Source organism: Mytilus trossulus, chromosome 5 (genome assembly GCF_036588685.1).
Source record: "Mytilus trossulus isolate FHL-02 chromosome 5, PNRI_Mtr1.1.1.hap1, whole genome shotgun sequence".
In the NCBI taxonomy this organism is placed as follows: domain Eukaryota; kingdom Metazoa; phylum Mollusca; class Bivalvia; order Mytilida; family Mytilidae; genus Mytilus; species Mytilus trossulus.
In genome coordinates, this window is record NC_086377.1 from 15755991 (window position 1) to 15828079 (window position 72089).

The 72089-nt window shown below is 31.9% G+C and overlaps 3 protein-coding genes across 5 annotated transcripts; all 3 read right to left on the reverse strand.

The window, feature by feature from the left end:
- Nucleotides 1-882: 882 nt before the first annotated feature.
- Nucleotides 883-18469, reverse strand: LOC134718584 (perlucin-like protein). 3 transcript variants are annotated; one of them, XM_063581199.1, is made up of 6 exons: nucleotides 5306-5447; nucleotides 3524-3664; nucleotides 3220-3311; nucleotides 2290-2380; nucleotides 1676-1890; nucleotides 883-1001 (listed from the first exon to the last, which is right to left on the reverse strand). In XM_063581199.1, exons 1-6 carry the CDS (start codon nucleotides 5334-5336, stop codon nucleotides 978-980), a joined length of 594 nt encoding a protein of 197 aa, XP_063437269.1. In that variant the 5' UTR covers nucleotides 5337-5447; the 3' UTR covers nucleotides 883-977. The 3 variants fall into 3 exon arrangements, with proteins under 3 accessions (XP_063437269.1, XP_063437271.1, XP_063437270.1); XM_063581201.1 differs by lacking the exons at nucleotides 1676-1890; nucleotides 2290-2380; nucleotides 3220-3311; nucleotides 3524-3664; nucleotides 5306-5447 and adding exons at nucleotides 12300-12514; nucleotides 14712-14793; nucleotides 15165-15256; nucleotides 15761-15880; nucleotides 18323-18469 and having other exon boundaries at nucleotides 960-1001; XM_063581200.1 differs by lacking the exons at nucleotides 883-1001; nucleotides 1676-1890; nucleotides 2290-2380; ... (1 more) ...; nucleotides 3524-3664; nucleotides 5306-5447 and adding exons at nucleotides 10078-10168; nucleotides 12300-12514; nucleotides 14712-14793; ... (1 more) ...; nucleotides 15761-15880; nucleotides 18323-18469.
- A 15552-nt stretch (nucleotides 18470-34021) lies between these two features.
- LOC134717652 (tyrosine-protein kinase Src64B-like) lies at nucleotides 34022-40121 on the reverse strand. Its single transcript, XM_063580148.1, has 6 exons — nucleotides 39908-40121; nucleotides 39305-39379; nucleotides 38522-38775; nucleotides 37358-37514; nucleotides 35359-35490; nucleotides 34022-34497 (listed from the first exon to the last, which is right to left on the reverse strand). The coding sequence occupies exons 1-5, from the start codon at nucleotides 40119-40121 to the stop codon at nucleotides 35468-35470; spliced, it is 723 nt and encodes a 240-aa protein (XP_063436218.1). The 3' UTR covers nucleotides 34022-34497; nucleotides 35359-35467.
- Nucleotides 40122-52565: 12444 nt separating this feature from the next.
- On the reverse strand, nucleotides 52566-60420 carry LOC134717653 (tyrosine-protein kinase SRK3-like). The gene is made up of 7 exons (XM_063580149.1): nucleotides 59850-60420; nucleotides 58652-58696; nucleotides 57569-57643; nucleotides 56593-56852; nucleotides 55004-55160; nucleotides 53469-53600; nucleotides 52566-53002 (listed from the first exon to the last, which is right to left on the reverse strand). Exons 1-7 carry the CDS (start codon nucleotides 60418-60420, stop codon nucleotides 52770-52772), a joined length of 1473 nt encoding a protein of 490 aa, XP_063436219.1. The 3' UTR covers nucleotides 52566-52769.
- Between the last annotated feature and the right edge of the window lie 11669 nt (nucleotides 60421-72089).

Consider the following 72089-nt stretch of genomic DNA (forward strand, 5'->3'; position numbering starts at 1 on the left):
TGAAAATTTATTTCTTATATATTTCGCAAATTGGTATGACGTCCATTATCACTGAACTACAATATGCATTTTTGTAGGGGACGGGTGAAGCATGCCACCTGATGCGGGTTTTACTCCCTGCATTGAAGACATATTGGTTGCGTTTGGCTGGTATTTGCTCTTTGGTCAGGTTGCTTTATCTTTGACACATTCCCCATTTCCATTCTCAATTCCATATCTCTATTTTGATAGATTGATTTTCACACTTTCAGTTTAACAATAAAATTTTAAAAACACATTTTACATTTGGTAGAACGTGCATTACTTCTAGACTATATATAGATATAGGATGTGAGTGCCAATTAGACAACTTTATATATGCCTATTTCGAACTCAATTTATTCTTGCAGCAAAGTAGTCATCGCCTGATGACTACTGCACACCACCAAATATCATCTTTTCTATTCAATTATTATGCTTTTTGTTTAAAAGAGGGACAGCCAAACTCATCAATCGAAAATGAACTGACAACCCCATGGCTAAAAAAGGATAAAAGACAAACACCAGTACACAAGGTACAACATAGAGAATCAAAGATTTAGGAACAAGAAATTCCCTACGGATGATTTATAGTGGTAAATATAATGCACCATATAGTTTAATATAAACTTGAATGTTCATAAAGCAAGAACAAAGTTACAGTGTATGAACAATACAATTCTCGTTGTAAATGATTATGAAACGAACTTTTTTAATAAGGCATACACTGTCTTCTATCCCTTTTTAATTATAAATTTACCACAACTTTTTTTACTCAAATTCAGGTTTTAACGAACTATTCAAAATAACTATATTCTTTCTTTTGTCTGACCATATTTCCTTGAAAAGGACAAACCTGTACATGTTATGCAGCAATTTAAATGACAGTTATGTATTTTTTTATTTTTATTTGAATAACTCATAAAACTATCAATTTCCTGAAGGTTTTTCTTCTCCATTCAATGCTGATCACAGTGGCTATTCTACAAATTTAAAAGAAAAAGCGGGTTAGTTGTTATATTGTTATCTTTGGTTTCAAACTAGTTTGAAATTCATTTTTTTTTAGCTTGTTTTATATGTTGTTATGTTGGATAGTACCTAATAATTAATGCATACAATTATTTGATCAATTAGTCTAAAATGGCCAATAAATACGCAGATATAACATAACATAATTTACTACGCACTTTCGTTCATGCTGAATTGAATCGAATATTACGTTATAACATATGAACACTGACTGTAGAAGACATTTGAGCATTTAAGACTAGGAACACTACATTTCGAAACATTAACAAAAAATAAAGAGTCATGAAACAAAGTTACCGCAAATTAACTTTTTCGACATATACATTAAGGATTAACTAGATGGACATGGTAAAAGCATAAAAACATGAAGTAACAAACAATGAGATCAAAGTGTGTATGCATTTTGATCTTTGGCTTTTTGTACATATTTTTAAAGAAATATATACGATATAAATGATATATAATGTAAATATATATAATTATTTTTTCTCTATACGACAAATGCTTATGCTTGAACTTAAATCTCATCTTAATCCTATATTTATAACCTTGAACATACACACCTACAAATGAAAGGATAGTGTTGACTCAAATGACAAATTGCAATGTGTTTATTTTTAATACTTACCATAGGTCGCTTGCATACAAATCTTGCCTTTCGACTGCACATAATATCATTCCATTTACCATTGTCAAGCATGTGGCAACAGTTTTCGCCTTGATCTCTGTGGTTATTTGGTTCCCCGGCGTTCCAATTAGAGTAGGTTAAAGGTACGTAATCATATGACCAGATCCAAATTCCTGTTTCACTATCTGTTGCTCCAATCCAGTAAATATCAGTGTCTGCAGTAGACATATATGTAAGTATGTGTGTGTGTTTGTATGTGTGAGCAAGAGAGAGAGAGAGAGAGAGAGAGAGAGAGAGAGAGAGAGAGAGAGAGAGAGAGAGAGAGAGTACAGCATATTGGTATGCCTAAATAGGTATTTTCACTTTTTATCTTGATTTTACTTTTGCTTTAAAATTTCAACCACTTTAACTCTTATGACATTTAAAATACGTATGGAATTTGAAGTTGGTTTGATGAATCTAGTAACTGTATACAAGAACATTATAAAATTATTGTGTTTAGTCTGTTTTCAGCTGTATCACATCTAATTATTACTATTTTTATGTAATTCCATTATTTTGTTTCTTATGATATACATAATCCTTCAATTTTGATTATTCAGTATTAATATTACTATTCATGTTGCTCAGGTTGAACTGTATCCAATTGTTTTCAGTAACATCTCTTATGTATGCAAGGAATGCCTTGTGGGATCTGCAGTATCTCTGAAATTCAAAAGTATCGATTTTGAAAATTAATATGTGATATATGTATCGAGAGTTTAATAATAAGGGCATACTATACTGTTGATCCCACGGTAATGTTTTCAATAATATTTGCATGCACACTATTTTTACGTAGTCAATTGAAATATTTAAAAAAGAATAATACTTGTTGTTCTACTTTTGAAAAATAAATATGTCGAACTTTTGGACATTTACTCAAAATGTGTAAACAAGATATATTTATTCTTTGAATAGACTTACTGAACTTGTTTATTTAAAAAAATACACAAATGTAATCAAAACCGAGTTTTGTCAACACACTCATTTAATCGTCTCTACACGAATTGACTCTTGATTTGTATTTTAAAGTTTTGCAAATGATTCATTTCTATAACATGAATTTAATATGTATTGTTTCACATATGGTGAGTTTGGCGTCACAAAAAAAACAACACATTTTATGTTGGCACAGTAATTGCTTCCCCGTATTTAACTACGCCGAGTGCTCCTAGGTCAGAACACAATTACTATATAGTAAAACAGCAACAATACTTTCAAGAATATGTGAAGTGTTTTATCATACTGTACATAAATTTAAATTTACTATTTTTTGGAGAACTAACCAGAATATTCACCTTTTTTTAGTGAAACAAATTCTTAACACACAAAATTCTGTCAATATCACGTAAGACCCTCTCATTTCCTATAGTTATTTATATCATTCGTTTGATACATATTCACTAAACAAAGAGAATCACTTTATTTTTCCAAATTAGTTTAGAAACATTTACAATACAAAAACTGACTGTTGTGTTAAAAAAAAGACATGATAGACATACCTCTGCTTCAAACCAGGACCTTTGATCCTCGCTAAAATAATAGCAGTGGTCATTGAACTGTTCCCATTCTGACTTACAAGAGCTGGCCTTATCTAATGAAGAAGAAAAGGATTCGATAGTTACATGTTAAAATGTTTGAATTCAGTATTGTTTGATTTCTATACTCGACAATCTAGGAATTTATTTTGTAAAAAATCCGTCTGGACATAATCGTAACATTTATAATAAAGTCACTTACCGGTTTATATATATACAAGTTCCACAAAAAATTATGATATGTTCTAAAATTTAAGAACTTAATTACCTTGGAGGTCTACTTCTAAATCTTTTACTGTTTGTTCTATGTATTCTAAATTTGTTCTCCACTGTTGTTGTTTTGACTCCGTGAGACATATATCAGCATTTGCGGAGGCTATTATCAAGATGATTGTGAGCAGCAAAATCTCTAAAAATTGGAAATTATTCTAACAATGAAATAATCTATAGGGTTACATAAATTGTAAAGAGCAAAACAGTCATAAAATAAATGTAAAACAATTGGAAGACTTGAATACTGTATCTATATGGTCGGCAGCTCCTATACCAATGACATTTTCGATTATATAGCTCTTCAACTATCTAGTTTTTGATACATTTCTGGCTTTCGAATTTTTGACCTTGAGCATTGCTGTTAAAGGTGAATCAATACAGGCGCGTCGGACGCCTGAAATTTATAACATGTTGTTTAATTTTTTTTTATCATTGTTCGATGCGTATTAAATGTTTAAGATTTTCTTTTGGGTTTATCCTTAACAGAAGATATGAATAAAGTATAGAATGAAAGCGAGGAATGTTCCAAAGAGATAACAACTAGAACCAAGGAGCAATAAGCAGTTTAAGGCCACCGTATGGTTTTAAATAGATTGAGAAAATTCCACATCAAGAGGCAGACATAATTTAGCCTCTAATCAAACTGAGTACAAGTTCACACACCAAATAAGGAGTGGATTCTCTCTGCTATTGCACATAAATGAGAAAACTGGACAGGAAGATCCACGTTCAAAACTATAACGTCTCCATGTTCCATTTTGACAGATATAGAAAATGCTTGATATATATAGTTAGGTCCTTTGACATTAAATCAAGGGTGTGCTATTTCTTAATATGTGTACGTGTTACCGAGGTCATACATTGTTCGGCCAATATATGCTATTTGTAGTTACGATATTTTAAATAATAAATGTGCAATCGTTTCTGCATATATACATATATATATATATATATAAATGCTGATGTTAGTTCTAAGTTCATGATCAATGAGACACAGTGACCAAAATATAAAAAAAACAATGTGCATACAAACTTATCATAAAAAAATGGCTGGCGAATTTTATAAGTCTTAACACATGCAAGATGTACTAAAAGGGATTAACAGACAGGACAGCTATAAAGAAGTAGTTAAGGATGTTCGCTCCTCTGTTTTAAAATAACAAGCTTTGTAAAGGACTGTTATGAATTGATAGTGTATAATTAAAAAACCCAATAAAAACAACAAAAAATGGATGGTCCGTGTGCTTGTTTGCGAGATATAAGCCATATAAAATTTGGCGGGTAATAATTCTCTCTAGATTTTTTATACAATTAACATTGGCACCTTTTTTGTGTCAAAAACTATGAAAAAATAACAAGAGTTTTATAAGATTTTAAGCTATGGCTTTTTAAACTTCATGTAATACAATTATGAAAAGATAAGTAGTGGTTAGTGGGCAGATCTTTGTAATGGCAATACATGGATAAAACCAGAGTATTCCGAAAATCTGGAAAAAATAAAAAAAAATAGAGGAGCAAACATCCTTAAAACCCATAAGAACTTCATTTACATGTAGCATATGTTAATGTATCCACTACTGTATTTGTAGCAAACAAATATATGTGCCTGCCCTCCAACTGTTATTATCTTTCAAAAAGAGGTACAAGGTTCACTTCTGTTATACATGTACAGCTATTTAACGAAAAAAATAAACAAAAATAATGTTGTGTTTTATTTGTCCTTGTTTTTATTTTCTCAATATTGTTTTTTTCTTTTAATTATTGATGACTGACCTACCTCGTATTCTTATCACACCTTGCATCTTCATCTCTATGTTAAAGAATATCTCCACGTAGATTAATGTTTGTATATTCGTAGTACAATATTTTCCTGTTAGTTTAAATAAACGGAAGAACGACACATTATTTTCCGAATAAAATCACAACGTAATAAAATGCGTAGTTATATCATGTACCAGTTTCAGGCTAAATCTAAAATGTTAATAGAAATTTCAAAAGGGTTAATAATAACTTAAGATAATTTGCAAATAGTTTAAAAGGTGTGTTTTTTTAACATCGCCTATTATTCGTCCATTTTTTTTATTATCTTGAAGGTTCTCTTCCAGATACGGATTAGGAACTAGCATGGTTCAGTCAAAAAGTTTTCAATTCATGTCAGTAAAATAATTTGTTCAGATAATAGAGATAATAACAACAGATCAAACGTTATAGTAAAGATGCAATCTCGATTTAACTGATAAATGGTGAATAGTATTGGAAGAGTTGTATCTCAATAACATTCTGATGATTTCTTCATTATATTCAGTATATAATGTGAATTTATGCTTTAACAATGGAATCGACAATTGTTATAATTTTACAGATATAGATGTAGCTGCAAAATCCAAGAAAGAAATTCGTTGGCAAAATAACGTGTTGCAAACACCAATAATGTTTGTCGTTAGAAAGAGAATCTTATAATAATGTAAATAATAAATCAATTTGAAATACAACTTATTGTTACAACCCACGATTACTATCTACGGGACAAATATGCCATTATCCCAACGAATACAGCATTGAAAGACAACAGTTTTTTCGGTATGAGCGATTTAACTTCATTACGATAACTGCTTAAGGTGGTAGACCTAGGTTAGGGGAAATAACTCTTACAATCATCAGTACGTTTGTGTCAGCCATTTTCATAAATAGGTTCTAAGCTTCTAGGATACATAGATTATTTTCAGTCTGTTTCAGGTAGATGCTTAAAATACATTAATAAAACTTGACTATTACAAACGCATCACTGAATTAAAGAGTTATCTCCCTGGACCAAGGTCTACCCCCGTAAGGAGGTTAAGGAAGTAGGAAATGATATGACGCCATAGAGAGCGCATATTCTTATGCTCTACTGTAGTGTAACATTACAGGATTGTTAAAAATAAAGACGGATACAAGGTCTTTTAAAACAAATCATAACACTAACAGGGTCGGGTTTACGATCAACAGCAAAAAAAACATTATTACTAATATACCTTATCAATAATATCTGCCAAAATGTTAAGATATTGTTTTCCTATTTTATCGATCACATTTAATTCGGATTACATTTAGCTCCTTTGTTCTAACAGGGGTGATTTGAGCCGGACCACTCCTACCAGATCACCCCAATTTGAGTTTCTTTGTTATGTATGTTTTCATTTGGGCTGTAACATGTTTGGCGGGAATGACAAATCCACTTTAAAACTTATATTATACAACTATACGGAAAAGACTGTCCATCAAAATTTACGTAGAAAAAATCCAGTGTAAATGCTGGGATTCGAACTCAGGACCTTCAGCATATCAAGCCAGGACACAACCACTAAACCAGAACGACTGGAAACGAATTATTAGTAATTTAACATACTTAAAGGAAGCAAGATATTTTAATAAGTGGGTCGAGTTGGCAGACCTTTATTCAGTGGGGTTTTAACCCTTTTTGTTAATAAGTGAGTTGTCAGTGATTGGTCAGTTTGATTTTACACTTTTTCAATAGTGGGGCGAGTCGGTAAACAAGATTGGGTGATTTTTTTTCATAAAGTGGCGATATAGGTTGCGCCGATTGGCCAGTGGGGCGAGTTGACATTGTTTGATATCTACTTATCCTGTTCGGGGATAAAAAAAGTGTATGTATCATATAGTAATATATAAAGTACAAAAAATGTATATTATAATGGTTGTGTGGCGTTCTACACTAGATTTTATGAATTGTAAATGGTTTTTCGTCTTATCTAAAAACAGCTGGGATGTAAAATAGTTATCCCACTCGTACTTGTTGTGTAAGTGTTAGATCACCCTCTGGCCTCAGACACACTGCGTCATCTTGGGATAACTACTAATTATCTTTTCATTAAATTTCAATACAACATATTGCTCATTTATTATATAAGAGATAAGATAAAATTCGCTTGATAATCTTGATTAAAGCTTTAAAGTCACTAAAAAGCTAAACGAACACATACAACTGTATAATTGCATAAAGCAAGATATAAGTAAACGATGAATGAAAAATGTAAGTCTCTTTTATGTTTACCTCATAGAAGTAGATAATTTTGTTACGATTTTTAACGAAGTATGCAAAGTTTTTTGATTTTTTTGTCTTATATAGATATAGGAAGATGTGGTGTGAGTGCCAATGAGACAACTCTCCATCCAAATAACAATTTAAAAATTAAACCATTATAGGTTAAAGTACGGCCTTCAACACGGAGCCTTAGAACACATGTATTATTGATTTTTTTTATAATTCAATGTTATAGAACATGGCTGTGTTCCTATATAAATAAAAATTTTAGATTAATAAACATACCATGTGCACTGAAAAACCGACAATGCAAATTGTTGAAAGAATGTAGAATATTTATTACTATTGCTAACAATACAACAAGTATATGTACAAAATATGTTTGTGTGGATATATGATAGGCGGCAGATAAAATATTTAACCAGTTTCATGGAGACAAACAGACCGATAGCCAACTGATTTTAAAGTCAGTGATCCTATGATAACATAAGTGTCAAAACATCATACCTACAAGTGTGGACTGGACGGAGAACACCCCTTTGTTTACATAGACCTCTTAAAAACAAGTCTCTCCATTTTTTAAAATGCAAACAACCTAAATTACGTGTACTACGGAGATGACACATCTCTCCTGATACCAGAAGTGGAAGGGATTCCTCTTGATGACAAGAGTGAACCCTAGAAAATTATTTGATACCCTCAACTAAATATATATGCCAGAGGGGGACAGTGCCAAGTCCGTTTACTGTTTCCCTGAACCGTCAAATGAATGGGGGTCTTATAAATCCCCATTCATCGCCAAACATGCTCCGCGCTCATTTATCTGGTGGGATGACCTTAGCAATACCGAGTACGATTTCACGTAATGACATCGCGTTTTCGCGTTATCGACTTTGCAATTTCACGTTTTCACCCTGTAGATTAAGGAGGGCGAAATCACGAAATGATAATAACCGGCCACCATAACAAAGGACATTAAAACGAAAACAAACTAGCGACGCCATGGCTAAATAAAGGACCAACAAATAATGGGATGCAGAGGCTATATAAAGCTGACGACATTGTTTGGAATTTGTGTTCAGGCCGTATATTGAGATATAGTTGCTTCAACACTTCTGATTCTGTCTATGTTTGATAGTTGTATCAATGGCAACAGTACCACAACTCTTGATATTGTATAATTCCAAAAAAAACCCCAAAAAAAACCCATAGTAAAATAAATATATAAATATACTTCAACATATATCTGAAAATGCTTATCTATTACCTTGTGACTATAACATAATTCATATTTTTATAAAAATAAGAAGATGTGGTATGGTTGCAAATGAGACACCCCTTTTCAGAGAAAAAATAAAACAGACACAGACATTGACAAATATATGTCAACTTGCAATAATTCTACTATATTTAAGTCTTATCAATGTTGAATAGAGTTTGCTGTCTTCTAATTATCAATAACGATGCCGAGACGTTTGGTGTTCTGTTGTTCGTCTTTTTCAATTTTTGCCTTGGCGTTTATTTTTGTTCGTTAAAACTTACATGTTGCAAAGTACCTGCCCTTCCTCCATTACAAATATGTTATTATCCCGACGACAAAAACTCAAACATTATCGTGTGAATCACACATTACGAATACTGTTCAAAACATAGTGTATTGACATTTTGGAAATTTTTGTGGGAAAATAAACACATAAAAATATGCCCCACACATAATTACTTTATGTAGAGCGAATATGTCGAGGGTTTACTATGATTCAACTAACCGCAATTCCATGATGGTCAAACGAAAGGCAGAAATTGATTTTAATTTTACCGGCCACATTACAGTGAAATATTCTGTTCTTAGATGTTTGGTTTAAAAAAAGGCCCGAGGGCACATATATGATGTTAATGCACCTAATGATTTGTGTGTTTGTATTTTTCTTTAAAAAAAAAAGAAGATGTGGTATGTTGCCAATGAGACAACTTTCCACAAGACACTATATGACACAGAAATTAACAAGTATTGGTCACCATACGGCCTTCAATGATGAGCAAAGCCCATATCGCATAGTCAGCTATAAAAGACACCGAAATGACAATGTACAACAATTCAAACGAGAAAACTAACGGCCTTTTTTATTAGCCATGCCGTTGTCATTTTATTTTCTATCAATGCGTTTGAATGTATCTCTGGTATTCTTCGCCGCTCTTGTTCAATAATATTGATTTAAACTTTAGAATCACTATCAAGGTTTCATACCCATAAACAAGAATAATTGTTGCAGTGTATGAACTATACAAATCTTGTTGTAAAACCTAAGTATACGAACTTTATTGAAAAGCTCTGTATGCTTACCATATTTCATGATATATGTTCCACAGCAAAGCTGATTATTTTGTCAAATTTGTTTTTTTAAACAAACTATTCAAAATGCTGATTTCTTTCTGGTGCCTGAATATTCCATATTTCAAACAAGGGCAAACACATACATGTTATAGAGCGATTTGAACGACAAATGTATAGTTTTTATTTTTATTTGGAAACTGCAACAAATTTTACATTTCCTGAAGTTATTTCTTCTCCATTTATCGCTGATCACAGTGGCAATTCTAAAAAAAGAAAAAAAAGAAAAGTGGATTACTTGTTATATTATGTAGTATATGCTATAACTATCAGTGTTGTCTGTAGTTTTGAATTAATTTGATATTCAATTTGTTTAGCTTCGTATTCAATTCAATTCAATTTTTTTTTTTAAAGTCTCATCTCTCAACAAGTACAATCAATATTTATACATTGTAAAATAACACTAAATAAAATGAAAGCCATTCTACACAGAATTATAAGAGACTATTTAAATGCATAGATATAATACACAATATGAAATAAAATACTATTAACTATATATAAAATTTCTACGTCCTTTTAAAATCAAATGACAGGTTTTGTTACACAAACGTATCATATTTACATCTGAGAATAAAAACACTATTATCATCTAAAGTATTAAAATTATCATTAAAAGTTTCAGCAACATAATATAAATGGTTTAAAAAATCATAAAGAGAACATCTTAATACAACATGCGCTTCATCTTCATATGTGTCGTGGTTGTGGATAACAACTAATAAATTATGCATATGGTTTAGAGCTCGATTGGTTAAGATGGCAAATAAATAAGATGATTGTTCATATTTTTTAACTGAATTACAGGGTATTTTAGTTAAAAAAGAATTGAAACAATTACCGGGTAATAATATAGGAAAAAACTATGGAAGACATTTGCGTATTACATTATGAACAATACTTTTACATATTCAATAGTGCGAAAATTGAGTCGACATAAATTTACACGTTGGACATGTGCATTAAAAGACAGTAACAAACATTGAAATTAAAGTTTGAATAAATTTTAAGTTTTTTGTACAAATATTTTAAGAAAGACTGAATATAATACAAGCAATGCTAGAACTTACATCTGAAGTTAGTTTATGATTTATACACTAAGAAATAACCAAGCTAAACATGTAAGGAGAGTGTTCATTCAAAGGAGTAGGTTCGGTAAGGACCGATTTTGGCCTCAAATTTCAGTTTCATCTGACGAAAGATTTTGGCCACTTTTAAACACTTACGTGTCTATTGCATTTGATTCAATTAAAACATGTGAAAGATTTTAACAAATTTAGTCATTAAAACGCTCCGATTCAAGCTCAAATATGAGAAAACTACCAAATATGCCAAAAAATGTAAATTTTCAGATGGTTTTTGTCAAAAATGAAAGTGGCCGCATCCGTGTTCATCCTTAACCTTTATTTATGTTATGTATTATCATCAAATACAACTTACATTTCAATATTTTGGATGAACATGAATGCGGGCCACTTAAGTTTAACACGGAAACCGTCTAAAATTTAACAAAGATGCTAGAATTGTGAAGATTTCAGTAATTTAGCACGACTTAATGTGCTAGTACTCGATATATGTGCAGTGTATTGTCAAAAACAGCCCATATTTATGTAGCGGATGCACTCTACCATCCAATAAATAACTAAAAGTTAACATTTGAACAATTTTGTGAAACTGTTATATTTTGGGGCCAAAAAGGGGTCTAACTGGACCTACTCCTTTCAACAAAATTGAGAATGAAAATGGGCTGGGTTAAACATAATTAATTTAATTTTTTTAATTTAAACATATTTGTTTAGAGTGGATTGAGAAACAAGCTTTGCAACTTATATTAATCCCTTTCCACTTTGCGGGTGCGAGTGCTGCCTTGTAGCGGCATTAGCCTACTCTTTTTCGATATCTACAAGGGTGTCTTTAACGTGCAAGAGATATGGCTCTCTCTTAACACGGGTCAGCCATTTATCGTCCCCTTCCGACGGACTATCATCGTTTCCTCAAGACCATACTCGCAAATGGTGTCAAGGGAGAGCCGAAAATTGAGTTCCTGAAATTTTCATCCCAAACGGGAATCGAACCAGGAACCTTTGTGTTGGTAGTCCGATGCACTAACCACTACACCACGGCTCTCATGGGTTAAACATGTTTGTGAGATCTCAACCCTCCCCTATACCTCTAGCCAATGTAGAAAAGTAAACGCATAACAGTACGTATATTAAAATTCAGTTCAAGAGAAGTCCGAGTCTGATGTCAGAAGATGTAACTAAAGAAAATAAACAAAATTACAATAATACATAAATAACAACAGACTACTAGCATGTATATATACTCAATACTTACTGCGTGTCGCTTGCAGACAAATTTTGCTTTACGACTGCACACTGTATCATTCCATTTGCCATTTACATACATGTGACAACAGTGTTCGCCGTTACCTTGGTGGTTATTCGGTTCCCCTTTATTCCAATTTGAGTAAGTCAGAGGTACGTAATCATATGACCAGATCCAAATTCCTGTATCAAAGTTTGTTGCTCCAATCCAGTAAAGATCAGTGTCTGCATGAAAAAAAATCTTTTTATTATTCATACTTGGAATAGGTGTAAAAAGTAAAATCATAAAAAATACTGAACAGGAAAATCAATTCGGAAAATCCATTATCACATGGCAAAATCAAATAACAAAACGCATCAAAAACGAATTGACAAGAACTGTTATATTCCTGACTTGGTACAGGCATTTTCAAAAGTAGAAAATGGTGGATTAAACCTGTTTCTTAAGCGCTAACCCTTTCGCTTTAGTTTTTTCTGTTACCTCGGAAAGAGGGCTTTGTGCACAAGTGGTCTGAGTAGTTCTACTACTTTAGTCTCTATCCAGTCAACGCAACGGGGTTAACCATGTAATAATGCAACGGGGTTAACAATGTAATAATGCAACGGGGTTAACCAAGTAATAATGCAACGGGGTTAACCATGTAATAATGATAACTTAACCCTAATTTTTAGCAAAGTGCAGTACACATACACAAATCAATACGCACAGCAAACATAAATTTAAAAGAAGTTTGAATCCACGGTAGCAGATTTATCGATTGATAGTTGGTGTTTTTACTCAACTTTTAAGCGCCAATTAAGGCTATTTTTTGGCTGCCGGTTGTTAAAGCACGCTGAATTGTCCTGCGATAGAAAAATGGACAATCTTAGTAAATTAAGATGAGGTCGAATGCACCTGCACGGGTAGGGTTCGAACGCACAACATCAGTGTTGACTCGATAGTGACTAAAGAACTACTCAAACCACTTGTCCACAAAGCCCCCCTTCCGAGGTAACAGAAAAAACTAAGCAACATAACTTTGTTCAACAGGAATTAACAATGAAATACTAGTAGTTACTGATATGCCAGATAAGACCTCAATCAAGCGACGCCTCCGAGTGCGGGAATTTCTCGCTACATTGAAGACCTGTTGGTGACCTTTTGCTGTTTTTTTTTATGTGGTCGGGTTGTTGTTTATTTGACACATTCCCCATTTCCATTCTCAATTTTATTGAATAATTATGTCTTTGCCGTATAAAAAATAAAGCATAATTCATCTTGTGGGTTGTTAGTACGATATCATCATAAAGTATACGACTAGAACATAACCTTTACCGTGCATACAAACAACTTGTTTTTGAAAAAATGTTTTTTTTATTTTAATGCAATGGCACTATCAATAGATTAAATCAATAGTAATCCTATACATATTAACAGTATCGTCACTATATTCCTTCTTTTTAATTATGTTTAAAGCTTAAGTTAGCTATTCAGATGATGAAGGCATTTGAGTGAATTGTATAGATTATAACAATTAAATTGAGAATGGAAATGGGGAATGGGTCAAAGAAAAGACAACCCGAGAAGACAACAGCCGAATGCCACCAATGAGTCCTCAATGCAGCAAAAAACTCCTGCACCCGGATCCGTCCATCAACTTACCCCTAAACAAATATGTATACTAGTTTAGTGATAATGAACGCCGTAATGAAATCTGAATTATACACAATAAACCTAACTTTAAAAGCATATAAGAGTAACAATTGCCAGAGGCTTCTGACTTGGGTTAAGCACAAAAATGCTGCGGAATAAAACACGATTTTTGAGATCTCAACTCTCCTCCTATACCTCTAGTCAATGTAAAAAAAACAAACACACAACACTACGCAAATTTAAACTCAGTTCAAGAGACGTCCGAGTCCGATGTCATGACATCATGATGGGATTTGAAATTTCTGAACGTATCAAATATCTATAGGTTTATTAATATTTACGAACGCTGTCATGCGGTAATGATACAATTTGGTAAATGCTTTAACAAGTATAAAATATCAAAAACGCTGGTGTTATAATGTTTCAGTAGAACATATAATTCGTTAGATACAATCAATTACGTGTTTTCAAACAAGAGTTAGCAGTTTTTGGCACAACTTTTTGGAATTTTGGGTCCTCAATATGCTCTTCAACTTTGTATTTGTTTGGGTTTTTAACTGTTTTGATCTGAGCGTCACTGATGAGTCTCATGTAGACGAAACGCGCGTCTGGCGTATTAAATTATAATCCTGGTACCTTTGATAACTATTAATCGAACAATTTGAAATACACAATCACCATTATATGGTACAAAATGAACGTTATCATCTAAAAATTAATTATTAACCATAGAAAATGTAAATATATGTTCTCATTTGACTTCCAGATTGTAATAAGTTTTGTTTTTACCCTTCAGGTTCGACTGTATCATGTTGTTTTCAGTAACATCTTTTACATATGCAAGGAATGCATTTTGAGCCCTGCAGTATCTCTGAAATTTAAAATGATCTCGTTTGCTGAAGAAATTATAATATCCGGATAAAACATCACTTTACGTTTGCAACGCCATAACCTTCCTCGTATATGTTTTTTTTTTATTTAGAATAGGAATCTACAAATAATGTTTCTGTTTTGTATAATTTCCATATACTAGTAAAATGAGTAATGATAATCCGTACACAAACAATTATTATAGTTTTATATTGTCCTTGGCATGTAATATTCTGTCATAAACATACCCGTCGTTTTAAATGCACATTTAAAGTACGAAGTGAAACACACTAATTCAAAATTATTTTAAAAACATAATGTTCAAATTAATTACTGAATGTTATGTGTGCAAAAATGACATTAAAGACATACTTCTGCTTCAAACCAGGTCTTTTTATCATCGCTGAAATAATAACAGTGATTGTTGAACAGTTTCCATCCTGACTTACAGGTCACGGCAGGGTCTTATATAGTAAAATGAAGCACATTTATTATACTTTACATTTACATAGCATGACAGCAAATAAGTTTAAAATTTATTGAAATTGTTTACAGTTGTCTCGGCTATTGGTATTTCTGTTATGTGTATTAACTGTAGCAGTTCTACGCGGTATGTATCTTTGCAACTTTATTAACTTTGATATAACACAAACAAGTTCCGTGTTAAAAATATAATAACGAATATGTTATGATTCAATCCTTTCGGCACTTAACTTTGTTTGGGGACCCTTTACAGGTTGCTGTTTGGTGTGAACCAAGGCTCCGTGCTGGAGGCCGTACCTTGACCTATAATGGTTAACTTTTATAAATTTTTATTTGGATGGAGATTTGTCTCATTGGCACTCAAACCACATCTTCATATATCTATAAACACATTATATGTGTTATACCGACGTCAAAAGCCTGTGATGGATAAAAATACCAAAAACACAATATAATTGGTACTAAATTTTGAACAAAAGAAGTACCTTGGAGTAATTGTTCAATGTCTCCTAAATTAGTTCTCATCTGTGACCTTTTGGACTCCGTAAGGCATAAATCAGCATTTGCAGAGGCTATTACGAAGATGATAGTGAGTAGAAACATCGCTTCAAAAATAAGAATAAAATAAAAATAAAAAACATATGGTGTATTCTTACATATTTTTCCTTTTAGCTCTGGAATATTTTAAATGCGCCAGACCACTCAACCAAACAGCTCTACCATTTTAAAGCTTTCAGTGGCCGGGTGTTACCTTTCCTCGTCAGTATTTATCTAACGTCGCATCACAGGACTTGATTTATAAAGCATGATGATTAAGAAATAATTCTTTCATGCCATTCTCTATGCTCATTTTAACATGGGTAGGCATTAAATTTGTTAATATCTTAATACCGAGCGTTAGCGAGGTATTAAATGTTTACAAATATAATGCCTACCCATGTTAAAATGAGCATAGAGCATGGCATGATAGAATTATTTCGATTCTAAAAGGAATATTTTGAACTTTTGTACTTCGAAGCGGACCTATAGTAGACACTGAACAAAAACGTTATAGAAAAATCAACAGTTTATCAATAATGAAATGAAGAGAAACATTTAAACTTACTTTTAGAATGTTTTTATTTAACTTCCTACCGAGTAAAACCATCAAAAATGGCCATTTTGATCTCTGGCGTTGTTCAAAATTCATCTGACGTTGCAATTTCAATTGTGACGTCAATCACGTGCAGGTCATGTTCTATTCAAATTAGAACATGGCTTTGTACCTAAAGCTAAAGAAGAACGTCATATTAGAATGGTATATTTACAGATTAGCTGAATCGTCTATCAATAAATATACCATCTACATGTGTCGGGCATAGTGCTAGGCGATTTGCTGCCACAATATCTCAGTAGCATGAGTCCAAATCACGGGAGATTAGAATACAAAATTTGCCTACGTAGATTTAAAGATCTAACATTCGTTTTGTATTACATGGGGTTAAACAGATGTAACAGCCTCCTAATGACTGGCAAATTCAACATAACGAAAGACGAAGATACCAGACGGACAGTCAAACTCATTAATAAAAATTAAACTGACAACGCCTGGCTAAAAATGAAAGAAGACAAACAGACAAACAATAGAACACATGACACAACATAGAAAACTAAAGAATAAGAAACACGAAACCCACCAAAAACTAGGCGTGATCTCAGGTGCTCCGGAAGGGTAAACAGATCCTGCTCCACATGTGGCACCAATCGTATTGGTTGTTATAACAAAAAATAAAAGTTAAGGATGTGTCATCGCGTTTGAAATAAGTTTTTTATACAATCAAACTTAAAAACAAAATATGTATATCTTTTGAAAATTGCAGTAAAGATTTAAATAAATTGTAGTAACGAAATCCCTGACTCAATAGTTTACTAGTTATACATTGATTATTTTCATTAAAATCTGAAAAGTCACAACAGACACGGCCATCGGGAAATGACCAACCAAAAAAAAAGAAAAAGCTACAATAGGGAACGAATAATCATCTTTTTTGTCATAGTGAAGAGTTTCCCGTGTAAAAATGACATATCTAAATCTATGAAGAACAGGTATAACCGTTTACATTCGATTTATTTAAAGTAAGTTGCTTTTGGTAAATTTAGGCAGTATATTTAGAAATTTCTTGATTATTTTGCGAAACAAAATCTTCAATTTTACGGAAATTGTAGTTAAATTTATCAAATAAACTAAAATAAATTCATCATTGATATCAGAATTTAACCAATAAATTCATCATTGATATCAGAATTTAACCATTGAGTTCCAAAAGTTCCTGTAAGGTTTTGCAAATAAAATCTAAGGTAATCTATTTCTGAGTTAGATATTTATACGGGACTTTATTAAGCTCGGTCATAAACTGTGATGCATAACATATCAAAACAAGTCTGATATTAAAGGGGCGCAATTAGTGCCCACAGGAATATATACAATCTGTCAAAAACTTTGTTGGCGAAACGTACATAAATATTACCAAAGATAGAAGTAACAACTGAAATCATCTCATTACATCTCCAGGAAGTATAGCTAGCGTATTTCCTTTCTCATTATAGAATGATATGCAAAAAATATATTCACTTTCAGATACACCCAATGACAATTTAATTAAATACGAAAACTTCTGTTTGATGTGATTGTATGGAAGTGAAGTGTTAAGAGTAGACAAGAAAAAAAATATTGGTACAACAATTCAAAGCAAAAATAAACTTTTGAATGTTTGTATTTTATTTTACTTCTATTTAACTTGCTTTTGTATTGCTTTTTTTAATTGATACTGTAAACCAATTATTTTTGCGGACACTTAATTTCGCGTTTAGCCCTTTCTAGTCCATTTCGCGGCGGTTTAATTTCGCGATTCTCAAATTTACTTGGTGTAGTTAAGTGAGGATCCATCCGAGTTTGACATATGTGCGAGGATTCATATTTGTAAATTTTTTTCCAATCGCGAAATTCGTGAAATTAAATCGCTCGCGAAAACTAGTTGGTTTATAGTATAGAGAAATTATTGACCTACCTTGCATCCTTACAACAAAACTTATCTCCTTCTCTGTATAAAAGAACTCTTCGACGTAGAATAAAGTTTGTCTTTTTATACTTGTGTATTTTCCGGTAGGTTAACATGTACGGAAGAGCGCAACATTTTTATCCGGATGAAATTACCACGAATAAATGCGTATATGTAGTTGTCATGAACCAGTTACAGTCCAAGTTTAAAACAATGATATGTAATTTGTCAGGGGTAAATTGTGTATATTTGCAAATATTTGAAAACATGTCAATTTTTTTATTCAAATTGCTAACAATTTGTCCACAGATATCTAAAGGTTCTCTACAAATACTAAATCTCTATGCTATTTCCTGATTCCAAGTAATAATTTAAAAAAAAAAATGCTAATTCATACGTTTTTACAAAGAGACATGCAACACACTTTTAAATAGACATTTTAAATTGGCAATTTCACACTCTTACTTTACTATATCTCAACCAAATGTTATGAAACTTAAACACAATGCCTGGTTAATCTCATCACAAAGTATACAGAAACAAATGGCATTTATTTTTAAAGATGCCGCATCCCGAGTTTGTTTGTAAAAATACATTGATTCATGCATATGACAAAAGAGATGATTTTTCATATCCTCTCGTTAATTATCCATGTTTAGATGGTGGCGTTCCCTTGTCACCATCTTACGGTGTTTATATATCTCAACGTGTACGATTTGCTCGTGTATGTAACAATGTTTTAGATTTTAAAGAGAGAAATTTATGTATTACTGAAAAATTATTACACCAGGGTTTTCGACAAACTAGTCAAAACATTTACTAAACTTTAACATCGATAAAAGGACATCATTCGTAAATATAGCTCAACATACAGACGTCTCATACGTTCAGGTATTTAACATCCAATTTTTTATGGAAATATTCTTTATAAAGCACAAACATGTCAGTATTCAACTAAGAAGCTAACAAAACCTTTAAATATACTTATTAAGAAGGGGTATGGTTACGATACTGTTGTCAGGTCATTAAAGATTGCATATGTTGGCGTTTATATTGATTCACTTATAGGGTCTTTGCATCGGAACTAAAAACATTTATTAAAAAACCAGTTGTTGGCATGACACGGGTTATGTTCTTCTCATATATATTATGATGGTATGCTACTAAACCCCTAACGGGACGGATTGTGCCTGATATTCATATGATAAAGCCATAATCTTTCAATCAGTGTAATTGAAGTCTGGAGCTGGTATGTCAGTTAACTGCTAGTAGCCTTTTGTTATTTATGACTTGTATTATTGTCATTTTCGTTTATTTTCTTTAGTTACATCTTCTGACATCAGACTCGGACTTCTCTTGAACTGAATTTTAATGTTCGTATTGTTATACGTTTACTTTTTAACATTGGCTAGATGTATAGGGGGAGGGTTGAGATCTCATAAATATGTTTAACTCCACCGCATTTTTGCGCCTGTTCCAAGTCAGGAGCATCTAGCCTATGTTAGTCATGTAATATTTTAAATATTAGGTTCTTGTGTACAATTTGGAGTTTAGTATGGCGTTCACTATCACTGAACTAGTATATATATTTGTTTAGGGACCAGCTGAAGAAAGCCTCCGGTTGCGGGAATTTCTCGCTATATTGAAGACCTGTTGTTGACCTTCTGCTGTTGTTCTATGGTCGGGTTGTTGTCTCCTTGACACACTGCCCATTTCCATTCTCAATTTTAAATAAACAAGCAAAGGTAATATCCTATAGATAGGACAAGATATTAGAAAAGTAAGCATTGAACCATGTGTTGGTCAATCGATATTAAAACTCATACTGGTATACTTTAAATGAATAAAAATCATCCATTAGACTTCAGTTTTGTTACGGATACATGTACGGAAATACGAAACATTATAATCCGGATGAAATTACAAGTAAAAACAATGACTACCTGTAAATGACATGTACTAGATGCAGGCCAAGTTCAAAATATTAATATAGGATTTGAAAAGGAATTTTATATGCATATTTTCAGATGTTTAAAATTATTAAAATCGCAAACTATGTGTTGGTCAATTGATATTTAAACTCATACATGCATATTTCAAATTTGTTAAAATCATCTATTACGTGTGCACTTGAACAAATTTTGAAAGTACAAAAACATATACAGTGAAACCTGTTTAAACCAAACCTCTACGGGACTGAAGATTTTGGTCGGTTCAACCGATGTTCGCTTTTATCAGGTTCATTACGCACATAATCTGATATGACGGTACTTAAGAACATGTTTGGTTTAGGCAGGTTTTCGGTTAATGCAGGATTGAGTTTAGTCAGGTTTCACTGTATTTGCATTTTGCAAGGTTATTTTCTTTAAACTTCAGTATTTTCCAGGACCTACTTCGATTCGTCCAACTCGGATTAACTCTAGTTGAAAGGTCAGTGTTAATGCGCATGTGCGCAACCGTTCCGAATCGAAGTCAAACCTCTACCATCGAGTTGACTATTATAAGGGAGGTGAAAACAATGTTTTTGCTGAGTGTTAAAATAAAAAAAATATTACATATTGTTTCACAAAGAAAAGTTCTCATCCTGTTTGCTTTTAAAAATAGTGTGTTAGTGAGTTAAAAAAAACAGTTGAAAAAAATTCGTTCAAAGAAAAAAATTTTTTTTTATTTCATTTCTAACCACCACCGACAGCTGATATACACAGGAACAATATTGAATGATTCCGAAATACAGGCAATAATAAATTCCCCTTGTCAGCTTTATTCTTCGGCTGTATTTGGTCAAATACCAGTTTATTTGTATCACTTTTATTTGTTGCAACTAATTGACGCCATCTTGGAACTCGACTTATCCTGCCCCGACCCAGGGTTGATGTCGAGTTACCTCGGGTAGGTTAAGAAGGTCAAACTCGGGGGTTTCGGTTGTCAGGCGAGTCAATTCGAAAGACTCTACTAACCCGAGTTGGACGAATTAAAGTAGGCACGGTAGGTTAAAATGTACGGAAGAACCTATCGGCAATCCTCCGCGGGTGACTCCGCTACTCTCCTTTTTCGGAATCGGCCGAGTTGTCAAGAATGCGGAAGAACGAAACATTACTATCCGGATGAATTTATCACGCAATTAAATACGTACAATAAGTTGTCATTTACCAGTTGTAGGCCAAGTTTAAAATATCAATATATAAATTAAAAAGGAATTGATTATGTATATTTACAAATTACAAAAACCATGACTGTGTGTTTTTTTTATCTATTAACATCGCCAACTACGTTTTGGTCAATTGATATTAAAACTAGTTCATGCATTTTTCAAATTTATTAAAAGCATCCATAAGATGTGCACATGAAATAATTCTGAAAGATAAAAACACATGTACTCTGCATTCCCCGTTAATATATGATAAATTAGGTAAATATTAGGCAAGTAATATTTATTTCTTAAATATCCTGTAGCTACCACCTGATATGTATTTCCTTTTTCACATTGTAAATAAGTTTTTTTTATTCATGGTGATTTTAAATGTGATAATAGACTGACATTTTTTAAACTTTTAAGTTTTAACCTACAAAACATCCAAGGCTGCAGCTTGTTTTTTTGTTTTAATGCAGTGGGAAAAAAAAGGTGACTTTAATATTATATATATTTGAACAGAATATATTGACATTGACCGATTTATAACTGCTCTGTAAATGAAGATGAATGGGGAAGTTTTATAACAGAAACAGTTATCCAAAGTAACGGTAGTTAAATAACTAGAGGGTGAGTGGGGGAACGTTTACTGCAAACATATTGACATACTGTGGATCCATTTATTTTCGTGGGTATCAATTTTCGTGGATTGAGGAAAACTTGCATTTTCGTGGATATTGGATTTCGTTGTTTAGCAATCTCTGTATACAAAGCCTATATGATATTTGTAATTCGTTGAACATTTGATTTCGTGGTTTCCCTGTAACCACGAAACCCACGAAAATTGGTATCCAACGAATAAAAATCAATTCACAGTATATTACAAACTACAGTATCTTGTCTGATTGTAGAACATATGCATACACATTGTTATATATAATTAATAAAGTGCCTAGATGTTGTTTCACTGAATAGTATGACATGAAGTTGTGAAGCACAGAAAAGCATTACTGAACAATCATAAACATTTGTATAACTGAAAATAACAAAACGCCACACATGGTGTTGTTTTGTTGCTCTTTTTAAGTAATCAACAATAAGGAAACACGAGTCCGCATCATTGAACATCTTCCTAAACACAAAGTTCAGCAAGACCTTACACGTGATCGTGATGATGAACAACATTTGCAAAATAGATGTGAAAGATACCAAAAGGACATTCAAACTCATAAGTCGGAAATAGACAAAGCCATGGTAAAATGAGTCGAAAATAGACAAAACCATGGTTAAATGAGTCGGAAATAGACAAAGCCATGTGTAAATGAGTCGAAAATAGACAAAGCCATGGTAAAATGAGTCGAAAATAGACAAAGCCATGGTTAATGAGTCGAAAATAGTCAAAGTCATGGTTAAATGAGTCAAAAATAGACAAAGCCATGGTTCAATGAGTCGAAAATAGACAAAGCCATGGTTAAATGAGTCGAAAATAGACAAAGTCATGGTTAAATGAGTCGAAAATAGACAAAGCCATGGTTAAATGAGTCGAAAATAGACGAAGCCAGGGTTAAATGAGTCGAAAATAGACAAAGTCATGGTTGAATGAGTCGAAAATACACAAAGCCATGGTTAAATGAGTCGAAAATAGACAAAGCCATGGTTAAATGAGTCGAAAATAGACAAAGCCATGGTTAAATGAGAAAAAATAACAGTACACAAAACAAAACATGGACTTAAGACTGAGCAACACAACCCAATTAAACATTTTGAATTATTTCCTTTGCACCGGAAGGGTAAGCTGATATTGTTCCACATGTTGTATAGTCGTGTTGCTTATTTAAGTACAAACCGGTTACCAAGGGATCCCAGACCACAGATAGATGAAACATTGGTTGTCTTACAGCAACATAGTGATTTCAATCGACTTTCGACATTATATGACATGGACATATTTGGGGATGTTTTGCAGTTAAAAACCAGTCAAAATATCGAGAATTGATAGAATGTAATCTTGAACATTGATAAGAACGATGTTGTTTTCGTACTTTGTTTTCCCTAATACTGGTAATAGTGTTAATAGTTATCAAAAGTACCAGGATTATAATTTTATACGCCAGACGCGCGTTTCGTCTACATAAGACTCATCAGTGACGCTCAAATCAAAATAGTTAAAAAGCCAAACAAATACAAAGTTGAAGAGCATTGAGGACCCAAAATTCCAAAAAGTTGTGCCAAATACGGCTAAGGTAATCTACTCCTGGGGTAAGACAATCCTTAGTTTTTCGAAAAATTCAAAGTTTTGTAAACAGAAAATTTATAAAATGACCATATAATTGATATTCATGTCAACACCGAAGTGCTGACTACTGGGCTGGTGATACCCTCGGGACGAAACGTCCACCAGCAGTGGCATCGACCCAGTGGTGTAAATAGTTATCAAAAGTACCAGGATTATAATTTTATACGCCAAACGCGCGTTTCGTCTACATAAGACTCATCAGTGACGCTCAAATCAAAATAGTTAAAAAGCCAAACAAATACAAAGTTGAAGAGCATTGAGGACCCAAAATTCCAAAAAGTTGTTAAACGATTGTTAAACGATTTGTTAAACGATTTGAAGACATTTTTATTTTTCCAAATTTTGTCATTATTATTGATTAAACATGTTAAACTAGATAATAATATTGCAATATAAAAAAGAAGATGTGGTATGATTGCCAATGAGCATGATAAGACAGCTATCCACAAAAGACCAAAATGACTCAAACATTAACAATTATAGGTCACCGTTCGGCCTAGATGCACGTGTTTTCTCTATATGAATCCTTTCACGACCCTATACCAGATATTACAATCCAGTCGAAAAACTCGACTACCGTTACTTTTACGCTATTCTTTTGCGATAATTTCCTCGATATACTAGACTGACCCACCTAAGGTTATATAACATTTAGGTATCCCCTTAAGATTAACAATTGACTTTCTACACTGTTATACACCTGTTGGAAAATACTATAATCTTTAAATAATTTTAATAGACGAATATGTAATTTTATTTAAACATAATTATATTGAAAATTAACGATAGAAATAAACTTTTGTCTTCAATCCATGTCGTTACCTATAATTTAAATTAGAAAACATAAACACACTTTATTTATCGATTACGAAATAGAAAGAAAGTAAACTATACAATCATTCGATATCAGCGACTTTTACGGTGATAGTATAATAATTTTTAATCGACCATAGTTATTTCGCAGTTCCGAAAATTTAACATGTACATGTATATCTATTACTATAAAATTTAGTTAATGAATGTATCTATATTACAAAGAGTAAAGAAAATATGTGATCTTAAAGGGTAAATGAGCACAAAAGCTCCTTCCATCTTTAAAGACCCTAATGTCATAGAGGAGTTGTCTTGCCTCCATGACAAATATGTTGTCGTTCCAGCTGACAAAGTCTCAAACAATATTGTTTCTGTTTGAAAGATACACTACATTGACTGCCTGAGTAAGGAACTCGGGGATAAATAACACACTTGGAAATCCTACATATACACTAATTACGCTTACGAAGCAGGAGATCCTGGAAAACCACAAATCGGTTCAAATCTCGTTGGTGTTATTCCAAAGGAGGAAGACCAGGATCGTCCATACTTATATTGGATTCCTCAGCTTCACGAATGTTGATAAGGAAAGGTTTATTGCAGGTTCTTTCAAGTGTTCCACTAAACCCCTTTCTAAAATTCTCACTGCCATACTCACTGCAGTCAAAGAAGGACCTCAGGAATATTCCGAAACGGCATATTCAAGAGATGGTGTTAATCAGATGTGGATACTTATAAATTCAAAAGAGTTATTGGTGAATTTACAATCTCAATCATTAAAACATTATACCAACATTACAACCTTTGATTTTCCAACTCTTTATACCACTATTCCATATATCAAACTTAAAGCTCAACTGAAAGAACTCGTCAGCTTATGTTTCTTTAAAAAAAAATGCACTAGACGTTTTTAATTTCTAGTTTTGGGCTGGAATTCAGCTTACTTTGTGTAAAAATCATACAGAGTCGAAGACAAAATATACCGACGAGGATATCACTGTCATGCGTTCTTTAATTTGGAGGTTTGGTCTTCCAACAGACTATTGGAATCCCAATGGGTACCAATTGCGCTCCTCAACTTGCAGATTTGTTTATATGTTCCTATGAAGCAGAATTTATCCAAGGGCTTGTACAAAAAGGAGAAAAGAAATTAAACCAGTCTTTTAATTTCACCTTTCGGTATAATGAGTATGTACTGTCTCTAATTAATAATAGTTTCAGTGATCACTTACATTTAATATATCCAAGTGAACTTGAAATTCAAATAATACCGACACAGATAAATCTGCTTCATATTTAGACCCTTTTCTAGAAATGACTACTGATGGTAGGTTCAATATCAACATTTATGGCAAACGCGATGATTTTAATTTTCCTATGGTCAACTTACCATTTTTGTGTAGCAACACCCCAGCGACACTAGCATATGGAGTATTTGTGTCTTAATTGATACGTTTCTCGTTCATCAATTACAATGAAGTACAGTAAATTAAAAGCTATAAATAAGTCAACCGGACCAAAAAAGGTCAAATGTCCACTTTAGGAGTTATTATCCCTTATAGTAAATTTTTAACAATTTTCAATATTAATGTAAATTTTGGTAAGTTTCTACAAAATAATTGCCGCTGTGACTTCTGGGCCAAATTCATTATAGATATTGATAATTATAAACAGCAAGATTTTTCAGTAAAAGAAGATCTACAAACACATCACCAACACTAAAACACATATTTCTTTCATGAATCCATCTGTGTCCTTTGTTTAATATGCACATAAACCATGAGCGGCACAGGCTAGTTAGAGCCTCTACTTATAGTTAAAAGACTACTAAAAAATATGCGAATTCCTATAACAAGATGATACACATATGTCATGTTATTGGTCGAAAAAAGAAAGAAAATGTAAACAGATACAAACTTAATTTGAAATATTAGTCAGATCAATATGCCTAGAGGATTTTTAAGGCCCTTAGCAAATTTTATTTTCCGAAGATAGGGAAAATCATCATTGAATGCTTTTGAAAGCACCAGCCTGATTGTTCAAATGATAAAATATTTCGAGGTGTGTTTATGAATGAGAAAACATGTAATAACACCTGTTGTTTAATCATGAATAAATTATCACTCTTGTACATCAGATCGTATCACCTATTGATCTTATATAACAATTACTCCACTTTTATCATTCATTTAGAAGATCACATTGTGTATATATATTCTCGATAATAGAAGGAGAATTGTAAAAAACAAAGTTATTAGTTATGTAATTTATAGATGAAAGATTATTTCTTCAGAAATGTTTGATATCCAACAATTGAATTTGGAAACGTAAACTTTGAAATTCAACACTAGAAAGATTTTAAATTATTTTAGCTATGTCACTACATTAATCATCCATATTCTGATACTCTATTTACAAGAAATTATAATAGAATACAAACACCTTCTCAACCAAGATGCGCCTCACACTACTAAAACATATTAAACAACATGATGTAGGGATCGCTACTATCAAGTGCAGAACAAGCGCAATATTGAACTTGTTTGAGAAAAAAGGCAATCATCAGTGACCATTAAAAATATGCATGTCGTATTAAGATTGATCAACATTGATTAAGCTGTTGAATGTTCTTGAGTTCTGCCAAGTCTGATTTGCTTCGTAATAATTAATACAGTTTTACAGACGACTTTTGCTGTTTTTTTTTTTTTGTTGGTGTTAAAAGTTACTGAAAATTCCATTATCAATCAATGGAAGAACACAAAATATTAAATAAAAACATGAAAAAATATTTTACCTATAATTAGAATTATAATAATTAAACACAGTGAATTCTTTAATAACGAAATCAAAATGAAGCGAAACATTTAATTATTCGATATCGAAAATTCTTCACTTAACCATAACTAATTCGCAGTCTACATGTACTTGTATATCTATTACTATAAGATCTAATAAACGCATATAACTATATCACGAAGATTTAAAAATCAGTGATTTTTGCAGAGTTAAGTTCTATAGACCTAAGGAAAAATGAAGGAAAAAAGACACATTTACATCTGAAAAATCTACAAAAGACACCACAAGAGGCAGTCCACTCTGAAAACATCGAAACTTTATTGGTACAGATTACTTCAGATACATGCATTGTGACTGGAATTATATATCAGCAGATGTGGTATTTGTGCCAATGGAAACTCTTCATCCTAGTCACCATTTATAGAAAATAAATCATTATGTGTCAAAGTACGGTCTTAAAAATGGATCATTGTGTAGCTCACACCGAACAGCAAGCTATGAAGGGTCAAATAAATTACTAGTGTATAACCATTCAAACTGGAAAACTAACGATTTAATCCTAATAAAAACAGAAACGGGAAACACTTGTAAAGAACAACATGATCAACAAACGACAACTTCTGAACATCAGATTCCTAACTTTAGACAAGTGCAAACAATTGCAGCGGTAAACTTTTTTTTAATATTTTAAATATATTAAAAGACAAAATATGCGATTTTTGTTACGGTAGAAATTAAAACTTTGAACAGACACAAACTGACCTTGAAAGAAAAGTCAGATCCTTAAACTTGTAATAACACTCTACACATTTATTTTTTTCGAAGGTGCAGAAATCCATTAAAGCTTTTGAAAACACCAGCCAAAGTTCAAACAATAAAATACTTGAAGGTGTGTTTATGAATACGACAACATGTTATAAAACATGTTGTTTAAGCATGAATAAAAAAAAAGTTTTCAATGTGTTTTTAAGGGTTGATCTGAGGTGAAATGTAATTAATATAAACATTTATCATAATGTAAAGTGTGGTTAAAATCAAATAAAATTGTGTATTGGTCAGATCTGTACACGTTCTATTACAATATTTTGCATTTTCTCTCTATTCGAATACTTATTGTACGGCTGCTACTCTCACTTATAATTCAATTTGAGCTCTACAAATTATAGCTATACAAATTTCAAACTTTTCGAAATGTTTATTCCTAACGAGATTCTTCATAATTTAATACTACCCAGAATGTTAAGAATACCTATTCGGATTTACTTCAATTCTGTAAGAAAAAAAACCATTACCAATGCGCTTATAGAACGCTATACCTCTCACATGATGATTTATATTCCGATTGGTTTCATCTTCTGCTCACCTTCTTTGAACTGTTGTTTGACCATTCGTTACTTTTCCATGGTCATGGAGTTGTCTTTTGCTTTTGGACATATTTTGTTAATTGTGATTAAGTTTACTTAAATTTCTTTACCCTAATTTCAATATCTATTTATGATATTATGATTCCAATCAATAACTATTTGAAATTGCGACTGCATAAAACACCATGTAGAACGCCACTTGCGAATGAAATTGGTATTTGTTTCTTTTTTAATAACTGTTAGCATTACAAAATATATCGAACGGTAAGTACTTATTACAGATATATTCCCAGAAAAGAAGAAGTAGTTCTCCATTGTGGTGTTTTTCTAGAAACTCCAATGATAAGTTCCCGTTTCGCTTATTATGAACCAAAATACTTTTCGGCGGCCTATCATAGTTTTTGTAAGGAAGTGAATTGCACAGAACCAACCTGCATTCAATGTTTCCTGTTTATTTTCATTCTGGTACGCATATGTTGCTTCTGAAGGGGGTAAGCCATTCATTGACACATGCCTACACTGTAATTAACTACTTCACATATCATTTTGAATTCTACATATGGAGTCTCGATATAAAAATACATCAGCAATTACTAGGAAAGAAGGGGGTTACCGATATGCAGATACATGCTGATGTAATTAACAAGAAAATACACCAGAAAAACAAAGAAAATATAGGGGAAGAAACATACAAAAACGGCATATTTTGATTTTTCTATTTCGTTGGTCTAAAGAATTTAAAAAAACAATCGACACGATCCTAAATTGTACGACGAATCCATTGGTGTACATAAAGTTGTTAGTAACCGTGCTTGTTTTCAAACTATATCCTCCGAGAATTTAAATTTGAGCAGGAAACTAACAAATATTCGGCGACCTTACTGATGTCTTCTGTAACGTTACCACAAATTATTCTCTTTAATGATGTCGTTTTGTAACCGTACAGTACCGTAACACAAACTGTGAGTGTGTGCAACACATTGTCTTTAACATTGCAAATGGTAAAGTGTCAAAGAATAATCAGGAAAAAACTGACTTAAAACTAATTTCTGCTGCAACAAAAGCAATTGCCATTTGGCAAATTAATGTACTGCAAGTAAAATAAGTTTCTAAAAATATAAAAATCCTATATTTCATATTTCTACCACCCATCTTAAAGGCTAAAAACCATCAAGTTCTGGAAGTACCAAGAACAATGAAATAACGTGTATAGATATCAACAAAAATGGATTATAAAAGACTTCATGGGTAGAAACAAGAAACTCCATTAATTCATATCCCTTGGTTTATTGACTAACTAACTCTCGCATACTGTTGAATCAGTATAATTTGTTAATAATATTGCGTGGTGATGTCTTAAGTAGAGATACACCAACATAAGTTTATAGATTTAACAATAAACTAAATGCTTGTATAAGAATTCGGCATTTTTCTAAATCAAATTTCCACCAAACTTTTAAATTCCTATTTGCGGAAGAAAACTTATAAGTCATTGGTTTTTCTATGTGATTCGTGCATGACTCGATTGTTTGTTCTACTTTATTGAGAAAATCAAGATTATGCAAAACCATCTAGTAAAGAAGGATGTCATTCGTATGGAATATCACACTCATGTTTTACAAATTTTTGTGATTAAAACAATGCACATTATAATTGTTGAAACATATAGATTGAATATATTTTAGTTGCATTGGCAAGAGATGTCGAAATTCAAACAACAACAAGTAATACTACACAAGAAGCTGTTTCTCGGTACTTAAATTCAAGCTTTACAAAAGTATGTGTGTTTAATTCTGGTCTGCATGATACGGGTCTACCGGCCGTCACAGATTGCCTGTATGTTAAGAATGTAAATTACTATGTTTCATTGGTCTGCACATGTCATAATGAAATTTGGATTGCGGCGACAGCAGTTAGAGGCGACAAAGATTTACCGCAAAAATAATCGAAGTATTCATCTTTGGAATAAATTATATAAAGAAATGTTACGTAACATGTTTCCTGAAGAAGGTTTTATGTTTTATACAATCGATTTCAAATCTCACTAAAGCACACAGTGATAATGTTCCTCCACCAATAATCTGACTGCTACGAATTAGCATAAATGCGACGCTTAAAAGGGGTGTAAAACATCAAAAATAGAAAAATCGAAACAAATCCTACTGACTTAGCATTTCAAAAGCAGATTATACAGAACGTCTCTCCATAAAACATTTTAATTTGAGTTTTGCGTATAGGCTAAGAAAATTGAAAAAATGCAACTTGCTTTTACCTTTAAATTCCATAGGTCGATTTCGGAAACAATCTCCTTCGTGTGTTTTGATTAGGCTGCTTCTTGTTTGTTGAAAATTGGACCAGTGCATCCTCAGGGTAAAATTTTTTTCCATCAGATCTTAAGACTGCTCGACTCGTGAACGTATGGTTTTTGCGAAATTTTCTAATCGTCAATCTTGGCTGAATTTATATAAAATCTAAACTATATAACCCGTTTCATTATTTTCTCGATATAGGAAAGAGGACCAAAAAAGATTTGTATAAAGGGCAACCGTATTACTTCTTATTATGCAAAATAAAGTAACATTAATATTTCAATACATTAAAGATATTAAATCTCTAACTCGTTGTGTTCCACTAAATTAAGTGTTTGATTTCTAACACAATTTCATATTAATATTCTTATAATTGTTAAACAGTTAATTACTAACCTTATCTTGCACTGTATCACAGTTTTAGAAATTAACATGTGACGTCATGTTTGTGGCGTTAATCCAGTCGTGTGAAAACCCGTTCGGGGTTCTGTTGAGCTGTTTTTGTTCGCTGTCCATAGGTTGTTTTACATTTTCTTTTTTATTTTGTGGTTTGCATGTCAAAATAAGCAATTGAACTGTTTATTTTTGCATATATCTGTCTTGAATGTTCTTGTATTTATTTGTACTGTATTCCCGTCATGTCATGTTGTCATTTTAGTGATATATTTAACTTTGCCATACGAGCGCGAAGTTTAGTTAGTCACAAAACCAGGTGCAACCAACATTTTGTTATGTCCTGTACACAGTCAGGAAAATGGCACATGTTATCTGATAGTTGTTTCTGTGTGTGTTGTATCGTCGTTTGATTTTTGTTCACTTCAGTGTTCCTGATATTTCGTTGTTTTCGGCTTATAGTTGATGTGTTTCCCTCGTTTCTTGATTGAACCCAGATTAGTTTTCTCTCACCAGAATGATGACTTTTGAACAGTGTTATTCTACTTTTACTCTTATGTGTAAAAAGAATATTAATCTATGTCTATAAATGTCTTTTGATAAGGTTAATATGTAGATTTATTGACTGATGTTCACTATGAAATAGGTGAATACAATTATTCATTCAAAATCTCATTCATATAGAAAAACCTACCTAAATTTTATAAATATGGTATTGAAGAAAACAATAAATGTTTTGATAAAATGTCCTTTATGAAGATGGATTTGATTATGTCTTAATCTTTATCTTAAATGCTTAAACAGGTATCGTTAATGAAATGTATATATGATCAACTAATATAAATGACAAAAAGGGACTAACTTTTTATATGTTATTGATATTGTATAAAAAAAATGTGGTATGATTGTTAATGAGACAACTGTTCACACGATACAAAAATGACACAGACATTAACAACTATAGGTCACCGTACGGCCTTCAACAATGAGCAATGCCCATACCGAGTATTCAGCTATAAAAGGCCCCAATAAGACAATGTAAAACAATTCAAACGAGAAAACTAATGCCCTTATTTATAAAACAAAATGAGCGAAAAACAAATATGTAACACATAAAAAAACGACAACCACTGAATTACAGGCTCCTGCTTGGGACAGACACATACATAAAAAATGTGGCGGGGTTTAACATGTTAGCGGGATCCCATTCCTCCCTCTAACATGGGACAGTAGTATAACAGTACAACATACTGACCGAACTATAAAAATCAGTTGAAAAACGTTGAACTCATCTGATGGACGAAAAAACATGACCTTGGTTTGCTGTCTTTAAACAATTGTATTGTCGAATAATTGATGTCACTAAATTATACAAAAATTGGTGACTATGTTGAACGAATCTATCCCATCAAACTAAAGATAAATTTACGTCTGCCTCATACATGTATCTTGCCATACGTCTAGACATTGACAATGAGGGTCGGTTGAAAACGACAAAAGAGATTATTTCAGCTTCCCAATTGTGAGTTTTCAAATCTATGTAGCAACATTTCAGAAGCACCTGCATACTAAGTATACTGTATATCTTCCAAATGAAACGATATCACCGGGCTTGTAATTCCTATCATAATTGTCTTGATAACATTGCTGCTCCAAAGGAAGCTATTAAATTAAGTGTTCAAAATGGTGAAGTAATTTTTTTAAATTTTACGAACAGTATCTCGAGTTATAAATAACCTCTTCGAAGATGAATCGGATATCTTCCACATGTCGTTACTGCAATACGCTTCCCTACCGAACTACCGAAAAAGACTCCTTACTGGATTTCTAATAACATTAGCAACACGACGGGTGCAACATGTAAAGCAGGATTTGCTTTCCTTTCCGGAGCACTTTAGATTACCCATAGTTTTTGGGTGGGGTTTGCGTGGCTTATTATTTAGTTTTCTATGTTGTGACTTCTGAACTTGTATTTGTCTTTCATGTTTTTTTTTTCATTTTTCATTTTTAGCCAAGCCGTTAGTTTTCAATGTATGAGTTTGACTATCCCTCTAGAATCTTTGTCCCTCTTTCAGAGTCTTTACATGTATCTTGAAATACCTTTTTCCCAACATTTGTTCAAGTATGTCATGTTTAACAGCTATTCATGCGGAAGATTACAACATTTTAAGAAGAGACTATGAGCAATTACGCAATACAAAAGTAGTGTAGCAGTATTCCTATCTTCTTGCAAATGTGACAAAATAAAAAACGCAACAGCTACATGTATCAAATTGAAAAAAAAAGGTCACAGTAGTAGATTACACCTGTCGATATATCAAAAGATCTCTTGCTGGACTTATGACGACTGAAAGATGTTAATCTTTTGATATTCTACTATGTTGTTTTTTGTCATATAATTAATCTATTGCGAAGTGTGCATAACGAGTTTTCTTACATTTCTATATTTTTTGAAAATGTATTTAAAGATGTATGACTGACATTTACAGTACTGAAAACAACTTTTTCTCAACATAACTGAACACAGACATACGAATAATTGTACTGAAAACATAGGAATAAGAAATGTAATGATTGATTAATTTTTATACCGGTACTGTATTTGAAGTGGCATTTAAATTACATGCAAATGTTGTATAAATTCCTGGTAGTGATATATAAAACAATGAATATACAAAAAAAATGGTTATACTGCTAAATAGATGTTAAAATACATGCATATGTCTTATGCAGTCCAGAAATATTTGAATAGACATCTCCTTTCATGTTTGAAATGTTAAAAGAAATTGTCCCGCTGTTTTACAAGGAAAACAAAATAATTTATTTGAATTCATTCAGTCACTTACACACGCTATCATCATCGTCTAACTATTCCACTTCATCATATCCATGTTCCGTACCAATGTCATAACGACAAACATAGTCATATAAAAATTGGGATATCAACTCAAATGCTACTCGAGCATCGGGATCTTTGAACCAGCACGATAAAGCATGCTCATAAATTTTGTCGGGACAACATTCGGGTCTTGTATGCCTTAATCCCCTTTTTATATTTTCAAATACTTCTGGATCTTTTAAGTCTGAAATACAAGTCATTGTAATACTTAATAAATATTTGTGAGATGTATATTTAATAAATATACACAAAATAAGAAAATATTTTTTAATTTCTATTAACATGATTGAAAATTGAGACCATATGAGATTATAACTTATAACGCACATTAAGACCTTTAAAACGAGCACAACGGATACTGCATTGTCACATAGAAAAGGCCTTGCAATTACAAAAGGTTAAACAATTAAAACTTTTCAGACGAAAATGAGTTAAAAATGGAAATAGCGTGTAATCAACTCCAGTTATTTGATTTCAATACAATAACAAGCGAGTCTTTGGTGGGTTTTATATTCCTATTTAGATTAAACTGATATTCGGATTTAGCAATAATCATTTCCCACAACTTGTTAAACCTATATGTCTTATGGTCAACACAATCATTGTGTTGAATAAGAAATTCCGCAAATCGTTCATTTAGTCTTTTGCGCTATCCAGTAAGACGTCATATGCTCTTTTCCGTTATCAAACTTTAACACTTGACATTATAAGACTATTTGTACGCTTCGGAATGTAATAACTTTTCCAAATGTGTCAGGTGAAAATTTTATCTTTTGTATACTATAGAAGACATCAAAATTGTATGTTGCCATGGACGATGTACAACGGCATAGCATATTGGAGTCATCAATGACCTTACGAATAACCAATGTAAATTTCGCTATATATCGTCTGATAATGCTGATTACGCAAAATGCATTGATTGTGTATTCTAATGCAATATCGTTGGTTAGCCTGCTTACTATACTAACTGAACCACAAAATCATTATCTAATTATTTAAAAAAATATAACTTATTAACTAAGTCTAATTTTAGTCATTTTACCTTCATAAGGTTCTATGCAGTGTCCAAACACTTCCATTAATAGTATTCCAAAAGACCACACATCAGATTTGGTGGTTGCTTTTTTCCCTTCGATTATCTCTTGTGCCAATCATCTAACTGGAGGAAAAGTACCTGGTTAAGATATATATTGTGTTTTGTTAATTTAATGTTCTATTTTAAACTTATGTTATGTACGTAAACTCTGCAAAAATATGTTGCAATCATCTCTATTTGATCTCAATTTCATTTTTGGCACTTGCAAAAGGCAAAACAAACCGCACATAATCTTCATTCATAAACTCTCAACTTTCATAATTTTTCTTACGACTCTGGTAATTCAAATTGTTAGTAATGACTTCTCCGCAGTTTCATATATTTTTGTATATTGACATTTTTTAATTCGAACCATTCTGTCCAAAGCATGATTTTAACGTTCCACATTTAAAGCATGCTATCTAACATTAGTTTTAGAGGAGCCATCATTTAATTTCTGTTAATCAGGACTATCAAAATTTGAGACTTTATGTTATATTTTCGTAATATTTCAGCTTGGACAAAAATCAATACCTGCTAGATTTACCAGCTTACAGAAGAATGTACGGGAAACTATTAATGTCAGTATACATTAGTTATCGGTAATTCGTATATTTTCCCTTTCATCTTGATGGCTTATATTTTCGAGAAGCAACGTACTGGCTGTATCACTGACAATATTAGGCAATACAATGCTTTACGTCATAACATTGCGTGACGTCATAATTACCGATAAACAGAATAATAGGTAGTTAAGTTTTTGATACTGACTATATCATGTTGAATATCTTAACTCGCCCTAACAGGCTCATCTAGATATTCCACATGATATAGTCAGTATCAAAAACTCAACTACCTATTATTCTATATATATTAATACAATTTCAAAGGATATGTGGTGTCCGTCTATAACAGTAAACCAGTACAAGCAAAACAAAAATTACAAACAAAAAAGTAAGAGGACAGCTTTTCAGCCTATACATAAGCAGCAATCAAGGTACCAGATAAAAGGTGATCCTTGCATAGAACTGATAATTTTAAATAACACAAAATTGTATGAATTTATTTTTGAATTAGGGTTAGATCTAGCATGTTTCTCAGATATAAAGTGACTTAGTTTGCGTTACAAAAATTTGATGAGTGCATTATGGTCTAATGTTAAAACACACGTAGTATATTAATCTCGCTTCAATAAAATATCAAAAAGATATCTGTTATTTGACCAGTTTTTTTGTTCGCTGTCTTTCATGTCATTTTCATCCAAATGTATTAAAAATGATATCACACTTAATTGTTTTTCTACAATTTAGATACATTGCTACTATGTCTTAACACGGAAAGTAGATGTGACTGTCAATTAAACGACTCTTCACCAGAGACAAAAGAAGTTGGTATGGACGTAAAGTAAAATTCAGTAATTTGGTCTCATTAGATTGCATGACATCTAATTTGAATTTAAAACCTATAAAGTTCAGTCTTTCTTGAAATTTCCTAAACCCAGGCGAAAATGTAAGACACGTTACTTGTTGTGCCTTCACCTGAAAAAAAATACTTCGTTTTTAAATCATCAGTTTGAAAGTTAAACGATATTACTGAAACATAGAAACTTACAAGTATAAGCCTTTTATTATAATGTTAACACTAATCGGGTGGAGTGTGTAACATACGCCAATCACTACCGACCTAACGGACACATGTGTAGTCCGGGAGAAATTACTATATATTTACTGCGGTCATATAATTATTTAACACGCAGACCGAAATTGAAGAGAACAAACGAAATGTGTGAACACAATATTTTGACTATTTACAAGGGTTATAGGGTTGATGCTATAAATGGTGTACACCAAAATGTTATTTGATGTGTTTGTATAGACACATCGTATGGATTAACATCAGAGATTATAAGATTCGTATCGTAACGCTTTGCATTTGTATATCCAAGCTCGTTTGATATGTTACTTACGTCTTCGTTTGGGATCTATAGTAATGTCGTTTACCATATGAGCAAACCTGAATCCACAAATTTTTGGGTTCCAATTTGATCCGAATAAAATATTATCTGCTCTCAAATCGGAATGAATTATCTCCCTTGATCCTAAAAAAGTCATTCCGCCTGCAATCTGGAACGAACATATTTAAATGTCGAATTACGCATGTTACGGTTTGTTTTCTATATCACTTAATATCTTCATTGAATCAAAAAACTTATATCAAGACCATCTCTGAATGGCTGAACATTTCAAGATTGTTCGAAAAAAAGGTATCATACTAAATGTCTACCAAACTTTCATGTGGTGCAGCATTGTACTGTTTTCATTGGTTTTCATGATTACGAGTGTCAATGGTTAATTTACGAATCCGAAGCTCTGTTCCTATCTTTAATTATATTGAAGCTATTTTTGTATTTATATGTATAGTGACGGTCAATATAACACAATCTTGCAACATTCTTGATTTATGACGTCATGACGTCACATATAACAACCGTGGAGGAAGCTTCACAGCAAAATAAAAGAAAATGTGCAATTTTGACCGGAGGTTACAATATTTTCCTGGAAATTGCAGATGATAATATTACAAGAAATCGTATGTTTAATGTTCAATGTTTAATGCAATTAAAGGTTACACCAAAGTAATACTGAACCCTATTGATTTAATACATAATTATATTATGTATAGATTGGTGACTTTCAATCAGTCATTACGTAATATATATCCTGTAAGATGATATCGATAATCGGACTTCGTCCTCGGTCAACATAATATGAACATGTTCCTGTATAACATATGACCTTGTCAAAAGTCAATAGTTGATCAATGTTTTGCTGATATTTTCATGTAATGCAACCGCGGTTCCGTCGAAATCATTATAAAATATTTATAACGTATAACTCAGGAAACTTCACACAGGCATATTTATAAAAAGACATGGATTAGATAAGACATCAATTAATCTGGTTTTCCCTTGAATGATACATGATTGAATATATTTAAAGTTATACAACTTTATATCAATAACCAATTTATTAACAAAATCAAGATAATATCGGATAAGGAAAGATCGAGGGCGAACTAAAACATATCTACTTCGGATTGAAACAATGTAATTCTAAACTATGACACTTACCTTATACATTATTTCTGTCATATACTCCATAGTTGTAACTTTTGGTACAGGTTCATTTAATATAATCTCTTTAAAGCTGTATTCTGTTAGATACTCCAAAACAAGAAAATATGAATGTTGCACTTTGCTAACTCCTATCATTTTAATGACGTTTTCGTGAGTTGCTTTCGTTAAAATGTTTGCTTCCTGTCGACATACATCATACTCTTGATCAGTATTTTTCTTGACGGCTACTTTAGATCCTTCAAATGTCGCTGTAAATAAGAACAGTCTATTGCATAGTATAAAATATATAAATAAATAACTAAAACAAAATACTATTGCGAACAATGTTAACTATGACGAGCTGCATCAAACATGTGCAAATTATCTCTAATTCGGGCTAATGAAAAATCATGTCAACCACTCCGGCACAAAAGGTCAAGATCTTTTTTTATTGACAATGTGTCAATGATTGAAATATTTATGGGAAATTCACATAATTCTTGAAAGCAAACAACCCTTCCGTAAACGAGAGATGTGTACCGTGGATTTTATATATTGTTCTGTTTACACTGTATTTAAAAGAATGTAGATGTTCCTGCTTTTTATAATATTTCACTATTTATAGAGCTTTGTTTATCGAGATTCAGTGATTTTTCAGACTGGCGCTTTATTCTGAGAAAATTGCAAAAAACTACAAAAATACCATTGAAATTACCTTTAACCCCTTAAAAACATAAACATAAACCTTATATTATTAATTGGATTTTTTTGTTACGTCTGCACGAGCTTATAACATACCCCTCCAAACTCGTTCTGAGCGACCAGTTTTACTGTACAGATGAAGTGAAGATCTTTGTATCTCCAAACACAAGTCTACAACAACAAATGTATTAAAAATGTTCAACCATTTAATTTTTTTTTTAAATTACTCAACTACTAATTTTCAGATATTTTTAAAAAGTAAGTACTCATAGACTTTTTGCAATGATCCATCCTGGTTCTAGTTTGTTCAAGGTACCAGTCTTGTATTACAACTCCAGTTTCCGGTGCATGTCAAAACATGGAGGGAAACAAAATAGTGCATTTTTTTTACAGAAAGTAGAAAAAAAATGGATTGCGTATCTTTTTATTCTTCGTGGCAAGACCCCCTTTTTTTCGATTAAATCACAATTTCACATTAGTACATACATGATATGAACATGAACTTTTTTCTATGTAGCATTGTTTATTTTTTTATTTTCAAAGATCAGCTGTTTTGCATTTAAGCCTATAGAACAGTCAATTACAAGACTGCAATCTCAACCAATTATGATACATAATTGTATCTTCTTGAAACCGCATATACAGCATATAGCATTAATGTGTCTGGCGACAAGAAAATGTCTGTTTTTAGTTTCTCACCTAAAGACTTTAAATTTTTGAGTTCAGTTATGTGGCCTTGCGTATCGTCAATTTTTCCATTTGGTTTGCAAATATAGATTTTGCTTTTAACTTCAACTGATCCAAGTTTCTGAATACGAAATACATTTGTATTAAATAATGTGATGCTGAAACTCTGCAATGTAGCCTTTGTTAGCTCTAATTTGTCCTTGATGCTAGACAACTCCTTGGCCATATTTTCTACTTGTTCTTTTTTTTCATTTGAACAGTCGTTGTTTTCCATTGACTCAAGATATTGATGGATTTGTACTAAAGATTTTCTAACCTTTAGCAGTTTTTTTTTTCTGTGTGGAATATGAGTGCATTCGTCTATTTTAGATGCTAAGTAATTTTTAAGCACATATTCCAGCTGCAACACTTTGGATTCAATTTCTTGCTTGACCTGTCCAGTATTGTCTTTTATAGCATACATAATTTCATTTTCTTGAACTATAAGTTTTTTTTCGTTTTGTTCATTCATCTCTATCAACTCTTTCACCTGTTTTTTCACATCTGTACATTCATTTGATAGTTCTTTGTACAAAAATGACGATTGTCGAAACTAATCGTTATCACCTAGATTTTGACTTTTCCTTCTATATATCTCGTAACCTGTGTTTGCAAAAATAACCTCATGCTGTAACGAAGACTTGTTACGTTTATGAGCATCTGCACAAGTCATACATAATGGCTCAGAGCATTCCATACACCAGGCAGTTGTGCTGTTTTTTTTCTCGCCTCTTATGCAAGTTTCGCATGGTGATTGCACTATCAGTTGGTACCTACACGAAAAAATCGTTAAGCTGTATGAAACTTCCTCATTTGTATAAAGCTCATATTAACGTGTCTCTGTATTTTACATTGTTTTATTATTTTTTATTTTTTCATTGACACTGTTCACTTTGATTTTACACAAGAACTATATTACAATAACTTATATTCAACATGTTCACGAAATGTGTTAGATTCTATAAAATTATACATTTTTCAACCGAAAAACGCAGATAATTAAAGAAAAGTTTTAACAGAATGTAAGAATAAATTTCAGGTAAATGGTCTTTACGTGACTAAGGATATTATTTTTCAAATTGTACTTTTTAAGTAAAAGGACAGTACATGTGCAAATAATGAGAATAACTGTATAGTTAAAAGGACACTAACTGTTCACCGATTTGACTCAAATTGTCATATTTGATTTATAACAATGTAAAACTTTATTCTAAACTATAAAAACGTACTAACAAGGCATATGCATGATAATAAGTAGCTTCGTTTCGTGTGTATTTAAGTCTAGACTCCATTAAATTTCGTATCGAGTTGACCACTAATGTCATCCGATGACCACATTGGCGACAACAACATAAATATATATAGTAATAGAGTAAGCAAACTTGTGCTGTTGGAGTTTTCTAGGTCAGTTAATTACATATTATAGATTTATACCATGTGTTTATCATCGTCTTTACTTGTATAGGAATGATATTTTGTTGATCTAATCACTCAATTGAATCATTTACCAATCTTCACTGTCAATGTTGACATTCTAATCTTTTCACTAACTTTGTCCATACAATTCACATATTATCCATCTCTAGCTAAGGGCCGGGGTTAAATTGAAGTTAACATGAATACATATTCTTTGAGATCAAATTATTCACTTGCAAGTAAATAAGTCATCATCAATGTTTTTTTTTAACCATACTGCCTGCTGAAAGCGAATAAAGATTTACATGTTTTCACTTTCATTGATATTAAATAAAAAATAGTATCTCCGTTTTTTATATATATCTCGTAGCTCGTAGCTAGTGCCCCTTTATGTGGAAATAAAAGCGCACTCAGAAAAAAAGAGTAATATCTTATCTATAAAGGCAACTGAATATATACCGCTGTTCAAAACTCATAAATCCATGGACAAAAACAAAGTCGAGGTAACAAACTAAAACCGAGGGAAACGCATTAAATATAAGAAGAGAACAACGACACAACATTAAATGTAACACACACAGACACGGACCAAGCATCAGATAAAATCCCACGAGAATAACAAATATAACATCAAAACCAAATACATAAATTTGGGATAGACAAGTACCGTGCCACGTCTTATCGGAATGTGAATTTACACTCAAAAATAAAAAAAATATAATATATACAAGTGACCCGAGAGGAACGTTTTAGTAATATGCTATACATCGCATCATAAGGAACTTGACACTAGACGAAAAGCAACTTACGAAAATATCTCAATTTATTTTTTTAGCAATGTATATTTTTTTGTAAATGGTGTGGTATGTGAATAATCACAAAACTTCTTTATGATAATTGCTTAATTCAGTAGATGTTATTGGTTTTGAAAATGTTTCGCTTTATGATTGAAAGGCACGGTCTATTCATTTATCAGATCGAAGTATGTCGGTCCTTGGTAAGCCCATTTTAGATAAAGTTATGTTTATGTCATGATTTTTTAACAGAAAAAATGGCCCGTTGCGAGACACGATTTTGGAATACAATTTATCAAAAACAATTAAATATAAATAAAAAAATGAGATACTATAGGGTAATTGCATGAATTTTGGGGAATATTATCCCGAGTAGAACTTTATATTGCACGAGCTTGCGAGTTCAATATATATTCTACGAGTGACAATATTCCCCAATATTCATGCAAAAACCCTTATATTGTATAGCAATCTAATATTTGAAAGTAAAAATTTGTTTAAACTAAGATTTTGTCGTTGATGCTGTCATGAATTTTAAAGATTTATTGCACTAGTGCAATATTAAAATTTATTGGTTACTTTCTGTGGGGAATATTATATTGCTATACAATAAATTATTTTATTAAGCTTTTATTTGCAATATTGCACATATGATAATGAAAACCAAAACCTGTCGGAAAGTAACTGCATTCCGTGTAAACGACCATACATGTAGGGTGCAACTTTTTTTTATCGGAAAGTTAGATAAAAAATCGACACACAACTTTCTAAGTACTTTATGATTTTTTAAACTTGTTTAAAAATATTCAATATTCTTATCAGGTTAGGTTCATATTGTAACTTATAGGTTGACATTTATTTTAATTTTTTGGTAAAAAAAAACCTGTAATTTGAGATCTTAAAAAATGCAAAAAAAAAATGTTGTCGTCTCAAATCAATGCTTTAGATATCAAAACAACACACTGTAAATTTGGAACTATTTGGATTAGTTTCGAGATTGTAATATTTTCTTTAAATTTCCCTTCACACATACTGTCTATAGTAAATCAATTGATGATGTATACATTTTAACGATCTTTTCGTTGGAGCCGAACTTTGCTTTACAAATAAACGGAGAAACTGTATGATTTAAAAAAAAATGATGGCAAACATTATTTTGTACCTTTGAATAAGAGGTTCGTACATGTATCAAAAAAAGTCGTGTATCGTTTCTTTTGTTGACTAGTATATTTATTTAGAAGTACATAACTGAATGTGTTTTTTTGTAATGTGCGACTGCATTTGAAAAAAAAAGAAAGATTGTAATATATATTATGTATATTACCTGAAGTATCATTTTTCTTGCTATTGGATCCGTATTAAATACATACATGATCAAAACTTATTTGCAAGTCACGTCATTATCATTTGAGATCTTTGTGCACAGGTATTTTTAGCTAGTAAACATAACTTTAAACAATTTTTATGTGGTATCAAATTTGAAAAAAAAAAAATCACACACGTTCTGAATGTAAATTGTTTGTTTATGAAGATGGAACAACATATCTAGCAGCCTATTCATCAAAACATGCAATAGAAGAAAGAATACATAATATAATAAAATTAGGGACATGATTTTTAATCTTGAACATTTATTTTCATCACCAATAACGCTAAAAAAAATCTTTCTGATACAATTGAGAACGAAATATAACTTAAAGCTTGTGTTGTTGTGCAATGGAATGTCCATGCCGTCATTTTTTCGTACTAGATATGCTTAAAAAGAAAAAAATAATGCTGCAAAAGCTTATAAATTACTAGAGCAAACAAAAATGATGAAGGCTGGTAATTCATTTTCATAAATACACACACAATAGAATTGTGCGTTTTAAAACTTATTATTGTTAATAGTATTTAAATCTTAACCACGGCATAACATAAAACATTAAATTTTGTGCTTAAAGGGATATTTACTTTTATTCATACCTACGAATTCAACTAACATTCTCAAAGTAGTTTTATATTTTTCACAAAAACTTATATTCAAATTACAAAAAGATTTCCAAATAAGCAATTAGCAATCCATGGGCTAGTTATAACGTATCATCAATTAGGCCGTATTTTAGGCAATTCACTATCTAAATAACTGGTTAGTTATTATCAGTTACCTTTCAAACTAAAATGAATCATTAGCTAGGTATGTTGGTTTGATCTGTTTTTTACCATTGACATCTCCTTCTTAATGTGTTAATTTTTAAAAGAGTAATTCAATTTGCTGGTAATGCGCGAAAAACGATAGACCCTTCCTTGTTACCTACAGGGGTTTTAGTTCTTTTCTAGATCATACAACATGTACAAATTCTTTGTTTTTTCTTGGTTTATTTTTATACGCCCGTCAAAATTTGGACGTATTTGGGTTTATAAATGTCCAGCGTCCGTCTGTTTGTCTGTCAGACTGTCTGTCTTTCCGGCGTCCACATGTCGCACCGTTACTCGAGAACAGCTTATTCAAATTTCATGAAAAAAATAGTTGTTTCTTATGATACTCAACTGATCTGTATACTTTTTGATAAACATAGGCTTTAACATTTTTGAGTTACGATACTTTATAACTGAAACAGGGGCTGGTTTTTGCATGTCGCACTGTATCTCAAAAACGATTTTTGATTTTTATACTTTTTGGTGATGATTCAAAATTTATTAATGAGTATTTTTGTAAAGAAAGGTGGGATTTTAACATGTTGCACCGTATCTCAAAACAACATTAATGATTACTACTTAAAATTTTACACACTTCTTAGTTATACTAATTTTAAGATCTGTATATTCTTTGGTGATGATTCAAAAATAAATTTTAGAGTTATTGATTGGTTTTTGTAAAAAAAAAGGGTTCAAATGTCGCGCCGTGTCTTGACTGAAACGATACTGGTCTTTTAAACACGAGCACCTTACTTGATTAAATGTACTGGTATTTGTTCATAATTACCCTTAAACCGTGAGAATAACTAAACAGGGGTGGATTTTTTTCCCTAAGTCGCACTATATCTCAAAAACGGTTTTTGATTATTGCTTAAAACTTTACACAGTTATTATTTATATAAATCTATATAATTTTTGGTTATGATTCAAAATTTTATTTTAAAGGTATTGAGTTTTTTTTTTTTGTAAAAAAGGGGGGTTTCACAATTCGCGCCGTATCGTAGAATCTATTTTGGTTGATGATTTTTTGATTATGGCATAAAAAAGCGTATCATGCGCTTACGGCGCAGCTGATAATTAAAATTTTAGTTGTGTTTTCTCTTTATTGATTTGTTATATTTGAAAAAAACAATCTACTGTTGGCTGTGTGTTTTCATACATCTCATTTGCATTTTGCATTAAGCAACAACATTAAACTTTACAAAAACTGCATATTCAACACAAAACAACTTAAAAACAGAACTTATTAGAAAAAAATACTCATAAGGCAGATAACAAAGTACTTACGGATGCGACATTGTAAATTTATTCAATCTATGCGCTGCAGTACAAGTAGGACAAAGAAAATCATCACACAATGGGCAAAATGAAATTGCATTCATACTTTTGTACTTTTTGCCTCTCTTACATGGTCGACATATTTCACTTGTAAGCTCCATTTTCTGAACAAAATGATAAGACATTCGTCGTTAGTTGTAGGTGTTGCTTATTCCAATATTCCAATTGAATTTAATATAAAAAAAACATCTAGCACCTCAACTGAGAAAAATCAATGTGCATCATGTGCATTATATTGAAAAACTACGATAAAAAAATATTTATCCCAGCTAAAAAAACCGTCTTTGTCCTTCAGATGAATCACTCGTATTCTAGTTTTATTGCGTTGAATTTTTGATCCAATACAAATCAACTAGATTCATCGCACTGCATTTTTGTACACTACATGCACTAATTGTGAATATTTAAACTTCCTGATTGAAATATTGTGAATGAGGAGGATTTTATTACATTATATATAGAAATTCAAACTCGACTAAATCTCAAGAAAATACAGCAAATAAAAAACCTTTAAAGCAGAAAATAATATTTCTCTTTCTCCTTCACTGTATTAATATTTCCCAACAGATTGAGAACAAACAACCTTCTCCTTACAGTAAAATAAATGTTTTCGGCAAAGTATTGCACAGCCGGTCGTGGCAGGTTATCTATACATCTCCACAACAAAAAACTCGTAAGTACATACAAATTATGTGATAGTTTTATCAGTAAAATATAGCCAGCATTTTATAGAAAAAATGCTTGAAATAAGTTGCACGAAAATAATTTCCAATATAAAATTTGTCAAATATAATTTAATCAAATAGTAACACTTTTGTTTAAAAAGTTTGTGTGGGAATTGGAAAAAAGGGGAAAAGACGAGGGTAGCAACCGAATCAAGAGTACAACCAAGAGCACATAGTTTAACCCTTCAACGTTCCTACCGGTCAATCTGACCGTTAAGCTTAATTTGTGGCGGAGTAGTTTGCATGAAGTTTTGTATCGTTGACAATTTTTGACGTACATATGTGGTTGTGGGCTCAAATTGAAGATCAGTATACCACCAACTTGATTTTTGGTGTCTGAAACCAACAAAATGCAATGCATTATGTCAATTTGCCCTATATTGACAAGATTTTTTTGGGGGAAAACTATTTTATTTTCATTTTTAAATAGAATATTTTCACAAAATGTCACAAGACAAATTGTTGCTGTTTTTTGTTTTAAAATGACAATTTTCATAACTGTGCCGAGATCATTTACAAGAGTACTATCAAAACTGTAAGTAAAACCCATACACATACAAAAAATCTGATTCATAAAGTATCAACACTGAAACAAAACTCAAATTACAAGGAGTTTTCATGTTATGTTTTGTCAGTTTTTATAGCAAAAGAGATGAGAACACCTAAAATGTGTTAAAAATTGTTAGCCAAGTCGGAATAGCAATAACAAATCTTTGTTTCTTTAGTGTCTGGTTATGTGGGTGTTGGATATCGTATCGCTAAGGTATAGAAACAGTGACATATAGACGAAAAAACGAACATTTCTGAATAACTTTCATACAAATTTGCTTGAAAAAATAATAAATTGCTTCTTAGGAAAACGAAGTTGGATTATGTTCTCCCAAAATTAATTTCTAGTTTTACAGAAAGGGTGACTTATATGCTTAAATTTCATAAGGTTTCCAATGGTTTCTGTGGCTCAGTTGAAAGATGCACAGTCTTACACCCGGATGATCGCGTGTTCAAACCTCACTGCCGGAGGATGAAAAAATAAATTCCTATATTAAATGAAACTTAATTTAACTTTACTTTCAATTTCAATTAAGACAACTGAAATACATGATTACATCAAAAAGAAAATTTTACCCCCCCGCCCCTTTTTCTCCCCTCTCTCTGTTTTTGTTACATTCTTAGCCTTGGCACTCAATAATACCAGATTTTCATTCAATATTTACTCAAAATTATTTCCTAAAGCCTCATTCTGTAGGCAGTTATGAGTAGTACCTATTTAACATAAACTTGGGCCATTTATTTGACTATGACAAAAATTCTCAAAAAATCCACTATTTGTCGGTGTTTCGCGTCTTGATATTTCTACCAATCAGACAGGTTTTGCATATTTCTGTATAAAGTTTTCACCGATAACGTTGCCGAAAGTCTTCATGCATTAATTTAACACTAAAACTATGTTCTATTTTTGTCACTAAATGTCTGTAAAACCGCTTTTCCGCTTGAATTGTACATTTTTGTCACTTTAATTCAGCATGTCACGTGACTTTTGAGAGATATCACGTGACCAACATTAGAATTATTTTCCTTAAATCAAGTTTTCCTGAAACCTTGGTCAATTATCTATCAGATGAGTCTTACTTGTCCTTTGAGTGAGCTTTTTATCGAAATGTGCAATTGATTGAAAACAGATATCCTTTATTCGGGAAGAAAAGGTTAAAAATCCTTGAATGTTAAAGGGTTAACCTCCAAAGAATATTTTACACTCTAAAGTTAGCCAATCATACTTTTCTCATTTAATTATTACATAATAATGATAATACAAATTCATTTAGAAGTAGTTAAAAGGATTGAACTAGTAAGTCTTAGTGGCCGAAATTTAACGATGTTTGTTGTTTTGGGTAGTGTAGTGTAGTTTGGGTGACATTTACATAGTGAGGAAATATTTAGAGAATACCAAAACTGAGCTGTGATTATGACATGATTATTTAATATTGACTCTGAGTACATTTTAAGACCGTGAATATAGTATGTTATCGCTATTTTGTGCATTTTTCTGTTGATCTTTTTTTTGTGATAATTTTCATATCATGCTTCTCGCTTGAGATTGTAAAATTATCACTAGTCTAGAAACTAAGGAGGCCAAGTGGCGTTGATAACTACATTGACATGAAATTGACAACTTAGTCATAGGTGAAATAGCGATAAATAGATTATCATTGGTCATCTCAGCTCGATTGAGATCTCTCGTTGAGATGATCAACGATAACCTAGACATGTGTAATTTCATTCTTTTAGACGTCTGTGTTAATTTTTTTCTCCTCCATTACAGATTGTAGAATATGAGAGTGATGAATAAAAAACATAACCTAAGTTGAGTCATTACTGTTTTGGTTCGTTCAATAATATAAGAATATTTAACTACTATATATATATATATTATTTGTGACTGTATCTTACATTTATTTGTAGGATCCTTTACTATAGATAATTTAGCTGATCTGTAAACAACAACATCTTCATGCCTTATATATCATGTACTGTAGTACGCCGCTAGATTAAAACTGACGTGGAAAGGTAACACATGCCCACCGAAAGTTCTTTTTTGTTGTGGATTCATTATCATTCGTGGGATATCAATTTTCATAGATTACGTTGGCAGAGAAGAACCACGAAAATAAATGTTCAACGAATTACAAATTTCATAAAGGCTTGAATGCAGACTTAAGCAAAACCACGAATTTAATTATTCACGAACATGTAAGTTTTCCTTAATCCACGAAAATTGGTATTCACGAAAAAAAATGAATCTACAGTATAAGGATTTCAGAATCTATCACCTTTTGAAATGCTTGGGGATAGTCTTTGAACATAGTTTGAAGCGTCCAAATATGTGACAAGCTATGAGATGTTCAGGCTTTTGGAGGTTTTCAAGTCATTATAAGTTGATTTTTGGACATACATTCAAAACATCTTTTTCGCGTGTTATTTTTGCATGTATGTTTATCTATTATACTTACACCGTGTATCATCGTACAGCGGATACATGTACTAACCAAGCGGGCGTGAGCGATTTTGATCTTACACGGTAACGAAAAATCTTTGTTCTGTTCATATAATATCAATGTGTTTTTCAATCTAAACATAATTTCTGTTTTAAGAAATGATTTGGTCGTAGGTTGAAGATTAGAGACGTCTTATTTTTTCCAAAAACAAGAGGGATTACTAAAAGTATGAGCAAATACTTGTAAAAGAAGTTGGTCCTCGTCTCATCCGATATAATTCTATATTCATTTCAACTCTGATAGATGGTCAATGTGTGTGTGTGTTATAAGTATAGCTGTTTCAATAATTGGCATTGAAACCTTTAATACATATGTTATTTTACGATATTTTATATCTGGACGTTATGTATTCGGGTTTAGTTTTCTGTAATTAGTTTTTACTTCAGTTTCATTATGTATATCTCTTTCATATTCATTTGTTAAAATTTACTGTTTGCAATAGTGTGAATTGTTTTATATAATATGAATGTTCTAATCCTGGGCGTACAAACAATGCCGTATTTGGCAAAACCTTTTCAACTTTTGATCTTCAGTGCTGTACAATTTTGTATTTGTTTTGTCACTGGTGAGTCTCGTGTGGACTAGACGCGTTTTTGGCGTATTGAATTTTAAACCTGATGCTTTTTGTTATCTATTAATCATGCTTTTCTTTGTCTAATATGATCTTCTTTTTATTTGTATTGTAGTCCTGTAATATTTTGTTTTCATTTCAATGTTATATTTAACTGTGCCATTAAAGTGCGAGGTTTGGCATGCCTTAAAACCAGGTTCAACCCACCACTTTTATTCCCCTTTAAAAGTGTCCTGTACCAAGTCAGGAAGATGGCCATTGTTATAATATTGTTCGTTTCTGTGTGTGTGTTGCATTTTAACGTTGAGTCGTTTCTGTTTTCTCTTATTTTTGAGATAAGACGTGGCACGGTACTTGTCTATCTCATATTCATGTATTTGGTTTTGATGTTATATTTGTAATTCTCGTGGTGTATTGTCTGTTGCTTGGTCCGTTTCGGTGTTGTGTCGTTGTTCTCCTCTTATATTTAATGCGTTTCCCTCGGTTTTGGTTTGTTGCCCCGATTTTGTTTTTTGTCCATGGATTTATGAGTTTTGAACAGCGGTATACTACTGTTGCCTTTATTTATCCATAAAGAAGCGTTGTGTACGGTGTTTAGCTGACCACATACATCATTATGTACGGTGCATAGTTAAGTTGTTGTACACCGTACACAAATACCATATTTTCATACTCGTTTATTACCTAAACTGTTTCAAGGCATGAGTAATCGCAGGTAGTTTTATGATAGGTAACCATTACTGTTGCCCTGTATTAGGTTTCTTTCAGATTAAACATGTGAATGTCTCAACAACTGTATCGAAATTGAAAGTGGGTGTTGACTTTCACAACTATTTGCGCACGAACAAGTAAATTGTTCTTATTTGAATAGCAAAGTTGTTTTATGAATAGGACAAAATCGATGCAAAAATTATTTGATGGCAGGACTTTCAAATGTTGAGAAATGTACATTCAATATTGATAAAGCAAAACAAAGATCTTCGTTACCTTGTAAGGTCAAAATCGATCATGCCCGCTTGGTAAGTACCAATATCCGGTGTACTGATGATACACGGTGACTTAGTGTTTGTTCTGCTCTTGTTATAGGGGATGTGCTGTTCAAGTCTTTCCCAAATATCTTTCTGACTTAAATTTGAATTTTTCTTTAACATCTTTCACATTATTTTTGGTATGAAAGTTTTAAAATTGTGGTTTGATGTCTTATTATTGCCTATTGGTTATACATCACCGTGAGCAAATTAACATATTTAATAAATAAGACGTACTACCGGGTTTGAACTAATATGATCAATTCGACGGGGGTCACATGTGACATAGGACATGCTTACCTTTCTAAAATACCTGAGACTTCCCCTAGATGTAATAGGGATGTGTATTTGGAGACATATTAAGTAAGATTTTAAGTGCCCAAAAATTAAAAATGTTTAACAATTCAAAACAGCCTATTTTATGTAAAAAAATAAATAATTGAAAACAGCAAAATCGACAACCACTGAGTTGCAGATGCTTGACTTGGGACAGACGCATACATAATGAATTATTTTAAACATATTTTCTTTGTTCAAGTACAAATTGGATAAGATACAAGTCAAACACATATATGAAGTCTCCTACATTTAACATTTAAGGCAATATAATACAAACATATATTTTAAGCATGCATGTATAGAATAGTACATCTATTTAGTTTATACATATATAAATATTGATCAAAAGACGGAAAATTGAAGAAAAAAAGAAAATGATATTAATACAGAAAAAAAAATGATTAATATATGTTATAATCGATAAGAACCATCGTTTGCAAATGTTTACGTCTACTGTGAAAGTACTTTAATTCGTGGGTATAAATTTTCGTGGTTTCAACAAAATAACAAGTTCGTGGGTTTTTAAATTCGTGGATTTTAGTTTTCTAAGAAAAAAAATGAAAAATTAAAGCCTTTAAAAACGAATGTTACAAATAGTCTGGATTAAAGGCAATTGCAAAGTAAACATTGACCTCGTAAATCGTAGTGATAACACTAATTAACCCACGGTAAAGTGATCAACAGATTAAAGACATGAAATTCATTATTTCCCATTATGTACGAGAACTATGAGGATATGAAATGAATACTTTAGCAAACTAGCATATCAATAACGGAAATCCAACTTTCATCGATGAAAAATATTTTTTATGAGAATTGTCAGATCAAAAGATTTACAGTTTAGTTTGTTAAAGATTAAATGAGTATAATCCTGCATGCGGTTTTAGTTCTGTTATTGCCATTTAAGTATTATCAGATTTTTCGTTATTCAATATTATTCTCTAGATCATATTAGAAGTCAAACCTACCGATGGGGATCTTCCCTTGTCTTGATTTGGATAATCATTTTATGGTTGTTTTATTTCGTTGGACACTTAAATTCGTGGATAAAGTCATCCACGAAAACCACGAAAATTGGTACCCCACGAATAAAAGTACTTTCACAGTATTTATGATAGTTTATCATTACTCATCATGTAACTGGCAACTGCAGACTTAAACTGTATCAGAAAGTAAAATGGACCGCTCTAATAAATATCTATGCATGTAAATTATCCGTTTGATTTTTAGACTCTCTTTAAAAGCAGTCCAGAACATTATTGGGAAAATAATGTCCAAATAAGTGTATTGTAAACATGAAGTAATCGCCTTTTTATGTTTAAAATGTGAATGTAAAATCAATTCATCTTTTTATCAAGAAGATATACAACCTAGTTGCATTGAAATTGACCAGTCATTGATTCATGTAATCGTCATCTTCCAGATCGTCCACTTCATCATATCCATGTTCCGTGCAAATTTCGTAGTCACCGAAAAAGTGAGATATATACTCAAATGTTATTCGAGAATCCGGGTCTTTAGACCAGCAATCTATGGCATGATCATAAATAGCTTCAGGACAACAATCAGGTCGTATGTGCCTTAAGTCCCTTTTTATTCTGTTAAATACCTCTGGATCTTTTAAGTCTAAAGAAAGAAAACAAAAAAAAGTAAACATTGTTCAGATCGTAATATAATAATGTTTAAGTTATAGACATTTTGTTTCTAAGTATCCAAGAGTGTAACGCGTTCGATAAAAAGCACGCGTAAGTAAACGTTCATAAAAGAACTTGTGTTTTGCTAGTTGAAATTACTACGTTGTTAAGGACTCGTCTATTGGAGTATTCAAACTGCACATGTCATTTTACTGCGAGTTATACTGATGAGTCACAGAAAGACGAAACAAGGTCTTGCGTACCAAACATAAGTATTTCAATTTAAAAAGTTTTTTTATATCTATCTTGAGTTTCGATATAGTTTTGGCTTGTTGGATATTTCTGAGTGTTCACATTGTAAATTGTAAATTATATACCTATAGTGTAAATAAAAACAATTTCCTTAAACATGTGACGTATGTGTTAGAACATTATTTTTTGATATCTGAAAACTTTACCTTCATAAGGTATTTGGCAGTGTCCAAACACTTCCATTAATAGTATTCCAAAAGACCACACATCAGATTTGGTGGTTGCTTTTTCCCCTTCGATAATCTCTTGTGCCAACCATCTTACCGGAGGAATAGTGCCTACATAAAGTTTAATAAGTATTTTAATTGTATTTTCTATTGCTAACTAAGGTAAAGATAAGGCTACATATATATTTGTTTTTCAATTATCTAGGGTAGTTTTAGATTTTAAGTAAATTCCTATGAACAAAAATAAAATTCTATAAATAAAAGCAAAACAATCTAATCTTACTCATTAATTAATTTGTTGACAGTTTTGAACTAGTGTTTCAATGCATGGCTTTCAACTTTCTATGTGCTTAACATTCATAACTAGGCTTTTTGAAGATTGAAGATTGCATATTTTGGCTTTAATATTGATTCACTGATAGGGTCTTTGCATCGGAACTAAACACATTTATTTCTAAAAAAACAATTGTTTGCATGACATGGGTTATGTTCTTCTCATATATTTTATGATAGTATGATACTAAACCCTTAACGGGAGGGATTGTGCCTGATATTCATATGATGAAGACATAATCTTTCAATCAGTTTAATTGAGGTCTGGAGCTGGCATGTCAGTTACCTGCTAGTAGTCTGTTGTTATTTATGTATTATTGTCATTTTATTTATTTTCTTTTGTTACATCTTTTGACATCGGACTCGGACTTCTCTTGAACTGAATTTTAATGTGCGTATTGTTATTCTTTTACTTTTCTACATTGACTAGAGGTATAGGGGAGGGTTGAGATCTCATAAACATGTTTAACCCCGCCGCAATTTTGCGCCTGTCCCAAGTCAGGAGTTTCTGGCCTTTGTTAGTCTTGTATGATTTTAAATTTAAGTTTCTTGTGTATAATTCGGAGTTTAGTATGACGTCCATTATCACTGTACTATTATGCATATTTTAGGGGCCAGCTGACGGACACCTACGGGTGCGGGAATTCTCGCTACATTGAAGACCCATTGGCTGCCTTCGGCTGTTGTCTACTCTATGGTCGGGTGGTTGTCGCTTTGACATATTCACCATTTCCTTTCTCAATTTTATTTTTGAAACTGTCAACTAAAAGTAAAGCAGCTGAACATGAACAAGTATTAACCTTAAGATCTTTGACAAAACATTGACATTTCTATAAGAATGTAAACGTAAGGATGATGAATACATACTACTTTAAGGAAGCAGGAGTGTTAACTTTTATTTCTGAATTGTAATTTAATTCCTGGTTATAACATTAAGACTGAGTGTGGATTTACTTCATAAACTAGTGGGCATTTTTATTACAGACAATGCGTGCGAAGTATGAAAATGGTTGATCACCAAACGTAACATTGATTGGTTTCTTCCATATCGATATAACATATCTGAATATCAGTCAACATGTTTCCGTAAGTTGTAAAAAAATATATACGGCCTTGATGTTTAACATCAATGTTTTGATACCTTTAATATACATATTCCAGCACGTATAGATGCTACTTACGTCGTCGTTTGGGATCTATTGTATGGTCATTTGTCATGTGCGCAAACTTGAACCCACATACTTTCGGGGTCCAATTTGATCCGAATAATATATTGTCTGCTCTCAAATCGGAATGGATAATATCCCTGGTTCCTAGAAAATCCATTCCTTTAGCAATCTAGAATATACAAACTAAAAGTCAATGAACGGTTTCTTTTTTAATATTGTTAGACCTTATTTTCGTCGTTAAGGATTTCAAACATGCGGTAGAGGTGTTAAATAAGTCTAAACAAAGTAGATGTTTATTGTACCATATAGGGTCGTGACCGCCTTCAACAAATTGAAGATTATGTCACATGTTTTACCGAAATTCTGAAAACTGTCATATCCCCTTAAATGATTTTTTTGACAAACTGTTAGCACAGACGTTTTGTAGTTACTTACTAGTCTACATATATATTTGATCTAAAATGTAGAATGGAAATAGGGGAACATACTAACATGAACTACCTTGTTCATGTATTTCTCACATTGGGACAGTTTAATTTTAAAATTTCAAATTTAACTGTACAGAGCACTAGTGGAGAAAGATCGGAATACACGAGATATATATACTAGAGACATTGTTTTTTTGTCTCTTATGAGTTTTGAAAGATAAACAAACAAAGTGTGTTCTTCCTTCTTCAAGATTTACCGAACATTGTGTTATTTATATAATAGAAGACAAGAAGATGAAAAAATGGGGTTATGATTGAATTTCGACCAAATAATTGTCAAAAACAGAGTTTTCTTGATATATGAAAAAACATTTTTCGTTCATGCCAATCATGAACTGTTAAAATAGTAAAATAGCATCACAATTAACTATTGCAACTTCGTGCGATACGTCTTATCGAATATTTTGGCCACGAGCATCACTGAAGAGACATGTATAGTCGAAATGCGCATCTGGTGCAAGAAAATTGGTACCGTTAATTTTATTACTACCACTGGGTCGATGCCTCTGCTGGTGTACTATTAGTCCCCGAGGGTATCACCAGCCCAGTATCCAGTACTTCGGTACTGGCATGAAATACGGATTTTTTGTGTTATCAAAATTTGCTGTTACAAAATATAAGAAATTATTATAAATTAAGGAATGTATCTCCCTCATGCGAAGCTCTGATTCCTTTCACAGATTTGGCTATACTTTTTGGACCTTTTGGATTATAGCTCTTCATTTTTTATATGAGCTTTGGATTTCAAATATTTTGGCCACGAGCATCACTGAAGAGACATGTATAGTCGAAAAGCGCATCTGGTGCAAGAACATTGGTACCGTTAATTTTATTATCGTAGTAGTTTCAATAGAAATTAAAAAGACGTTTTATTTATTACAACAACGTTTACAGATTCAGAGAAAAAGACATCGAGCATTACAGTATACATATCTCGGGAAGGTAATAAAGAACGTAGATATCTAGTGCACATTCTATTAAAAGCGTGTTACCATACATACATTATCTGGGTAGTTTTAAGAAGACAATAATAAATACGGTAAGATAATAGAAAAAAACATATCAAAGCATAGTTTGTTTTGGAAAAGAAAAAAAGTACACTGTTGCTTTCACCTTAGATGTCAGTTCAGTCATATGCTTCATAGATGTGTCCATTGATGTATGCTCATCTAACAAAATATGCTTCAATGTATATTCCGTAAGATATTCCATGACTAGAGATACTGGATGGTGCTCTGTGCTGACTCCTATCATCTTGATAACGTTCTCATGAGATGCACCCTTTAATATGTGAGCTTCTTTCAGAAAGGATACATGTACGTGGTTATTATCAACGTTTTTCTTCACGGCTACTGTAGAACCTTGAAACGTTGCTGGAAATAATCAAAAGTCAAAATGATGTAGTTAGGAGTTGTCGGTATATGTGGTTTGCTTCTTTTTCAAATATCAAATTGTATTGGAAATACATATTAAATGCCCAACAAACAATACAGAAATGGATTTCAAGAAAAAAGACAATTCGGGCCGCTAATTGGTTGGTGGATCCAATGATTTGGTTCTTAGTATATGACTTTGCATGTATTACAGTCTTTAAAACAACTGAGGTTATATTGTGTGACATCTTGATGCAAACATTCTGGTGATCAGATAACATCTATAATAAGCAGACTTGAATAAGACATTGCACACACATTTGTGTTGTACATATGACATGTATAAAGGTAAAACAATTGACATTGTTTGGTGAGTAATTATCCCTATTGTATACATACATCGTATTTGTATGTTCCAATTGGCAGTTTCAGAATCTAAAGGACTATGGAAAATTTCATTGTTCGTTCACCAAAATGAAAATAACGTCACTACATTGGTTGAATTTCCATTGTTTTGAACGTTTTCAACCAATCACGACGTTTCGGTGTACATTTTTGAAAATATTACCTAGAATGCACTATATTCGTAAACGGCGAATTGCAGATTAATTATTTTATTTATTGTACGAATATTTAAATTTATATATATTATGTTAAATAGACATTCATTTCAATTTGAACTGTATCACATTTTCAATTGTTCGTTTTTAGCTTACCTTTCCAAACTCGCCCTGAATAAACAGCCTTTTCAAACCGATCAAGGGATGATCTTTTAATATCAGGAAACCATCCTACAGTGACAAAAAAAAATTAGTTTGAAATGCATTATTCTCTGGTATTTTATTGAACAAAAGAATGCGGTTCAAAAATATAGATCTACATGTAGGAACTTTCAAAGATAAAAAAACTTTGCAAAAAACTATGGGATAATATTAGATTCTGCAAAACAGAAATGTTAGTATGATAGCTGGTATATTTCTAAATTATTAACAGCATTTATAAACAATATTTCAGATGAACATTAAAAAATGAAAAAAAGATGGTAGCGGTTAATTTTATTTCAAATGAGACTATTGTAAATAGTACGATAAGCTTACACATGTTCGTCGGAAAAAAGACTAGGTAGAAAAATAGGAATATGACTGTCGTCTCCAATTCATACAGTCGAATAAACGAATAAAACAAATTTTCGGCACACTTTTAATAGGAACTGGTTCGAAACATACATATATATATCCACTTTCGTGTTTCGTTATTTGTAGAGAAAATTAGTGTCGAAATTTTTAACATCGTAAACAAGTTGCTCCTATGTTATTTCTATACTGTGACCAGACACACCTTACTTTTTGTTTTTTATAGAAGATAATGGCTAGATGAGTTTTATACGAACATATCAAATACCCCTATGATATCGTCTCAACATAAATATACAATGATCTTGTATAAAAGTTCTTTGAACTCATTTTTTTAAGGATTCATGCTTGTATATTTCATGTATTTATCAAATTAGAAAAATATCATTAATGATTTATCCATAAAAAGTGGTACATAAATTTCTTCATGTAGAAGTAAGTCATTTTTAAAAAGAAATAGTCATGCATTCATTTTAAACAAATGAAATAAAATCTGTAGAAAATGCATCTTTTCCCAATATTTCAGTTTTAAACGTGGCGAATACTAACATTTAACTTTAGCGACGTCTTGACCCCCCCCCCTTCTGACTGTGTCCTTTGCCTTATAAGTGGTTTCTTACATTAGTCGTTATATTATAACATGTTCGTTGTGAAATTTATACATACCGGTCGAGGTTTTTGTTTTAGGTTCTGTTAATGCAGTTTTCGGATCTGAAAATAAAAATACTATTTCTAAAAGGCATGGATATATTTTGAGTCATTGTCATATTGTAGAATCATTCACTGATATGTGTGTATTCATTTGTTATAAAGTTTACCTCTATATTTTAAAGGTATCTGATTGTGAACATAGATAAAAATGTTAAATAAAGTATAATAAACTGTCTAACGCCAAGTTATTTTCAATATGCGGGAAATGGAGAAGAAATATATGACAAAGTCAAATTATACTTTGTGCACTAACTGAATAAATGAAAAACATCTGTCATATTTAATTTTGGGACAAGCATTCTCAGAAAAAAATGCTCGATTGAACATGGTTTGAAAATAATACAAGCCAGACCTTCAACTATCAATACAGTAGGTTTTCTATTAAAACAAAACATAAAATACGTATGGGGAACTATTCGAATTCAAACTTCGTCAAAACTATGAGATAAAATTGAGAATGGAAATTAGGAATGTGTCAAAGAGACAACAACCCGATCAAAGAACAGCCAACAGCAGATGGTCAGCAACAGACTTCCTTCAGCTGGTCCCTAAACAAATACATATACTAGTTCAGTGATAATGAACGCGATGCTAAGCTTCTAATTGTACATAAGAAACTAAAATTAAAAATGAAACAAGACTAACAAAGACCAGAGTCTTCTGACTTGAGAAAGGCGCAAAAATGCGGCAGGGTTAAACATTTTTTTTTTAGATCTCAACCCTTCCCCTATAATACTAGCCAATGTAGAAAAGTAAACGCATAACAATACGCACATAAAAATTCAGTTCAGGAAAGGTCCGAGTTTGATGTTAGAAGATGTTACTAAAGAAAATAAACAAAATGACAACAATACATAAATAACACATAAGACTACGATCAGTTAACTGATATTCCAGCTCCAGACTTGAATCAAACTGATTCAAAGATTATGTCTTCATCATATTCATATCATGCACAATCCTTCTCATTAAGGGTTTAGTATCAAATTATCATAACAAATATAAGAAGAAAAGCCTACACAATAAACACATTAAACACCTAACAAGCAAACAAATGAATTTCAGAAAGACTTACAACTCACAACTGTTTAATCGGGATTTACCACCTATCTATTTTTAATTTTTGAAATACACTTTAGTTCTCGTTTCTCACCTAAACAATGTGATTTGGTGCACTCTTTCTGGATATTCTTTTCTTTGATGCATTCAGCATTTTGTTTGTGTTTATGGTCTTCGCCTTCATCATGCATCAACACAATTTCTTCTGTTTTAACGGTTATTGATCCGAGTTTCTGGATACGAATGATTTTAGTATTTGCTAATTTGATATCGAATTTTTGCATTTTACCGTTAGTTGTCTCAAATCTCTTTTTGATAGTAGACAACTCCTTGATCATATTTCCTCTAAGTCCAAATTTATTATTTGTAAAATCATAATTTTCAACAGATGCAAGATGTTGTAGAAACTCGTCCAAAGATTTTTGAATATCAAGAAGTTCTCTTTTCTGAGAATTGTACAATCCTTTGCATTTGTCTATTTCAGATGATAATGTTCCTTTAAGCTCAGACTCAAGTTTCAAAACTGTACTTTCGATTTCTTGTCTTACTTCTGCAACTGCTTCAACAACTTCATTTTCTTGAACTTTAAGGTTTAGGTTATTGTGTTCAGTTAGCTCTACCAATTCATGTATTTTGCTTTTCACATCTGTACATTCCGTTACCATTTCGTTGTACCACGAAGATCGTTGTGGTAATTTCTCATTACAATCAGGACTTTGACCTTTATTCCAGCAAACCTCGTAACCTGTACTAGAAAAATTCACCTCATGTTGTAACGTGAACTTGTTACGCTTATGTGCGTCTGCGCATGCCATGCACAATGGTTCTGAGCATTCGGTACACCAGGCCGCTGTGCTGTTGTGTAAACTGCCTCTTTTGCACGACTCACATAGTTGTGGAACTACCAGATTATAGCTACGTAGAAAGAAAAGTGTTAACGTCAATGTTTTTAAGAACTATATTGTTTATCACCCATTGATCCACTGTCTTAAAGATAATACAAAGATGGAAAAAACAGGTTACTAATCATACAAAAAAAAAAGAAAAACTAAGCGTTGTTAAAATTGAATCAATGTAAACTTTACAGATAGATTTCGCGATAGTTATCACTTCTTTAACCACTTATTTATTAAAAAAATATGTTATTATGTAATAAACATATACCAGAAATATGACTAATAAGTACTTTAACTGAATTAATAAAACACAGTCTAAAAATAATGTTTGATGCATACTAAAAAATGGTTTTCTTTTATTGATGTTAACAATATCCATTACCTGTTGATAGACTTATTCGATGCTACTAATTGTTTTTCATATTGACGACAATACCGGTATAATTGTATCAATATAAAGACATGACGAAATATCAAATAACATATTTTTCAAGATTCCCAGACTGTGTGTGTTTAGAACCAGTTATAATTGATAACGGTTAAATCTTCAACAGTTCACGTGTGCCAATTAGTTTCATTGTTAAAATCAAATAACCTCCCACCAAACATTACAACATGTTTAAAAGTCTTGATACACAGTCCCTTTGTTCTACGTTGATTGTATCTGGTCTACCTTGAGTATATTAATAACATATTGTCCTACTTATTGCTTATTTGATTATAACAATAGACACACATAAATATAAAGTTAAGATGTTTGACCCATAGCCGTATTAATTACGAAATTTTAAAAGTGTAATAATATCAAAACACCAAAGGTAAAAAAATTATGCAATACACATAATTCATAGAAACATGAACAATTCATAACTTTTCTTTGCTGACATATACTTTTAAATTGCAAATTGTAGGATCGAGGGTAAGAGTTGCCACCGAGTTAAAAACTTATGTCATGATATTTATTCTGTTGATTTAATCATTGTAGTGTTTGCAAACTTCTTGTTGCTTCGTTGATAAATATTTTATGCGATCAAGCATATTTCAATTCATACTAACTTGTAAAGTCCAAAAAAAAGGGTCAAAAGATACCAGAGGAACAGTCATGTGTATGAATGTTAAGTAATAAAAGTCTATATACTAGGGGAAATGACTAGTCAACGTTATACTGTCGACATTGTGGCATTAACCTTTCTTTGTTTAATAATGAACTAACTTTTATTATATTATCTAAAAACGGCAGTAAGTATACAGAAAGAGAATGATAGCATCTTCAACATTTGGTTTCGTTAGTTAAGTTGTATTATTGGGCATACTTACAGTCATATATAATTTGAATTTAAAAAAAAATAAATTACAAATCAAAATTTGAAAAAAATGCGTTTTCGATTAATAATTTAAAAGTACTCACGCATGTGACAACGTTATTTTATTTAATCTATGAGCCGCTGTACAACTAGGACATAGAAATTCATCACACGACGGACAAAACGAAATTGCGTCAATGTTTTTGTTGATTCGCAAACATGATTGGCAAAGTTTACATGTTTGATCCATTTTTGATCAAAGTTAATGTTCCTGTAATTATACACCCGAATTGATTGGTATTTATAATGACCGCATTTGTACTGTAACTGCTGTTCACTTCGAAATATCTCGTAATAAAAGAAACCCTGTTCAATATGCATGGTCCAGGTTAACATATAATATGCTATGATTCACTTGTATTTTTAGTTTTATTGAATTAAATTTTATCCAATTAACTTCATTGATATTTAAATCATTGCTTGGTAGTTTTATAGATAGCAAACAGACAATGTGCATTTTAACTTCCTGATTTTGATGTTGTACATGTTGTAAACATGAATTACTTTAAGTGTTTTATATCATTACTATAAAACTTAATATTTACATGAGACCTGATACAGATAATATAAGGAAAATAATAAAAGTTAAATACTGGAAAGCACATATTTTGATATTTCACATAATATTGTTTCAAAAGATACAGAAGCCCCATTTTGAAACAATCTTAATCACAATAAAAAAAAAAAAAAAAACTAATACGTAATTTATTGATGTTTTTCTGTTTGTCTTTTTCATTTTTAGCCATGACGTTGTCAGTTTGTTTTCGATTAATGAGTTTGACTGTCCCTCTTTTATTGATGACTTGCTTCACATCAACACTCAATACTTACAAATTAGACTTTTCAAAATATATTAACGTGATTTTTACGGATATTTAGCGATGTTTAAAAAATCAGAGATTAATTTTGTCATTACTACTTTTAAAAGCATATATATATATAGCACATATGATCTCGATTAAAACAGATGCTCAATTGTACTAGTTGATCAGATGTCATAAACGAATTGTGCAATGACACATATTTAAACTACCTGCTCATATTATTTAAGCAATGAAATATTTAACAACTGATATTTAAATATCAAAGAGTATCATACATGTCATATAATCAGATTTTATGATATTCACATAAACAAGGTTGAGTCTTCAATACCTATTAATGAATTTGTACTTCCATCAGCAACTCGACGGGTACCACATGTGAAGCAGGATCTGCCAAAGCACTGGAGGTTATTCCTAGCTTTTGTTTAGGTTCGTGTTACTCTGTTTTCAGATTGTCAACAACTGTTTGTCTTATTTGACAGTGATTATACGACATGAATATCATTAATGTGGTCATTTTTATAATTTTCTGTTTTACAAAACTTTGAATTTACGGAATAATTATCAACAAGGTATTCAGTGGTATTGGTACCTTCCAATGAACTTCTTTTTAGGGAAAAGGCGAGACTAATTTCATCATTATGGCTGTCATGTGTTGCAATTCCAAATTGACATATTTGACCTAGATACGACAGCGGTTAATGCTGGCTGATCAAAACTCATCCCTCTGAAAATCACAATGCCAGTCGTTTGCTTTTTTGTTTAAATAAAAAGGGAGGTTCATGGAAGAACATACACAATCGCTCTATACTTATACACATCGGACGAGGAAATTACCTTAATTGTCCTAATCAGAATTGATGCAAGCTATACTTTATAGTAGTATTACCATGGGTAGGCATTATATTCGTGTTATTTTATTCCTCGCTGTCGCTCGGCAAAAACAAATCACGAATATTATGCCTTCTCATGTATAGCTTGCACCAAATATTTCTTAAATACAAACCAAACAGCGAGAAATAGTTATCAAAGGTACCAGGATTATAAGTCAGTACGCCAGACGAGCGTTTCGTCTACATAAGACTCATCAGTGACGCTCATATCAAAATATTTATTAAACCAAACAAATACAAAGTTGAGGGCATTGAGGATCTAAAATTCCACAAAGTTGTGCCAAATACGGCTGAGCTAATCTATGCCTGGGATAAGAAAATCCTTAGTTTTTCGGTAAATTCAAAGTTTTGTAAACAGGAAATTTATAAAAATGACCACATTATTTATACTCATGTCAACACCAACTGTGTTGATTACTGGGCTGGTGATACCCTCGGGGACGAAACGTCCACCAGCAGTGGCATCGACCCAGTGGTGTATATAGTTATCATAGATACCAGGATTATAAGTAAGTACGCCAGACGCGCGTTTCGTCTACATAAGACTCATCAATGACGCTCATTTCAAAATTGGATTGGTAATCTCGAACATTATAGAGATAAAGTAGATGACACATATTTGAAGTTATACACGTAAAGTGCTCGAAATATATTTTTCGTTAAAAAAAAGATTGTGAGAAGCTAAGTTTGGTAACTATATAAGACTGTAGCACACATTAAATTATATTATGAAAAACAATATGTATAATGCATAAAAAAGAACTTAGGAAAAATTCTTATAGTCAAAACCATAATTTATTTGTTAAAGACCGTTATTTTTTTTATGAATTTAAATATATTTGAACTAGAGAGTCAAATCTTGATTTTTGTATGAGATGGTAAAAATGAAAGAGATAGAATATATAAGTGTGATAACATATTTTATTCACAGAGGGCTTCAATGACATCAATAGCTACTTATCATCTCTTAAGAAATGATGTGGTCAAGATTGCAACAATCACAAGCAAAAAATTGGAGAATGATCCCAAAACTTTTATAAAAAATCCGGGAAAAATCTAATTCATTTTATAATGAAATTAAACAACGATATCCAAATGCTCTATATACATAATGATATAACTAAAGATATGCCTGATATTTATATAGGTATTGTATTGTATTGATGCATGTAAGTTTGATTGTAATGCTTGTAATAAAAAATCAAAATTGAAAAACTAGTTTTACATGTTACAAGAAAGCAAATAATGTGATTATGAATTCATCAAATCTAATAAAAATGTACTATTGGATACACAGTAACTTTAGTCGGAGATATTATGGACATAATTGTGCAAATCGTGATACAAAAAATGCCAATAGTTTTACTTTCAAGCAACATCAAGCAACATCACAAGGGATGTTGATGATTGGTTTCAGTTTTTTTCTTAATTTGGTTAAAAACATTGAGTGTATCTAACAATTATCAAACTGACAGTTGCATGTACACAAACCCGTACAAGGAGGGTCAGAACGGTAGCATTGATAATTACAAACACAGCTGGGTTTCTTGCATCCACACAAGTTCTTGACACGACACTGGAAATGTAGGTAACGAAGTCCATTTTGGTTTCCAATTGTCGATGTCGTTTTCTTTCGTCCAACCCCAGTGTTCAGGAGTTGGTACCTATTGAATGCATACGTCCGTTTGTGCCCAATCATGTCCGCCTTGGAATGCTGCTCTTTTTGTGTGTTCCAGTTATTCTAAAACCATCCTTTAAGTTTTACAAAGATCTCCTCTCACTGATTTTGTCATAGTATCCCACAATAGCCATAACAAGATTAGAACAGCAAATCAATAACGATAAGTTATATACCATCACAATCGTGCACTTGACAATGGAAGAAATGTTTTTCAGTTTGGAAAAGTTGCTCTTGTTGCATTCCTTGTGTCGGAATAGAATAAACAATCCTATAGATTTAAAAATGAATGTATTGATTTATTTGCATCACATGGAAGTATGTGTCATAGCGTAGAATACTCTGAGATAATAAGCAAAGAGGAAAAAGCAAAAACACACAGCCGACAACGATTACGATCTCATTGTTGTCTTCTGACATTGATGTGAAAGTATTGGCCTGCTATGTTCACAGTTGCATATCAATTCTAATATTGTTAGTCTGACAGGTACATCTTCCAAATGCAGGTTATTCAATGTGAAATCACTGTGCGAATTTTGGGGAGAATGTTTGTGGAACACTGCCAGAATTTCACGCCGATACTTGTTGTGATTCAGTAAGTGTTTTGTCTTGTAAAGGAAAAGGTAAACTATTCGGCTTTTTGACACGTACTGTCAAGTTTTCCGAAGGTCTATCCCGACTTGGTGAAACGTTTGAAGAAGTAGGAGAAAAACTGTTAAAAACACTCAAGAGGTTATTTTGTGCTATATCTATGGCTAAGAGAACACTAACATCAATGAATTTTGATTTATAATATTTTTTGCAATGCAAGAAACATTCATTGTCATCTACTGCCCCCAACAAAAGATGCGATGTAAAAGTACATCAAACGAGCCAAATTTCATGCAAAGATTTCTAAATCTGCTCTTCAACACAACACTGTTCCATCGCCAAACAACCATGGTTGGATTGTAAAGAACGATTTGATCAGCATCAATTTAGTTGACCAACCTCCAGTGTTAAATGTTTTATTGATACTGATAAGCTGTTCATTTAAAGTTGGTTGTGCCACCAAAAGATGTTCATGTGTTCGACAAGGTTTATCCTGTACAGATGGCTGCAATTGTATGAATGCTTTTAATGAAATCGTTGATATGGCAGACGATGATGACGAAGATGATGTTGATGATAATTCGGTAGATGGCGTTGACGAAAATGAAGCTGACTCTATGGATTGACCTGCTTCACGACCTTAAAATGTGGTAATTCTGTTGTTAAAAAAAACTTTAAAATAGATCTTGAAACCCTGACAGTTCCTTTATTTTTGTAGGACTATATGTGTGTTTTTAACGACTGTGATGAATATTGCTTATGTTTGTGTTTGTCATTGATCTATGTTTTTTCCCTTTCTTACCTTTGAATTTTGTTCAACTGCCTTTACATGTAGTTACTTGATGCTCTATTTTTCAATGTAAAATACATACCTTTTTTTATCAAGAAAACTACTTTGTTTCATTCAAAATCATGAACTTTGGATATCAACCTCCCTCTTTTTTCCTTGGTCATATACGATTTTAAAATTAAATAAAAACTAGCCTCCGTATTAATAGGGTATGATTTGTTCAATTTGATAAGAGAAATAGTACCGAATACTTTTTTTCTTTTTTTTCTTTATATATGTGTTAAACAATTTTTTTGATATACTCCTAAATAAGACCCCTTTTAACCCCCATTGCACACTTTTTCAAAAGTCTAACACCTGTTTAAATATTCTTCAGACAATACTCTCTAGATTTACACCAAAAAATTGCGGTACCCTGGGATGTTACACAAAACTGAATTTTTACCTTACCAGCTGATGGACTACATGTATGAACAATATAACAAATAAAACATCGAAATTAAATTCATGAATGTAGGATGACTAAATACCGTGACACGTCTTATAGCAATGCGATTTTATACTCAGCAACAACAGTAAAAATAGAATATAAGTAATTTCTGACGACGAAGTAGATAAATAACAATCATTATTATACGTGGCAAAAATTAGTTAGTATAGACAAATATATATACGAAATGGTAAATGCTTTTGTATTTTGTAACTATTGTTTGAGCACGCTCAAACCCCAAACAAGTCAAATATCCATTTATATGATATCACTTGTAAGGAAGGAAACCTCCGAACATCATATGTTTTTACCAAAAAAATGACAAAAAAAAAACAGTTTTCCAGAAAATAGGTATATTCAAACTTGAAACTACAGCCATTTTGAAAAGGCCGTGGCCATCTTGAAAAATATTTTTTTTCTATCGCAAACGGTATTTTCTTAAAAGGTATATAATAATGATACTTCGTGGTAATTTGCATGCTTGTATCATCATTTGAACAATTCCCTCGATTTTGCTAGCTAATATCTCCCACATCATCACCATATTAAATAAATATCAAAATAATATACAGAATATTGAATGTAAAAATAGGGTTTTTGCTTTTGATAACAGCAGAGAAAACTAAGCATTTCTCGTATAGTAGATAGTAACAGAAAGATTTTTTGTTTAGAACTTTTAATAACCTAGGCAGATTTTTATCTTGCAAATACAGTTTCAACGGATAAATGACATTGTTTGTTGTTATCTTCCAATTGTGACCAATCTGAAATGATGTATTTTTCTTCAACTAGCATATAAAATAAAGCATGTTTTTTTAGAAACCAACTCTGTCCTGTTACAGTTGTCCTGTTACTCAATATTCTTTATTTCATGTTACCGACATAACTGACTATATTTAAGTTTATTTCTAAACTTTTTGTTTTGCAAATGCTAAAATCAATAATTGGAATTTGATTAAAAAAAAATGCAGGATATACTAGTCAACCACAAATAGTGTCTAAAACTTAGTCCTTTTTCCAATTGGAAACTTTTTGAAGTTGATTCACTTAGGCAACAGGAAAGGAATGGATTTTTTTTTGTTATCACATTTAATAATTTTTGAATTACAGACAACATTTCGTAGATCCTCAATGTGTGTTCCTCTTAAAATACCGGGTCTTTTTTTTTTATTATTATTGCCAAAAATAAGACTTTTTCAGATATTGTCTCATATACATGTATGAACTGTTTTCATTACGGTTATTCAATTACAGTTTGTCCTTAGGTTAAATGTTGGATTTAAATTCATATCTTGTAGCTATACTTAAACAATCATACATGAGAAAGGAAACCAGTAGATCCATATAACTACTCTGTTATTGTATAGTCTATTGCTGTTTTGTTAGAGTCATTACATTTAGATAAATTTATATTAAATATTCATTTGACACTTTGAGCTAGATTAACTGTTATTCATTTCTATTTCGTCAATTTTTGTTGAATTGATATATTGTGTTGTTGCTTTAATCATCAATTTCAATATGTTTTTTATTTGGGTATATCAACAATCTGTTAATAGTTATCAAAAGTACCAGGATTACAATTTGATACGCCAGACGCGCGTTTCGTCTACATAAGACTCATCAGTGACGCTCATATCAAAATAGTTAAAAAGCCAAATAAATACAAAGTTGAAGAGCATTGAGGACCCAAAATTAAAAAAAGTTGTGCCAAATACGGCTAAGGTAATCTACTCCTCGGGTAAGAAAATCCTTAGTTTTTCGAAAAATTCTAAGTTTTGTAAACAGAAAATTTATAAAAATGACCATATAATTGATATTCATGCCAACACCGAAGTGCTGACTACTGGGCTGGTGATACCCTCGGGGACGAAACGTCCACCAGCAGTGGCATCGACCCAGTGGTGTAAATAGTTATCAAGAGTACCAGGATGACAATTTTATACGCCAGACGCGCGTTTCGTCTACATAAGACTCATCAGTGACGCTCATATCAAAATAGTTAAAAAGCCAAATAAATACAAAGTTGAAGAGCATTGACGACCCAAAATTCCAAAAAGTTGTGCCAAATACGGCTAAGGTAATCTACTCCTGGGGTAAGAAAATCCTTAGTTTTTCGAAAAATTCTAAGTTTTGTAAACAGAAAATTTATAAAAATGACCATATAATTGATATTCATGCCAACACCGAAGTGCTGACTACTGGGCTGGTGATATCCTCGGGGACGAAACGTCCACCAGCAGTGGCATCGACCCAGTGGTGTAAATAGTTATCAAAAGTACCAGGATTACAATTTTATACGACAGACGCGCGTTTCGTCTACATAAGACTCATCAGTGACGTTCATGTCAAAATAGTTAAAAAGCCAAATAAATACAAAGTTGAAGAGCAATGAGGACCCAAAATTCCAAAAAGTTGTGCCAAATACGGCTAAGGTAATCTACTCCTGGGGTATAAAATTTAAATTCATTTGAAGGCTTCGTTGAGGCTAAAACAATTAAATATAAAGTTGATATGGTCTTGTTAATATCGAAATTTCTAATTTCCAAGTTTTGATGTTTCGCACTATTCATATTTTGTTTCTACGGCATTTTTGTATTTCCGTTAATACTTTCGTTTACAAGAAATTAAATTTTGGTCTTTCAAACGTGTCCACAGGTGGAAACAATCAGCGGTTACAGGAGGGAAAATACCCCTGGAGACAACAATCAAAATACCCTTGAAAATGAAAATGTTTCTTACATGCTTTAGTTATAACCAAATCAGACTAGTAATGGAGAAGTGTTTACTATAATCTATCAGATTTGTAAAAATCGGAAGGCTGTTTACTTAATTTATAAATTCTTTGAATGATTAAGTTTTCAGAAAATAACAGAGGAAAATATGTTTTTTGGGAGGGTTGACCCTTTAAATTATTATATTTTATAATAAGCAATATTAAAAAGAATGTTCAATTTTGTGAAGTTGGTGCATTATAAACTCTAGTTAATAATTGCTGGTGAAAGACGGGACATGGAAGTTAAGACTTTTTCAAATATTGTCTCATATATATTATGTACACACCACATACATCAATTATTGTTGATTAAAAACAAAGCTAAATAGATAAACGTATTACATTATTAATTTATACGAACAGTATAACTGTTTGTTTAAAACTCAGACCGTGTATTATTCCAATATTTAGCTTACGTATTATTAAAGGGTTATCTTAAGAATTTTGCTGCAGTAATAACAATAGACGGCATTTAACATGAACACTTTTAATTCATCTTTAAACTAATTCTTAATATATAAGTTTGGGTAAATGAAAGGAAATATTGATTTCATCTACTCGGTTTGTCTATAATCCATGTAATGTATTGCATTATGTTTTAAAATTTAATATAAATGACTTCTAGTTTAAATAAATAAATTACCAAATGAAGTTTTTGAATATCTATATAAAAGCGCTCGATACCAGTAATTCATTTTTATTGAATTGTCGAAACCTGTCAATTGAATTATGGAGGTTGATAAATATTGTCGACGGTCTTATATTTTTCAAAGGTAAGTAAAATATACTGTTTTTGTGTATGATGAGTGTTAGATTAAAGACGTCTGTACTTTCCTCACGATAAATCAATTGTAAGTACACTTAATTACTGACCAATACTTCTTTCAGAACCTGACTTACTACGCATACATCTAATTCATTAGTTATGCATGTTCAATTATGTCGAACTCTAATTTTCCCCGAAAAATATTTGAACAGATTAGATAATGGTCGAAGGATTCTTATACATGTTATTGTATCACTACATCACTACTCTTTGAACAGTTCTTGTTTTATAACTCTAAGGCAGACGGAGGAGGCGTTAATGTTATCTCTTATCTATTTAATGTAAGAACAACACACCCGCGGACATTAAGAGATTGATTAAAACTATGTAAACTGTATAAATAAAAATACGTATTCTATAAATAAGGTGTACTTGCTTAACCATCAATTTCAAGTTTCTTCTCTAAAGCGATCACTGCTATATCAAATAGCAAAATGGCGTGCAGTTAGAGCTTGGTTGAAAGTATTTAAACCGTTGAAGGGAGAATTATGTCTGGTAAATTTCAGAACAGGTAATACCATTTATAGATACTTGGAGACAGGACATCTGTTTAAACCTATTCCCTTTTTTTCAAAATTCCAATTTTTTTTTTTTTATTTTTTTTTTTATCAAATTCCATGTTTTTTTCGCGTTTCTGTATACTAGGAACATACGTAGACTATAAATAAAGTGTATTTGCTATTAACTATTATATTTAAGTAAGGTTTCCAAGGCCATAACTGTTATACTATATTCATATAGTCTCTATCAAAACGAAAAGTATTGTTCTGTCCCCGAGTAATCGGTCTGTGTTCATTCGTCGGACTCATGTGCAAACTTTTCGAATCGATATCAAAACTCGATCATCGATTGACTATCATAAGGGAAGTGAACAAAATAGTATCTACTGAGTATCAAAATACATGTTGTTTCAGACAGAAAAATCATAATCCTGTATGCTTAAGAGACAAGAAGTTTGTTCTTGAAAAAAAATCTTGTTTTTAATCATAAACATCATCGACAATTGTACACACAAGAAGACTATTTGTATATTAAATAAAACAGGCACAAATACAATCCCCTTGTCAGCCCCTTTCCTCGGCTGTATTTTGACAAAAAACAATTACTTTGTATTACTGTTTTGTGTTTCCATTAATTGAAAATTATGTGCAAGTTTAAAACCGGAAGTCTTGTATGACTTATCAGTTGGCCTGATGACGGGAACAA

Coding starts and splice junctions, on each gene's coding strand:
- LOC134717653 (XM_063580149.1), bottom strand. CDS start 60,420: ATGGTAACGGAATGTACAGATGTGAAAAGCAAAATACATGAATTGGTA. Junction 57,644..58,651: donor TAAAACAAAAACCTCGACCG/GTATGTATAAAT, acceptor TTGTCACTGTAG/GATGGTTTCCTGATATTAAA. Junction 55,161..56,592: donor TGACTGAACTGACATCTAAG/GTGAAAGCAACA, acceptor TGTATATTCTAG/ATTGCTAAAGGAATGGATTT.
- LOC134717652 (XM_063580148.1), bottom strand. CDS start 40,121: ATGGCCAAGGAGTTGTCTAGCATCAAGGACAAATTAGAGCTAACAAAG. Junction 38,776..39,304: donor CTCAGAACGAGTTTGGAGGG/GTATGTTATAAG, acceptor TCTTATTTACAG/CGACATTTGAAGGATCTAAA. Junction 37,515..38,521: donor TGACAGAAATAATGTATAAG/GTAAGTGTCATA, acceptor TGTTCGTTCCAG/ATTGCAGGCGGAATGACTTT.
- LOC134718584 (XM_063581199.1), bottom strand. CDS start 5,336: ATGAAGATGCAAGGTGTGATAAGAATACGAG. Junction 2,381..3,219: donor GGTCCTGGTTTGAAGCAGAG/GTATGTCTATCA, acceptor TTTGAATTTCAG/AGATACTGCAGATCCCACAA. Junction 1,002..1,675: donor TTGTATGCAAGCGACCTATG/GTAAGTATTAAA, acceptor TTAAATTTGTAG/AATAGCCACTGTGATCAGCA.